Source organism: Humulus lupulus, chromosome 5 (assembly GCF_963169125.1).
Source record: "Humulus lupulus chromosome 5, drHumLupu1.1, whole genome shotgun sequence".
Lineage (NCBI taxonomy): Eukaryota > Viridiplantae > Streptophyta > Magnoliopsida > Rosales > Cannabaceae > Humulus > Humulus lupulus.
The window spans coordinates 245,153,630-245,225,718 of NC_084797.1; positions in this window are offsets into that span (position 1 = coordinate 245,153,630).

Consider the following 72,089-nt stretch of genomic DNA (forward strand, 5'->3'; position numbering starts at 1 on the left):
AGTATTCACTATCAAAACATTGCACGATTCCATAATAGAGAAATTGAAGATTTCTGAAAGGGGTACCCCTTTGGTGAATTGGAGATTTCACTAATTTCTCCGAAATGTATTACCCTCGTGTTCAACTCATTCGATATTTTTCCCCAAGAGATCTCATGGGTAAATTAATATATTGGAGTCGAAACGGAGCCTTAAGTCAACACTTCAAAAAAATATCCCTTTTTTGATGGCTATTTTCGCAAGTTTTTTCTTTATATTCTTACATCTCTGAGTATTTTGACTATATCACCTCTACACACCTCGGATTTGCACGAAATTTTATACATAAAACCCTAAGATATAGGGCTACAACTTTTGTGCCCAACACTCTCGCATATTCTTTAGGATTCACTATCAAAACATTGCTCGATTCCATAATAGAGAAATCGAAGATTTCTGAAAGGGGTACCCCTTTGGTGAATTGGAGATTTCACTAATTTCTCCGAAATGTATTACCCTCGTGTTCAACTCGTTCGATATTTTTCCCCAAGAGATCTCATGGGTAAATGAATATATTGGAGTCGAAACGGAGCCTTAAGTCAACACTTCAAAAAAATATCCCCTTTTTGATGGCTATTTTCGCAAGTTTTTTCCTTATATTCGTACATCTCTGAGTATTTTGACTGTATCACCTCTACACACCTCGGATTTGCACGAAATTTTATACATAAAACCCTAAGACATAGGGCTACAAATTTTGTGCCCAACACCCTCGCATATTCTTTAGTATTCACTATCAAAACATTGCTCGATTCCATAATAGAGAAATCGAAGATTTCTGAAAGGGGTACCCCTTTGGTGAATTGGAGATTTCACTAATTTCTCCGAAATGTATTACCCTCGTGTTCAACTCATTCGATATTTTTCCCCAAGAGATCTCATGGGTAAATTAATATATTGGAGTCGAAACGGAGCCTTAAGTCAACACTTCAAAAAAATATCCCCTTTTTGATGGCTATTTTCGCAAGTTTTTTCCTTATATTCGTACATCTCTGAGTATTTTGACTGTATCACCTCTACACACCTCGGATTTGCACGAAATTTTATACATAAAACCCTAAGACATAGGGCTACAAATTTTGTGCCCAACACCCTCGCATATTCTTTAGTATTCACTATCAAAACATTGCTCGATTCCATAATAGAGAAATCGAAGATTTCTGAAAGGGGTACCCCTTTGGTGAATTGGAGATTTCACTAATTTCTCCGAAATGTATTACCCTCGTGTTCATCTCATTCGATATTTTTCCCCAAGAGATCTCATGGGTAAATTAATATATTGGAGTCGAAACGGAGCCTTAAGTCAACACTTCAAAAAAATATCCCTTTTTTGATGGCTATTTTCGCAAGTTTTTTCCTTATATTCTTACATCTCTGAGTATTTTGACTGTATCACCTCTACACACCTCGGATTTGCACGAAATTTTATACATAAAACCCTAAGATATAGGGCTACAAATTTTGTGCCCAAAACCCTCGCATATTCTTTAGTATTCACTATCAAAACATTGCTCGATTCCATAATAGAGAAATCGAAGATTTCTGAAAGGGGTACCCCTTTGGTGAATTGGAGATTTCACTAATTTCTCCGAAATGTATTACCCTCGTGTTCAACTCATTCGATATTTTTCCCCAAGAGATCTCATGGGTAAAGTAATATATTGGAGTCGAAACGGAGCCTTAAGTCAACACTTCAAAAAAATATCCCCTTTTTGATGGCTATTTTCGCAAGTTTTTTCCTTATATTCGTACATCTCTGAGTATTTTGACTGTATCACCTCTACACACCTCGGATTTGCACGAAATTTTATACATAAAACCCTAAGACATAGGGCTACAACTTTTGTGCCCAACACCCTCGCATATTCTTTAGGATTCACTATCAAAACATTGCTCGATTCCATAATAGAGAAATCGAAGATTTCTGAAAGGGGTACCCCTTTGGTGAATTGGAGATTTCACTAATTTCTCCGAAATGTATTACCCTCGTGTTCAACTCGTTCGATATTTTTCCCCAAGAGATCTCATGGGTAAATGAATATATTGGAGTCGAAACGGAGCCTTAAGTCAACACTTCAAAAATATATCCCCTTTTTTATGGCTGTTTTCGCAAGTTTTTTCCGTATATTCTTACATCTCTGAGTATTTTGACTGTATCAGCTCTACACACCTCAGATTTGCACGAAATTTTATACATAAAACCCTAAGACATAGGGCTACAAATTTTGTGCCCAACACCCTCGCATATTCTTTAGTATTCACTATCAAAACATTGCTCGATTCCATAATAGAGAAATCGAAGATTTCTGAAAGGGGTACCCCTTTGGTGAATTGGAGATTTCACTAATTTCTCCGAAATGTATTACCCTCGTGTTCAACTCATTCGATATTTTTCCCCAAGAGATCTCATGGGTAAAGGAATATATTGGAGTCGAAACAGAGCCTTAAGTCAACATTTCAAAAAAATATCCCTTTTTTTATGGCAATTTTCGCAAGGTTTTTCCTTATCTTCGTACGTCTCTCAGTATTTTCACTATATCACCCTCTACACACCTCAGATTTGCTAGAAATATTATACATAGAACCCTAAGACATAGGGCAACAACTTTTGTGCCCAAGACGCTCGCATATTATTTTGTATTCACTATCAAAACATTGCTCGATTCCATATTAGAGAAATCGAAGATTTCTGAAAGGGGTACCCCTTTGGTGAATTAGAGATTTCACTAATTTCTTCGAAATGTATTACCCTCGTGTTCAACTCATTCGATATTTTTCCCCAAGAGATCTCATGGGTAAATGAATATATTGGAGTCGAAACGGAGCCTTAAGTCAACACTTCAAAAAAATATCCCCTTTTTGATGGCTATTTTCGCAAGTTTTTTCCTTATATTCGTACATCTCTGAGTATTTTGACTGTATCACCTCTACACACCTCGGATTTGCACGAAATTTTATACATAAAACCCTAAGACATAGGGCTACAACTTTTGTGCCCAACACCCTCGCATATTCTTTAGGATTCACTATCAAAACATTGCTCGATTCCATAATAGAGAAATCGAAGATTTCTGAAAGGGGTACCCCTTTGGTGAATTGGAGATTTCACTAATTTCTCCGAAATGTATTACCCTCGTGTTCAACTCGTTCGATATTTTTCCCCAAGAGATCTCATGGGTAAATGAATATATTGGAGTCGAAACGGAGCCTTAAGTCAACACTTCAAAAATATATCCCCTTTTTTATGGCTGTTTTCGCAAGTTTTTTCCGTATATTCTTACATCTCTGAGTATTTTGACTGTATCAGCTCTACACACCTCAGATTTGCACGAAATTTTATACATAAAACCCTAAGACATAGGGCTACAAATTTTGTGCCCAACACCCTCGCATATTCTTTAGTATTCACTATCAAAACATTGCTCGATTCCATAATAGAGAAATCGAAGATTTCTGAAAGGGGTACCCCTTTGGTGAATTGGAGATTTCACTAATTTCTCCGAAATGTATTACCCTCGTGTTCAACTCATTCGATATTTTTCCCCAAGAGATCTCATGGGTAAAGGAATATATTGGAGTCGAAACAGAGCCTTAAGTCAACATTTCAAAAAAATATCCCTTTTTTTATGGCAATTTTCGCAAGGTTTTTCCTTATCTTCGTACGTCTCTCAGTATTTTCACTATATCACCCTCTACACACCTCAGATTTGCTAGAAATATTATACATAGAACCCTAAGACATAGGGCAACAACTTTTGTGCCCAAGACGCTCGCATATTATTTTGTATTCACTATCAAAACATTGCTCGATTCCATATTAGAGAAATCGAAGATTTCTGAAAGGGGTACCCCTTTGGTGAATTAGAGATTTCACTAATTTCTTCGAAATGTATTACCCTCGTGTTCAACTCATTCGATATTTTTCCCCAAGAGATCTCATGGGTAAATGAATATATTGGAGTCGAAACGGAGCCTTAAGTCAACACTTCAAAAAAATATCCCCTTTTTGATGGCTATTTTCGCAAGTTTTTTCCTTATATTCGTACATCTCTGAGTATTTTGACTGTATCACCTCTACACACCTCGGATTTGCACGAAATTTTATACATAAAACCCTAAGACATAGGGCTACAAATTTTGTGCCCAACACCCTCGCATATTCTTTAGTATTCACTATCAAAACATTGCTCGATTCCATAATAGAGAAATCGAAGATTTCTGAAAGGGGTACCCCTTTGGTGAATTGGAGATTTCACTAATTTCTCCGAAATGTATTACCCTCGTGTTCAACTCATTCGATATTTTTCCCCAAGAGATCTCATGGGTAAATTAATATATTGGAGTCGAAACGGAGCCTTAAGTCAACACTTCAAAAAAATATCCCTTTTTTGATGGCTATTTTCGCAAGTTTTTTCCTTATATTCTTACATCTCTGAGTATTTTGACTGTATCACCTCTACACACCTCGGATTTGCACGAAATTTTATACATAAAACCCTAAGACATAGGGCTACAAATTTTGTGCCCAAAACCCTCGCATATTCTTTAGTATTCACTATCAAAACATTGCTCGATTCCATAATAGAGAAATCGAAGATTTCTGAAAGGGGTACCCCTTTGGTGAATTGGAGATTTCACTAATTTCTCTGAAATGTATTACCCTCGTGTTCAACTCATTCGATATTTTTCCCCAAGAGATCTCATGGGTAAAGTAATATATTGGAGTCGAAACGGAGCCTTAAGTCAACACTTCAAAAAAATATCCCCTTTTTGATGGCTATTTTCGCAAGTTTTTTCCTTATATTCGTACATCTCTGAGTATTTTGACTGTATCACCTCTACACACCTCGGATTTGCACGAAATTTTATACATAAAACCCTAAGACATAGGGCTACAACTTTTGTGCCCAACACTCTCACATATTCTTTAGTATTCACTATCAAAACATTGCTCGATTCCATAATAGAGAAATCGAAGATTTCTGAAAGGGGTACCCCTTTGGTGAATTGGAGATTTCACTAATTTCTCCGAAATGTATTACCCTCGTGTTCAACTCGTTCGATATTTTTCCCCAAGAGATCTCATGGGTAAATGAATATATTGGAGTCGAAACGGAGCCTTAAGTCAACACTTCAAAAATATATCCCCTTTTTTATGGCTGTTTTCGCAAGTTTTTTCCGTATATTCTTACATCTCTGAGTATTTTGACTGTATCAGCTCTACCCACCTCAGATTTGCACGAAATTTTATACATAAAACCCTAAGACATAGGGCTACAAATTTTGTGCCCAACACCCTCGCATATTCTTTAGTATTCACTATCAAAACATTGCTCGATTCCATAATAGAGAAATCGAAGATTTCTGAAAGGGGTACCCCTTTGGTGAATTGGAGATTTCACTAATTTCTCCGAAATGTATTACCCTCGTGTTCAACTCATTCGATATTTTTCCCCAAGAGATCTCATGGGTAAAGGAATATATTGGAGTCGAAACAGAGCCTTAAGTCAACATTTCAAAAAAATATCCCTTTTTTTATGGCAATTTTCGCAAGGTTTTTCCTTATCTTCGTACGTCTCTCAGTATTTTCACTATATCACCCTCTACACACCTCAGATTTGCTAGAAACTTTATACATAGAACCCTAAGACATAGGGCAACAACTTTTGTGCCCAAGACGCTCGCATATTATTTTGTATTCACTATCAAAACATTGCTCGATTCCATAATAGAGAAATCGAAGATTTCTGAAAGGGGTACCCCTTTGGTGAATTGGAGATTTCACTAATTTCTCCGAAATGTATTACCCTCGTGTTCAACTCGTTCGATATTTTTCCCCAAGAGATCTCATGGGTAAATGAATATATTGGAGTCGAAACGGAGCCTTAAGTCAACACTTCAAAAATATATCCCCTTTTTTATGGCTGTTTTCGCAAGTTTTTTCCGTATATTCTTACATCTCTGAGTATTTTGACTGTATCAGCTCTACCCACCTCAGATTTGCACGAAATTTTATACATAAAACCCTAAGACATAGGGCTACAAATTTTGTGCCCAACACCCTCGCATATTCTTTAGTATTCACTATCAAAACATTGCTCGATTCCATAATAGAGAAATCGAAGATTTCTGAAAGGGGTACCCCTTTGGTGAATTGGAGATTTCACTAATTTCTCCGAAATGTATTACCCTCGTGTTCAACTCGTTCGATATTTTTCCCCAAGAGATCTCATGGGTAAAGGAATATATTGGAGTCGAAACAGAGCCTTAAGTCAACATTTCAAAAAAATATCCCTTTTTTTATGGCAATTTTCGCAAGGTTTTTCCTTATCTTCGTACGTCTCTCAGTATTTTCACTATATCACCCTCTACACACCTCAGATTTGCTAGAAACTTTATACATAGAACCCTAAGACATAGGGCAACAACTTTTGTGCCCAAGACGCTCGCATATTATTTTGTATTCACTATCAAAACATTGCTCGATTCCATAATAGAGAAATCGAAGATTTCTGAAAGGGGTACCCCTTTGGTGAATTGGAGATTTCACTAATTTCTCCGAAATGTATTACCCTCGTGTTCAACTCGTTCGATATTTTTCCCCAAGAGATCTCATGGGTAAATGAATATATTGGAGTCGAAACGGAGCCTTAAGTCAACACTTCAAAATAATATCCCCTTTTTGATGGCTATTTTCGCAAGTTTTTTCCGTATATTCTTACATCTCTGAGTATTTTGACTGTATCAACTCTACACACCTCGGATTTGCACGAAATTTTATACATAAAACCCTAAGACATAGGGCTACAAATTTTGTGCCCAACACCCTCGCATATTCTTTAGTATTCACTATCAAAACATTGCTCGATTCCATAATAGAGAAATCGAAGATTTCTGAAAGGGGTACCCCTTTGGTGAATTGGAGATTTCACTAATTTCTCCGAAATGTATTACCCTCGTGTTCAACTCATTCGATATTTTTCCCCAAGAGATCTCATGGGTAAATTAATAAATTGGAGTCGAAACGGAGCCTTAAGTCAACACTTCAAAAAAATATCCCCTTTTTGATGGCTATTTTCGCAAGTTTTTTCCTTATATTCGTACATCTCTGAGTATTTTGACTGTATCACCTCTACACACCTCGGATTTGCACGAAATTTTATACATAAAACCCTAAGACATAGGGCTACAACTTTTGTGCCCAACACTCTCGCATATTCTTTAGTATTCACTATCAAAACATTGCTCGATTCCATAATAGAGAAATCGAAGATTTCTGAAAGGGGTACCCCTTTGGTGAATTGGAGATTTCACTAATTTCTCCGAAATGTATTACCCTCGCGTTCAACTCGTTCGATATTTTTCCCCAAGAGATCTCATGGGTAAATGAATATATTGGAGTCGAAACGGAGCCTTAAGTCAACACTTCAAAAAAATATCCCCTTTTTGATGGCTATTTTCGCATGTTTTTTCCGTATATTCTTACATCTCTGAGTATTTTGACTGTATCAGCTCTACACACCTCGGATTTGCACGAAATTTTATACATAAAACCCTAAGACATAGGGCTACAAATTTTGTGCCCAACACCCTCGCATATTCTTTAGTATTCACTATCAAAACATTGCTCGATTCCATAATAGAGAAATCGAAGATTTCTGAAAGGGGAACCCCTTTGGTGAATTGGAGATTTCACTAATTTCTCCGAAATGTATTACCCTCGTGTTCAACTCGTTCGATATTTTTCCCCAAGAGATCTCATGGGTAAATGAATATATTGGAGTCGAAACGGAGCCTTAAGTCAACACTTCAAAAAAATATCCCCTTTTTGATGGCTATTTTCGCAAGTTTTTTCCGTATATTCTTACATCTCTGAGTATTTTGACTGTATCAACTCTACACACCTCGGATTTGCACGAAATTTTATACATAAAACCCTAAGACATAGGGCTACAAATTTTGTGCCCAACACCCTCGCATATTCTTTAGTATTCACTATCAAAACATTGCTCGATTCCATAATAGAGAAATCGAAGATTTCTGAAAGGGGTACCCCTTTGGTGAATTGGAGATTTCACTAATTTCTCCGAAATGTATTACCCTCGTGTTCAACTCATTCAATATTTTTCCCCAAGAGATCTCATGGGTAAATGAATATATTGGAGTCGAAACAGAGCCTTAAGTCAACATTTCAAAAAAATATCCCTTTTTTTATGGCAATTTTCGCAAGGTTTTTCCTTACTTCGTACGTCTCTCAGTATTTTCACTATATCACCCTCTACACACCTCAGATTTTCTAGAAATTTTATACATAGAACCCTAAGACATAGGGCAACAACTTTTGTGCCCAAGACGCTCGCATATTATTTTGTATTCACTATCAAAACATTGCTCGATTCCATATTAGAGAAATCGAAGATTTCTGAAAGGGGTACCCCTTTGGTGAATTAGAGATTTCACTAATTTCTTCGAAATGTATTACCCTCGTGTTCAACTCGTTCGATATTTTTCCCCATGAGATCTCATGGGTAAATGAATATATTGGAGTCGAAACGGAGCCTTAAGTCAACACTTCAAAAAAATATCCCCTTTTTGATGGCTATTTTCGCAAGTTTTTTCCTTATATTCGTACATCTCTGAGTATTTTGACTGTATCACCTCTACACACCTCGGATTTGCTCGAAATTTTATACATAAAACCCTAAGACATAGGGCTACAAATTTTGTGCCCAACACCCTCGCATATTCTTTAGTATTCACTATCAAAACATTGCTCGATTCCATAATAGAGAAATCGATGATTTCTGAAAGGGGTACCCCTTTGGTGAATTAGAGATTTCACTAATTTCTCCGAAATGTATTACCCTCGTGTTCAACTCATTCGATATTTTTCCCCAAGAGATCTCATGGGTAAAGGAATATATTGGAGTCGAAACAGAGCCTTAAGTCAACATTTCAAAAAAATATCCCTTTTTTTATGGCAATTTTCGCAAGGTTTTTCCTTATCTTCGTACGTCTCTCAGTATTTTCACTATATCACCCTCTACACACCTCAGATTTGCTAGAAACTTTATACATAGAACCCTAAGACATAGGGCAACAACTTTTGTGCCCAAGACGCTCGCATATTATTTTGTATTCACTATCAAAACATTGCTCGATTCCATAATAGAGAAATCGAAGATTTCTGAAAGGGGTACCCCTTTGGTGAATTGGAGATTTCACTAATTTCTCCGAAATGTATTACCCTCGTGTTCAACTCGTTCGATATTTTTCCCCAAGAGATCTCATGGGTAAATGAATATATTGGAGTCGAAACGGAGCCTTAAGTCAACACTTCAAAAATATATCCCCTTTTTTATGGCTGTTTTCGCAAGTTTTTTCCGTATATTCTTACATCTCTGAGTATTTTGACTGTATCAGCTCTACCCACCTCAGATTTGCACGAAATTTTATACATAAAACCCTAAGACATAGGGCTACAAATTTTGTGCCCAACACCCTCGCATATTCTTTAGTATTCACTATCAAAACATTGCTCGATTCCATAATAGAGAAATCGAAGATTTCTGAAAGGGGTACCCCTTTGGTGAATTGGAGATTTCACTAATTTCTCCGAAATGTATTACCCTCGTGTTCAACTCGTTCGATATTTTTCCCCAAGAGATCTCATGGGTAAAGGAATATATTGGAGTCGAAACAGAGCCTTAAGTCAACATTTCAAAAAAATATCCCTTTTTTTATGGCAATTTTCGCAAGGTTTTTCCTTATCTTCGTACGTCTCTCAGTATTTTCACTATATCACCCTCTACACACCTCAGATTTGCTAGAAACTTTATACATAGAACCCTAAGACATAGGGCAACAACTTTTGTGCCCAAGACGCTCGCATATTATTTTGTATTCACTATCAAAACATTGCTCGATTCCATAATAGAGAAATCGAAGATTTCTGAAAGGGGTACCCCTTTGGTGAATTGGAGATTTCACTAATTTCTCCGAAATGTATTACCCTCGTGTTCAACTCGTTCGATATTTTTCCCCAAGAGATCTCATGGGTAAATGAATATATTGGAGTCGAAACGGAGCCTTAAGTCAACACTTCAAAATAATATCCCCTTTTTGATGGCTATTTTCGCAAGTTTTTTCCGTATATTCTTACATCTCTGAGTATTTTGACTGTATCAACTCTACACACCTCGGATTTGCACGAAATTTTATACATAAAACCCTAAGACATAGGGCTACAAATTTTGTGCCCAACACCCTCGCATATTCTTTAGTATTCACTATCAAAACATTGCTCGATTCCATAATAGAGAAATCGAAGATTTCTGAAAGGGGTACCCCTTTGGTGAATTGGAGATTTCACTAATTTCTCCGAAATGTATTACCCTCGTGTTCAACTCATTCGATATTTTTCCCCAAGAGATCTCATGGGTAAATTAATAAATTGGAGTCGAAACGGAGCCTTAAGTCAACACTTCAAAAAAATATCCCCTTTTTGATGGCTATTTTCGCAAGTTTTTTCCTTATATTCGTACATCTCTGAGTATTTTGACTGTATCACCTCTACACACCTCGGATTTGCACGAAATTTTATACATAAAACCCTAAGACATAGGGCTACAACTTTTGTGCCCAACACTCTCGCATATTCTTTAGTATTCACTATCAAAACATTGCTCGATTCCATAATAGAGAAATCGAAGATTTCTGAAAGGGGTACCCCTTTGGTGAATTGGAGATTTCACTAATTTCTCCGAAATGTATTACCCTCGCGTTCAACTCGTTCGATATTTTTCCCCAAGAGATCTCATGGGTAAATGAATATATTGGAGTCGAAACGGAGCCTTAAGTCAACACTTCAAAAAAATATCCCCTTTTTGATGGCTATTTTCGCATGTTTTTTCCGTATATTCTTACATCTCTGAGTATTTTGACTGTATCAGCTCTACACACCTCGGATTTGCACGAAATTTTATACATAAAACCCTAAGACATAGGGCTACAAATTTTGTGCCCAACACCCTCGCATATTCTTTAGTATTCACTATCAAAACATTGCTCGATTCCATAATAGAGAAATCGAAGATTTCTGAAAGGGGAACCCCTTTGGTGAATTGGAGATTTCACTAATTTCTCCGAAATGTATTACCCTCGTGTTCAACTCGTTCGATATTTTTCCCCAAGAGATCTCATGGGTAAATGAATATATTGGAGTCGAAACGGAGCCTTAAGTCAACACTTCAAAAAAATATCCCCTTTTTGATGGCTATTTTCGCAAGTTTTTTCCGTATATTCTTACATCTCTGAGTATTTTGACTGTATCAACTCTACACACCTCGGATTTGCACGAAATTTTATACATAAAACCCTAAGACATAGGGCTACAAATTTTGTGCCCAACACCCTCGCATATTCTTTAGTATTCACTATCAAAACATTGCTCGATTCCATAATAGAGAAATCGAAGATTTCTGAAAGGGGTACCCCTTTGGTGAATTGGAGATTTCACTAATTTCTCCGAAATGTATTACCCTCGTGTTCAACTCATTCAATATTTTTCCCCAAGAGATCTCATGGGTAAATGAATATATTGGAGTCGAAACAGAGCCTTAAGTCAACATTTCAAAAAAATATCCCTTTTTTTATGGCAATTTTCGCAAGGTTTTTCCTTACTTCGTACGTCTCTCAGTATTTTCACTATATCACCCTCTACACACCTCAGATTTTCTAGAAATTTTATACATAGAACCCTAAGACATAGGGCAACAACTTTTGTGCCCAAGACGCTCGCATATTATTTTGTATTCACTATCAAAACATTGCTCGATTCCATATTAGAGAAATCGAAGATTTCTGAAAGGGGTACCCCTTTGGTGAATTAGAGATTTCACTAATTTCTTCGAAATGTATTACCCTCGTGTTCAACTCGTTCGATATTTTTCCCCATGAGATCTCATGGGTAAATGAATATATTGGAGTCGAAACGGAGCCTTAAGTCAACACTTCAAAAAAATATCCCCTTTTTGATGGCTATTTTCGCAAGTTTTTTCCTTATATTCGTACATCTCTGAGTATTTTGACTGTATCACCTCTACACACCTCGGATTTGCACGAAATTTTATACATAATACCCTAAGACATAGGGCTACAAATTTTGTGCCCAACACCCACGCATATTCTTTAGTATTCACTATCAAAACATTGCTCGATTCCATAATAGAGAAATCGATGATTTCTGAAAGGGGTACCCCTTTGGTGAATTGGAGATTTCAGTAATTTCTCCGAATGTATTACCCTCGTGTTCAACTCATTCGATATTTTTCCCCAAGAGATCTCATGGGTAAATGAATATATTGGAGTCGAAACAGGGCCTTAAGTCAACATTTCAAAAAAATATCCCTTTTTTTATGGCAATTTTCGCAAGGTTTTTCCTTATCTTCGTACGTCTCTCAGTATTTTCACTATATCACCCTCTACACACCTCAGATTTGCTCGAAATTTTATACATAGAACCCTAAGACATAGGGCAACAACTTTTGTACCCAAGACGCTCGCATATTATTTTGTATTCACTATCAAAACATTGCTCGATTCCATATTAGAGAAATCGAAGATTTCTGAAAGGGGTACCCCTTTGGTGAATTGGAGATTTCACTAATTTCTCCGAAATGTATTACCCTCGTGTTCAACTCGTTCGATATTTTTCCCCAAGAGATCTCATGGGTAAATGAATATATTGGAGTCGAAACGGAGCCTTAAGTCAACACTTCAAAAAAATATCCCCTTTTTGATGGCTATTTTCGCAAGTTTTTTCCTTATATTCGTACATCTCTGAGTATTTTGACTGTATCACCTCTACACACCTCGGATTTGCACGAAATTTTATACATAAAACCCTAAGACATAGGGCTACAACTTTTGTGCCCAACACCCTCGCATATTCTTTAGTATTCACTATCAAAACATTGCTCGATTACATAATAGAGAAATCGAAGATTTCTGAAAGGGGTACCACTTTGGTGAATTGGAGATTTCACTAATTTCTCCGGAATGTATTACCCTCGTGTTCAACTCGTTCGATATTTTTCCCCAATAGATCTCATGGGTAAATGAATATATTGGAGTCGAAACGGAGCCTTAAGTCAACACTTCAAAAAAATATCCCCTTTTTGATGGCTATTTTCGCAAGTTTTTTCCTTATATTCGTACATCTCTGAGTATTTTGACTGTATCAGCTCTACACACCTCGGATTTGCACGAAATTTTGTACATAAAACCCTAAGACATAGGGCTACAAATTTTGTGCCCAACACCCTCGCATATTCTTTAGTATTCACTATCAAAACATTGCTCGATTCCATAATTGAGAAATCGAAGATTTCTGAAAGGGGAACCCCTTTGGTGAATTGGAGATTTCACTAATTTCTCCGAAATGTATTACCCTCGTGTTCAACTCGTTCGATATTTTTCCCCAAGAGATCTCATGGGTAAAGGAATATATTGGAGTCGAAACAGAGCCTTAAGTCAACATTTCAAAAAAATATCCCTTTTTTTATGGCAATTTTCGCAAGGTATTCCTTATCTTCGTACGTCTCTCAGTATTTTCACTATATCACCCTCTACACACCTCAGATTTGCTAGAAATTTTATACATAGAACCCTAAGACATAGGGCAACAACTTTTGTGCCCAAGACGCTCGCATATTATTTTGTATTCACTATCAAAACATTGCTCGATTCCATATTAGAGAAATCGAAGATTTCTGAAAGGGGTACCCCTTTGGTGAATTAGAGATTTCACTAATTTCTTCGAAATGTATTACCCTCGTGTTCAACTCGTTCGATATTTTTCCCCAAGAGATCTCATGGGTAAATGAATATATTGGAGTTGAAACGGAGCCTTAAGTCAACACTTCAAAAAAATATCCCCTTTTTGATAGCTATTTTCGCAAGTTTTTTCCTTATATTCGTACATCTCTGAGTATTTTGACTGTATCACCTCTACACACCTCGGATTTGCACGAAATTTTATACATAAAACCCTAAGACATAGGGCTACAAATTTTGTGCCCAACACCCTCGCATATTCTTTAGTATTCACTATCAAAACATTTCTCGATTCCATAATAGAGAAATCGAAGATTTCTGAAAGGGGTACCCCTTTGGTGAATTGGAGATTTCACTAATTTCTCCGAAATGTATTACCCTCGTGTTCAACTCATTCGATATTTTTCCCCAAGAGATCTCATGGGTAAATTAATATATTGGAGTCGAAACGGAGCCTTAAGTCAACACTTCAAAAAAATATCCCCTTTTTGATGGCTATTTTCGCAAGTTTTTTCCTTATATTCGTACATCTCTGAGTATTTTGACTGTATCACCTCTACACACCTCGGATTTGCACGAAATTTTATACATAAAACCCTAAGACATAGGGCTACAACTTTTGTGCCCAACACTCTCGCATATTCTTTAGTATTCACTATCAAAACATTGCTCGATTCCATAATAGAGAAATCGAAGATTTCTGAAAGGGGTACCCCTTTGGTGAATTGGAGATTTCACTAATTTCTCCGAAATGTATTACCCTCGCGTTCAACTCGTTCGATATTTTTCCCCAAGAGATCTCATGGGTAAATGAATATATTGGAGTCGAAACGGAGCCTTAAGTCAACACTTCAAAAAAATATCCCCTTTTTGATGGCTATTTTCGCATGTTTTTTCCGTATATTCTTACATCTCTGAGTATTTTGACTGTATCAGCTCTACACACCTCGGATTTGCACGAAATTTTATACATAAAACCCTAAGACATAGGGCTACAAATTTTGTGCCCAACACCCTCGCATATTCTTTAGTATTCACTATCAAAACATTGCTCGATTCCATAATAGAGAAATCGAAGATTTCTGAAAGGGGAACCCCTTTGGTGAATTGGAGATTTCACTAATTTCTCCGAAATGTATTACCCTCGTGTTCAACTCGTTCGATATTTTTCCCCAAGAGATCTCATGGGTAAATGAATATATTGGAGTCGAAACGGAGCCTTAAGTCAACACTTCAAAAAAATATCCCCTTTTTGATGGCTATTTTCGCAAGTTTTTTCCGTATATTCTTACATCTCTGAGTATTTTGACTGTATCAACTCTACACACCTCGGATTTGCACGAAATTTTATACATAAAACCCTAAGACATAGGGCTACAAATTTTGTGCCCAACACCCTCGCATATTCTTTAGTATTCACTATCAAAACATTGCTCGATTCCATAATAGAGAAATCGAAGATTTCTGAAAGGGGTACCCCTTTGGTGAATTGGAGATTTCACTAATTTCTCCGAAATGTATTACCCTCGTGTTCAACTCATTCAATATTTTTCCCCAAGAGATCTCATGGGTAAATGAATATATTGGAGTCGAAACAGAGCCTTAAGTCAACATTTCAAAAAAATATCCCTTTTTTTATGGCAATTTTCGCAAGGTTTTTCCTTACTTCGTACGTCTCTCAGTATTTTCACTATATCACCCTCTACACACCTCAGATTTTCTAGAAATTTTATACATAGAACCCTAAGACATAGGGCAACAACTTTTGTGCCCAAGACGCTCGCATATTATTTTGTATTCACTATCAAAACATTGCTCGATTCCATATTAGAGAAATCGAAGATTTCTGAAAGGGGTACCCCTTTGGTGAATTAGAGATTTCACTAATTTCTTCGAAATGTATTACCCTCGTGTTCAACTCGTTCGATATTTTTCCCCATGAGATCTCATGGGTAAATGAATATATTGGAGTCGAAACGGAGCCTTAAGTCAACACTTCAAAAAAATATCCCCTTTTTGATGGCTATTTTCGCAAGTTTTTTCCTTATATTCGTACATCTCTGAGTATTTTGACTGTATCACCTCTACACACCTCGGATTTGCACGAAATTTTATACATAATACCCTAAGACATAGGGCTACAAATTTTGTGCCCAACACCCACGCATATTCTTTAGTATTCACTATCAAAACATTGCTCGATTCCATATTAGAGAAATCGAAGATTTCTGAAAGGGGTACCCCTTTGGTGAATTAGAGATTTCACTAATTTCTTCGAAATGTATTACCCTCGTGTTCAACTCGTTCGATATTTTTCCCCAAGAGATCTCATGGGTAAATGAATATATTGGAGTTGAAACGGAGCCTTAAGTCAACACTTCAAAAAAATATCCCCTTTTTGATAGCTATTTTCGCAAGTTTTTTCCTTATATTCGTACATCTCTGAGTATTTTGACTGTATCACCTCTACACACCTCGGATTTGCACGAAATTTTATACATAAAACCCTAAGACATAGGGCTACAAATTTTGTGCCCAACACCCTCGCATATTCTTTAGTATTCACTATCAAAACATTTCTCGATTCCATAATAGAGAAATCGAAGATTTCTGAAAGGGGTACCCCTTTGGTGAATTGGAGATTTCACTAATTTCTCCGAAATGTATTACCCTCGTGTTCAACTCATTCGATATTTTTCCCCAAGAGATCTCATGGGTAAATTAATATATTGGAGTCGAAACGGAGCCTTAAGTCAACACTTCAAAAAAATATCCCCTTTTTGATGGCTATTTTCGCAAGTTTTTTCCTTATATTCGTACATCTCTGAGTATTTTGACTGTATCACCTCTACACACCTCGGATTTGCACGAAATTTTATACATAAAACCCTAAGACATAGGGCTACAACTTTTGTGCCCAACACTCTCGCATATTCTTTAGTATTCACTATCAAAACATTGCTCGATTCCATAATAGAGAAATCGAAGATTTCTGAAAGGGGTACCCCTTTGGTGAATTGGAGATTTCACTAATTTCTCCGAAATGTATTACCCTCGCGTTCAACTCGTTCGATATTTTTCCCCAAGAGATCTCATGGGTAAATGAATATATTGGAGTCGAAACGGAGCCTTAAGTCAACACTTCAAAAAAATATCCCCTTTTTGATGGCTATTTTCGCATGTTTTTTCCGTATATTCTTACATCTCTGAGTATTTTGACTGTATCAGCTCTACACACCTCGGATTTGCACGAAATTTTATACATAAAACCCTAAGACATAGGGCTACAAATTTTGTGCCCAACACCCTCGCATATTCTTTAGTATTCACTATCAAAACATTGCTCGATTCCATAATAGAGAAATCGAAGATTTCTGAAAGGGGAACCCCTTTGGTGAATTGGAGATTTCACTAATTTCTCCGAAATGTATTACCCTCGTGTTCAACTCGTTCGATATTTTTCCCCAAGAGATCTCATGGGTAAATGAATATATTGGAGTCGAAACGGAGCCTTAAGTCAACACTTCAAAAAAATATCCCCTTTTTGATGGCTATTTTCGCAAGTTTTTTCCGTATATTCTTACATCTCTGAGTATTTTGACTGTATCAACTCTACACACCTCGGATTTGCACGAAATTTTATACATAAAACCCTAAGACATAGGGCTACAAATTTTGTGCCCAACACCCTCGCATATTCTTTAGTATTCACTATCAAAACATTGCTCGATTCCATAATAGAGAAATCGATGATTTCTGAAAGGGGTACCCCTTTGGTGAATTGGAGATTTCAGTAATTTCTCCGAATGTATTACCCTCGTGTTCAACTCATTCGATATTTTTCCCCAAGAGATCTCATGGGTAAATGAATATATTGGAGTCGAAACAGGGCCTTAAGTCAACATTTCAAAAAAATATCCCTTTTTTTATGGCAATTTTCGCAAGGTTTTTCCTTATCTTCGTACGTCTCTCAGTATTTTCACTATATCACCCTCTACACACCTCAGATTTGCTCGAAATTTTATACATAGAACCCTAAGACATAGGGCAACAACTTTTGTACCCAAGACGCTCGCATATTATTTTGTATTCACTATCAAAACATTGCTCGATTCCATATTAGAGAAATCGAAGATTTCTGAAAGGGGTACCCCTTTGGTGAATTGGAGATTTCACTAATTTCTCCGAAATGTATTACCCTCGTGTTCAACTCGTTCGATATTTTTCCCCAAGAGATCTCATGGGTAAATGAATATATTGGAGTCGAAACGGAGCCTTAAGTCAACACTTCAAAAAAATATCCCCTTTTTGATGGCTATTTTCGCAAGTTTTTTCCTTATATTCGTACATCTCTGAGTATTTTGACTGTATCACCTCTACACACCTCGGATTTGCACGAAATTTTATACATAAAACCCTAAGACATAGGGCTACAACTTTTGTGCCCAACACCCTCGCATATTCTTTAGTATTCACTATCAAAACATTGCTCGATTACATAATAGAGAAATCGAAGATTTCTGAAAGGGGTACCACTTTGGTGAATTGGAGATTTCACTAATTTCTCCGGAATGTATTACCCTCGTGTTCAACTCGTTCGATATTTTTCCCCAATAGATCTCATGGGTAAATGAATATATTGGAGTCGAAACGGAGCCTTAAGTCAACACTTCAAAAAAATATCCCCTTTTTGATGGCTATTTTCGCAAGTTTTTTCCTTATATTCGTACATCTCTGAGTATTTTGACTGTATCAGCTCTACACACCTCGGATTTGCACGAAATTTTGTACATAAAACCCTAAGACATAGGGCTACAAATTTTGTGCCCAACACCCTCGCATATTCTTTAGTATTCACTATCAAAACATTGCTCGATTCCATAATTGAGAAATCGAAGATTTCTGAAAGGGGAACCCCTTTGGTGAATTGGAGATTTCACTAATTTCTCCGAAATGTATTACCCTCGTGTTCAACTCGTTCGATATTTTTCCCCAAGAGATCTCATGGGTAAAGGAATATATTGGAGTCGAAACAGAGCCTTAAGTCAACATTTCAAAAAAATATCCCTTTTTTTATGGCAATTTTCGCAAGGTATTCCTTATCTTCGTACGTCTCTCAGTATTTTCACTATATCACCCTCTACACACCTCAGATTTGCTAGAAATTTTATACATAGAACCCTAAGACATAGGGAAACAACTTTTGTGCCCAAGACGCTCGCATATTATTTTGTATTCACTATCAAAACATTGCTCGATTCCATATTAGAGAAATCGAAGATTTCTGAAAGGGGTACCCCTTTGGTGAATTAGAGATTTCACTAATTTCTTCGAAATGTATTACCCTCGTGTTCAACTCGTTCGATATTTTTCCCCATGAGATCTCATGGGTAAATGAATATATTGGAGTCGAAACGGAGCCTTAAGTCAACACTTCAAAAAAATATCCCCTTTTTGATGGCTATTTTCGCAAGTTTTTTCCTTATATTCGTACATCTCTGAGTATTTTGACTGTATCACCTCTACACACCTCGGATTTGCACGAAATTTTATACATAAAACCCTAAGACATAGGGCTACAAATTTTGTGCCCAACACCCTCGCATATTCTTTAGTATTCACTATCAAAACATTGCTCGATTCCATAATAGAGAAATCGATGATTTCTGAAAGGGGTACCCCTTTGGTGAATTGGAGATTTCAGTAATTTCTCCGAATGTATTACCCTCGTGTTCAACTCATTCGATATTTTTCCCCAAGAGATCTCATGGGTAAATGAATATATTGGAGTCGAAACAGGGCCTTAAGTCAACATTTCAAAAAAATATCCCTTTTTTTATGGCAATTTTCGCAAGGTTTTTCCTTATCTTCGTACGTCTCTCAGTATTTTCACTATATCACCCTCTACACACCTCAGATTTGTTCGAAATTTTATACATAGAACCCTAAGACATAGGGCAACAACTTTTGTACCCAAGACGCTCGCATATTATTTTGTATTCACTATCAAAACATTGCTCGATTCCATATTAGAGAAATCGAAGATTTCTGAAAGGGGTACCCCTTTGGTGAATTGGAGATTTCACTAATTTCTCCGAAATGTATTACCCTCGTGTTCAACTCGTTCGATATTTTTCCCCAAGAGATCTCATGGGTAAAGGAATATATTGGAGTCGAAACAGAGCCTTAAGTCAACATTTCAAAAAAATATCCCTTTTTTTATGGCAATTTTCGCAAGGTTTTTCCTTATCTTCGTACGTCTCTCAGTATTTTCACTATATCACCCTCTACACACCTCAGATTTGCTAGAAATTTTATACATAGAACCCTAAGACATAGGGCAACAACTTTTGTGCCCAAGACGCTCGCATATTATTTTGTATTCACTATCAAAACATTGCTCGATTCCATATTAGAGAAATCGAAGATTTCTGAAAGGGGTACCCCTTTGGTGAATTAGAGATTTCACTAATTTCTTCGAAATGTATTACCCTCGTGTTCAACTCGTTCGATATTTTTCCCCAAGAGATCTCATGGGTAAATGAATATATTGGAGTCGAAACGGAGCCTTAAGTCAACACTTCAAAAAAATATCCCCTTTTTGATGGCAATTTTCGCAAGTTTTTTCCTTATATTCGTACATCTCTGAGTATTTTGACTGTATCACCTCTACACACCTCGGATTTGCACGAAATTTTATACATAAAACCCTAAGACATAGGGCTACAAATTTTGTGCCCAACACCCTCGCATATTCTTTAGTATTCACTATCAAAACATTGCTCGATTCCATAATAGAGAAATCGAAGATTTCTGAAAGGGGTACCCCTTTGGTGAATTGGAGATTTCACTAATTTCTCCGAAATGTATTACCCTCGTGTTCAACTCATTCGATATTTTTCCCCAAGAGATCTCATGGGTAAAGTAATATATTGGAGTCGAAACGGAGCCTTAAGTCAACACTTCAAAAAAATATCCCCTTTTTGATGGCAATTTTCGCAAGTTTTTTCCGTATATTCTTACATCTCTGAGTATTTTGACTGTATCAGCTCTACACACCTCGGATTTGCACGAAATTTTATACATAAATCCCTAAGACATAGGGCTACAAATTTTGTGCCCAACACCCTTGCATATTCTTTAGTATTCACTATCAAAACATTGCTCGATTCCATAATAGAGAAATCGAAGATTTCTGAAAGGGGTACCCCTTTGGTGAATTGGAGATTTCACTAATTTCTCCGAAATGTATTACCCTCGTGTTCAACTCATTCAATATTTTTCCCCAAGAGATCTCATGGGTAAATGAATATATTGGAGTCGAAACAGAGCCTTAAGTCAACATTTCAAAAAAATATCCCTTTTTTTATGGCAATTTTCGCAAGGTTTTTCCTTACTTCGTACGTCTCTCAGTATTTTCACTATATCACCCTCTACACACCTCAGATTTGCTAGAAATTTTATACATAGAACCCTAAGACATAGGGCAACAACTTTTGTGCCCAAGACGCACGCATATTATTTTGTATTCACTATCAAAACATTGCTCGATTCCATATTAGAGAAATCGAAGATTTCTGAAAGGGGTACCCCTTTGGTGAATTAGAGATTTCACTAATTTCTTCGAAATGTATTACCCTCGTGTTCAACTCGTTCGATATTTTTCCCCATGAGATCTCATGGGTAAATGAATATATTGGAGTCGAAACGGAGCCTTAAGTCAACACTTCAAAAAAATATCCCCTTTTTGATGGCTATTTTCGCAAGTTTTTTCCTTATATTCGTACATCTCTGAGTATTTTGACTGTATCACCTCTACACACCTCGGATTTGCTCGAAATTTTATACATAAAACCCTAAGACATAGGGCTACAAATTTTGTGCCCAACACCCTCGCATATTCTTTAGTATTCACTATCAAAACATTGCTCGATTCCATAATAGAGAAATCGATGATTTCTAAAAGGGGTACCCCTTTGGTGAATTGGAGATTTCAGTAATTTCTCCGAATGTATTACCCTCGTGTTCAACTCATTCGATATTTTTCCCCAAGAGATCTCATGGGTAAATGAATATATTGGAGTCGAAACAGGGCCTTAAGTCAACATTTCAAAAAAATATCCCTTTTTTTATGGCAATTTTCGCAAGGTTTTTCCTTATCTTCGTACGTCTCTCAGTATTTTCACTATATCACCCTCTACACACCTCAGATTTGCTCGAAATTTTATACATAGAACCCTAAGACATAGGGCAACAACTTTTGTACCCAAGACACTCGCATATTATTTTGTATTCACTATCAAAACATTGCTCGATTCCATATTAGAGAAATCGAAGATTTCTGAAAGGGGTACCCCTTTGGTGAATTGGAGATTTCACTAATTTCTCCGAAATGTATTACCCTCGTGTTCAACTCGTTCGATATTTTTCCCCAAGAGATCTCATGGGTAAAGGAATATATTGGAGTCGAAACAGAGCCTTAAGTCAACATTTCAAAAAAATATCCCTTTTTTTATGGCAATTTTCGCAAGGTTTTTCCTTATCTTCGTACGTCTCTCAGTATTTTCACTATATCACCCTCTACACACCTCAGATTTGCTAGAAATTTTATACATAGAACCCTAAGACATAGGGCAACAACTTTTGTGCCCAAGACGCTCGCATATTATTTTGTATTCACTATCAAAACATTGCTCGATTCCATATTAGAGAAATCGAAGATTTCTGAAAGGGGTACCCCTTTGGTGAATTAGAGATTTCACTAATTTCTTCGAAATGTATTACCCTCGTGTTCAACTCGTTCGATATTTTTCCCCAAGAGATCTCATGGGTAAATGAATATATTGGAGTCGAAACGGAGCCTTAAGTCAACACTTCAAAAAAATATCCCCTTTTTGATGGCTATTTTCGCAAGTTTTTTCCTTATATTCGTACATCTCTGAGTATTTTGACTGTATCACCTCTACACACCTCGGATTTGCACGAAATTTTATACATAAAACCCTAAGACATAGGGCTACAAATTTTGTGCCCAACACCCTCGCATATTCTTTAGTATTCACTATCAAAACATTGCTCGATTCCATAATAGAGAAATCAAAGATTTCTGAAAGGGGTACCACTTTGGTGAATTGGAGATTTCACTAATTTCTCCGGAATGTATTACCCTCGTGTTCAACTCGTTCGATATTTTTCCCCAAGAGATCTCATGGGTAAATGAATATATTGGAGTCGAAACGGAGCCTTAAGTCAACACTTCAAAAAAATATCCCCTTTTTGATGGCTATTTTCGCAAGTTTTTTCCTTATATTCGTACATCTCTGAGTATTTTGACTGTATCAGCTCTACACACCTCGGATTTGCACGAAATTTTTGTACATAAAACCCTAAGACATAGGGCTACAAATTTTGTGCCCAAAACCCTCGCATATTCTTTAGTATTCACTATCAAAACATTGCTCGATTCCATAATAGAGAAATCGAAGATTTCTGAAAGGGGTACCCCTTTGGTGAATTGGAGATTTCACTAATTTCTCCGAAATGTATTACCCTCGTGTTCAACTCATTCGATATTTTTCCCCAAGAGATCTCATGGGTAAAGTAATATATTGGAGTCGAAACGGAGCCTTAAGTCAACACTTCAAAAAAATATCCCCTTTTTGATGGCTATTTTCGCAAGTTTTTTCCTTATATTCGTACATCTCTGAGTATTTTGACTGTATCACCTCTACACACCTCGGATTTGCACGAAATTTTATACATAAAACCCTAAGACATAGGGCTACAACTTTTGTGCCCAACACTCTCGCATATTCTTTAGGATTCACTATCAAAACATTGCTCGATTCCATAATAGAGAAATCGAAGATTTCTGAAAGGGGTACCCCTTTGGTGAATTGGAGATTTCACTAATTTCTCCGAAATGTATTACCCTCGTGTTCAACTCGTTCGATATTTTTCCCCAAGAGATCTCATGGGTAAATGAATATATTGGAGTCGAAACGGAGCCTTAAGTCAACACTTCAAAAAAATATCCCCTTTTTGATGGCTATTTTCGCAAGTTTTTTCCGTATATTCTTACATCTCTGAGTATTTTGACTGTATCAGCTCTACACACCTCGGATTTGCACGAAATTTTATACATAAAACCCTAAGACATAGGGCTACAAATTTTGTGCCCAACACCCTCGCATATTCTTTAGTATTCACTATCAAAACATTGCTCGATTCCATAATAGAGAAATCGAAGATTTCTGAAAGGGGTACCCCTTTGGTGAATTGGAGATTTCACTAATTTCTCCGAAATGTATTACCCTCGTGTTCAACTCGTTCGATATTTTTCCCCAAGAGATCTCATGGGTAAATGAATATATTGGAGTCGAAACGGAGCCTTAAGTCAACACTTCAAAAAAATATCCCCTTTTTGAATGCTATTTTCGCAAGTTTTTTCCGTATATTCTTACATCTCTGAGTATTTTGACTGTATCAGCTCTACACACCTCGGATTTGCACGAAATTTTATACATAAAACCCTAAGACATAGGGCTACAAATTTTGTGCCCAACACCCTCGCATATTCTTTAGTATTCACTATCAAAACATTGCTCGATTCCATAATAGAGAAATCGATGATTTCTGAAAGGGGTACCCCTTTGGTGAATTGGAGATTTCAGTAATTTCTCCGAATGTATTACCCTCGTGTTCAACTCATTCGATATTTTTCCCCAAGAGATCTCATGGGTAAATGAATATATTGGAGTCGAAACAGGGCCTTAAGTCAACATTTCAAAAAAATATCCCTTTTTTTATGGCAATTTTCGCAAGGTTTTTCCTTATCTTCGTACGTCTCTCAGTATTTTCACTATATCACCCTCTACACACCTCAGATTTGCTCGAAATTTTATACATAGAACCCTAAGACATAGGGCAACAACTTTTGTACCCAAGACGCTCGCATATTATTTTGTATTCACTATCAAAACATTGCTCGATTCCATATTAGAGAAATCGAAGATTTCTGAAAGGGGTACCCCTTTGGTGAATTAGAGATTTCACTAATTTCTCCGAAATGTATTACCCTCGTGTTCAACTCATTCGATATTTTTCCCCAAGAGATCTCATGGGTAAATGAATATATTGGAGTCGAAACAGAGCCTTAAGTCAACACTTCAAAAAAATATCCCCTTTATGAAGGCTATTTTCGCAAGTTTTTTCCTTATATTCGTACATCTCTGAGTATTTTGACTGTATCACCTCTACACACCTCGGATTTGCACGAAATTTTATACATAAAACCCTAAGACATAGGGCTACAACTTTTGTGCCCAACACCCTCGCATATTCTTTAGTATTCACTATCAAAACATTGCTCGATTACATAATAGAGAAATCGAAGATTTCTAAAAGGGGTACCACTTTGGTGAATTGGAGATTTCACTAATTTCTCCGGAATGTATTACCCTCGTGTTCAACTCGTTCGATATTTTTCCCCAAGAGATCTCATGGGTAAATGAATATATTGGAGTCGAAACGGAGCCTTAAGTCAACACTTCAAAAAAATATCCCCTTTTTGATGGCTATTTTCGCAAGTTTTTTCCTTATATTCGTACATCTCTGAGTATTTTGACTGTATCAGCTCTACACACCTCGGATTTGCACGAAATTTTGTACATAAAACCCTAAGACATAGGGCTACAAATTTTGTGCCCAACACCCTCGCATATTCTTTAGTATTCACTATCAAAACATTGCTCGATTCCATAATTGAGAAATCGAAGATTTCTGAAAGGGGTACCCCTTTGGTGAATTGGAGATTTCACTAATTTCTCCGAAATGTATTACCCTCGTGTTCAACTCGTTCGATATTTTTCCCCAAGAGATCTCATGGGTAAAGGAATATATTGGAGTCGAAACAGAGCCTTAAGTCAACATTTCAAAAAAATATCCCTTTTTTTATGGCAATTTTCGCAAGGTTTTTCCTTATCTTCGTACGTCTCTCAGTATTTTCACTATATCACCCTCTACACACCTCAGATTTGCTAGAAATTTTATACATAGAACCCTAAGACATAGGGCAACAACTTTTGTGCGCAAGACGCTCGCATATTATTTTTTATTCACTATCAAAACATTGCTCGATTCCATAATAGAGAAATCGAAGATTTCTGAAAGGGGTACCCCTTTGGTGAATTAGAGATTTCACTAATTTCTTCGAAATGTATTACCCTCGTGTTCAACTCGTTCGATATTTTTCCCCAAGAGATCTCATGGGTAAATGAATATATTGGAGTCGAAACGGAGCCTTAAGCCAACACTTCAAAAAAATATCCCCTTTTTGATGGCTATTTTCGCAAGTTTTTTCCTTATATTCGTACATCTCTGAGTATTTTGACTGTATCAGCTCTACACACCTCGGATTTGCACGAAATATTGTACATAAAACCCTAAGACATAGGGCTACAAATTTTGTGCCCAAAACCCTCGCATATTCTTTAGTATTCACTATCAAAACATTGCTCGATTCCATAATAGAGAAATCGAAGATTTCTGAAAGGGGTACCCCTTTGGTGAATTGGAGATTTCACTAATTTCTCCGAAATGTATTACCCTCGTGTTCAACTCATTCGATATTTTTCCCCAAGAGATTTCATGGGTAAAGTAATATATTGGAGTCGAAACGGAGCCTTAAGTCAACACTTCAAAAAAATATCCCCTTTTTGATGGCTATTTTCGCAAGTTTTTTCCTTATATTCGTACATCTCTGAGTATTTTGACTGTATCAGCTCTACACACCTCGGATTTGCACGAAATTTTGTACATAAAACCCTAAGACATAGGGCTACAAATTTTGTGCCCAACACCCTCGCATATTCTTTAGTATTCACTATCAAAACATTGCTCGATTCCATAATTGAGAAATCGAAGATTTCTGAAAGGGGTACCCCTTTGGTGAATTGGAGATTTCACTAATTTCTCCGAAATGTATTACCCTCGTGTTCAACTCGTTCGATATTTTTCCCCAAGAGATCTCATGGGTAAAGGAATATATTGGAGTCGAAACAGAGCCTTAAGTCAACATTTCAAAAAAATATCCCTTTTTTTATGGCAATTTTCGCAAGGTTTTTCCTTATCTTCGTACGTCTCTCAGTATTTTCACTATATCACCCTCTACACACCTCAGATTTGCTAGAAATTTTATACATAGAACCCTAAGACATAGGGCAACAACTTTTGTGCGCAAGACGCTCGCATATTATTTTTTATTCACTATCAAAACATTGCTCGATTCCATAATAGAGAAATCGAAGATTTCTGAAAGGGGTACCCCTTTGGTGAATTAGAGATTTCACTAATTTCTTCGAAATGTATTACCCTCGTGTTCAACTCGTTCGATATTTTTCCCCAAGAGATCTCATGGGTAAATGAATATATTGGAGTCGAAACGGAGCCTTAAGCCAAGACTTCAAAAAAATATCCCCTTTTTGATGGCTATTTTCGCAAGTTTTTTCCTTATATTCGTACATCTCTGAGTATTTTGACTGTATCAGCTCTACACACCTCGGATTTGCACGAAATATTGTACATAAAACCCTAAGACATAGGGCTACAAATTTTGTGCCCAAAACCCTCGCATATTCTTTAGTATTCACTATCAAAACATTGCTCGATTCCATAATAGAGAAATCGAAGATTTCTGAAAGGGGTACCCCTTTGGTGAATTGGAGATTTCACTAATTTCTCCGAAATGTATTACCCTCGTGTTCAACTCATTCGATATTTTTCCCCAAGAGATTTCATGGGTAAAGTAATATATTGGAGTCGAAACGGAGCCTTAAGTCAACACTTCAAAAAAATATCCCCTTTTTGATGGCTATTTTCGCAAGTTTTTTCCTTATATTCGTACATCTCTGAGTATTTTGACTGTATCACCTCTACACACCTCGGATTTGCACGAAATTTTATACATAAAACCCTAAGACATAGGGCTACAACTTTTGTGCCCAACACTCTCGCATATTCTTTAGGATTCACTATCAAAACATTGCTCGATTCCATAATAGAGAAATCGAAGATTTCTGAAAGGGGTACCCCTTTGGTGAATTGGAGATTTCACTAATTTCTCCGAAATGTATTACCCTCGTGTTCAACTCGTTCGATATTTTTCCCCAAGAGATCTGATGGGTAAATGAATATATTGGAGTCGAAACGGAGCCTTAAGTCAACACTTCAAAAAAATATCCCTTTTTTTATGGCAATTTTCGCAAGGTTTTTCCTTATCTTCGTACGTCTCTCAGTATTATCACTATATCACCCTCTACACACCTCAGATTTGCTCGAAATTTTATACATAGAACCCTAAGACATAGGGCAACAACTTTAGTACCCAAGACACTCGCATATTATTTTGTATTCACTATCAAAACATTGCTCGATTCCATATTAGAGAAATCGAAGATTTCTGAAAGGGGTACCCCTTTGGTGAATTAGAGATTTCACTAATTTCTTCGAAATGTATTACCCTCGTGTTCAACTCGTTCGATATTTTTCCCCAAGAGATCTCATGGGTAAATGAATATATTGGAGTCGAAACGGAGCCTTAAGTCAACACTTCAAAAAAATATCCCCTTTTTGATGGCTATTTTCGCAAGTTTTTTCCTTATATTCGTACATCTCTGAGTATTTTGACTGTATCAGCTCTACACACCTCGGATTTGCACGAAATTTTGTACATAAAACCCTAAGACATAGGGCTACAAATTTTGTGCCCAAAACCCTCGCATATTCTTTAGTATTCACTATCAAAACATTGCTCGATTCCATAATAGAGAAATCGAAGATTTCTGAAAGGGGTACCCCTTTGGTGAATTGGAGATTTCACTAATTTCTCCGAAATGTATTACCCTCGTGTTCAACTCATTCGATATTTTTCCCCAAGAGATCTCATGGGTAAAGTAATATATTGGAGTCGAAACGGAGCCTTAAGTCAACACTTCAAAAAAATATCCCCTTTTTGATGGCTATTTTCGCAAGTTTTTTCCTTATATTCGTACATCTCTGAGTATTTTGACTGTATCACCTCTACACACCTCGGATTTGCACGAAATTTTATACATAAAACCCTAAGACATAGGGCTACAACTTTTGTGCCCAACACTCTCGCATATTCTTTAGGATTCACTATCAAAACATTGCTCGATTCCATAATAGAGAAATCGAAGATTTCTGAAAGGGGTACCCCTTTGGTGAATTGGAGATTTCACTAATTTCGCCGAAATGTATTACCCTCGTGTTCAACTCGTTCGATATTTTTCCCCAAGAGATCTCATGGGTAAATGAATATATTGGAGTCGAAACGGAGCCTTAAGTCAACACTTCAAAAAAATATCCCCTTTTTGATGGCTATTTTCGCAAGTTTTTTCCGTATATTCTTACATCTCTGAGTATTTTGACTGTATCAGCTCTACACACCTCGGATTTGCACGAAATTTTATACATAAAACCCTAAGACATAGGGCTACAAATTTTGTGCCCAACACCCTCGCATATTCTTTAGTATTCACTATCAAAACATTGCTCGATTCCATAATAGAGAAATCGAAGATTTCTGAAAGGGGTACCCCTTTGGTGAATTGGAGATTTCACTAATTTCTCCGAAATGTATTACCCTCGTGTTCAACTCATTCAATATTTTTCCCCAAGAGATCTCATGGGTAAATGAATATATTGGAGTCGAAACAGAGCCTTAAGTCAACATTTCAAAAAAATATCCCTTTTTTTATGGCAATTTTCGCAAGGTTTTTCCTTACTTCGTACGTCTCTCAGTATTTTCACTATATCACCCTCTACACACCTCATATTTGCTAGAAATTTTATACATAGAACCCTAAGACATAGGGCAACAACTTTTGTGCCCAAGACGCTCGCATATTATTTTGTATTCACTATCAAAACATTGCTCGATTCCATATTAGAGAAATCGAAGATTTCTGAAAGGGGTACCCCTTTGGTGAATTAGAGATTTCACTAATTTCTTCGAAATGTATTACCCTCGTGTTCAACTCGTTCGATATTTTTCCCCATGAGATCTCATGGGTAAATGAATATATTGGAGTCGAAACGGAGCCTTAAGTCAACACTTCAAAAAAATATCCCCTTTTTGATGGCTATTTTCGCAAGTTTTTTCCTTATATTCGTACATCTCTGAGTATTTTGACTGTATCACCTCTACACACCTCGGATTTGCTCGAAATTTTATACATAAAACCCTAAGACATAGGGCTACAAATTTTGTGCCCAACACCCTCGCATATTCTTTAGTATTCACTATCAAAACATTGCTCGATTCCATAATAGAGAAATCGATGATTTCTGAAAGGGGTACCCCTTTGGTGAATTAGAGATTTCACTAATTTCTCCGAAATGTATTACCCTCGTGTTCAACTCATTCGATATTTTTCCCCAAGAGATTTCATGGGTAAAGTAATATATTGGAGTCGAAACGGAGCCTTAAGTCAACACTTCAAAAAAATATCCCCTTTTTGATGGCTATTTTCGCAAGTTTTTTCCTTATATTCGTACATCTCTGAGTATTTTGACTGTATCACTTCTACACACCTCGGATTTACACGAAATTTTATACATAAAACCCTAAGACATAGGGCTACAAGTTTTGTGCCCAACACCCTCGCATATTCTTTAGTATTCACTATCAAAACATTGCTCGATTCCATAATTGAGAAATCGAAGATTTCTGAAAGGGGTACCCCTTTGGTGAATTAGAGATTTCACTAATTTCACCGAAATGTATTACCCTCGTGTTCAACTCATTCGATATTTTTCCCCAAGAGATCTCATGGGTAAAGTAATATATTGGAGTCGAAACGGAGCCTTAAGTCAACACTTCAAAAAAATATCCCCTTTTTGATGGCTATTTTCGCAAGTTTTTTCCTTATATTCGTACATCTCTGAGTATTTTGACTGTATCACCTCTACACACCTCGGATTTGCACGAAATTTTATACATAAAACCCTAAGACATAGGGCTACAACTTTTGTGCCCAACACTCTCGCATATTCTTTAGGATTCACTATCAAAACATTGCTCGATTCCATAATAGAGAAATCGAAGATTTCTGAAAGGGGTACCCCTTTGGTGAATTGGAGATTTCACTAATTTCGCCGAAATGTATTACCCTCGTGTTCAACTCGTTCGATATTTTTCCCCAAGAGATCTCATGGGTAAATGAATATATTGGAGTCGAAACGGAGCCTTAAGTCAACACTTCAAAAAAATATCCCCTTTTTGATGGCTATTTTCGCAAGTTTTTTCCGTATATTCTTACATCTCTGAGTATTTTGACTGTATCAGCTCTACACACCTCGGATTTGCACGAAATTTTATACATAAAACCCTAAGACATAGGGCTACAAGTTTTGTGCCCAACACCCTCGCATATTCTTTAGTATTCACTATCAAAACATTGCTCGATTCCATAATTGAGAAATCGAAGATTTCTGAAAGGGGTACCCCTTTGGTGAATTAGAGATTTCACTAATTTCACCGAAATGTATTACCCTCGTGTTCAACTCATTCGATATTTTTCCCCAAGAGATCTCATGGGTAAAGTAATATATTGGAGTCGAAACGGAGCCTTAAGTCAACACTTCAAAAAAATATCCCCTTTTTGATGGCTATTTTCGCAAGTTTTTTCCTTATATTCGTACATCTCTGAGTATTTTGACTGTATCACCTCTACACACCTCGGATTTGCACGAAATTTTATACATAAAACCCTAAGACATAGGGCTACAACTTTTGTGCCCAACACTCTCGCATATTCTTTAGGATTCACTATCAAAACATTGCTCGATTCCATAATAGAGAAATCGAAGATTTCTGAAAGGGGTACCCCTTTGGTGAATTGGAGATTTCACTAATTTCGCCGAAATGTATTACCCTCGTGTTCAACTCGTTCGATATTTTTCCCCAAGAGATCTCATGGGTAAATGAATATATTGGAGTCGAAACGGAGCCTTAAGTCAACACTTCAAAAAAATATCCCCTTTTTGATGGCTATTTTCGCAAGTTTTTTCCGTATATTCTTACATCTCTGAGTATTTTGACTGTATCAGCTCTACACACCTCGGATTTGCACGAAATTTTATACATAAAACCCTAAGACATAGGGCTACAAATTTTGTGCCCAACACCCTCGCATATTCTTTAGTATTCACTATCAAAACATTGCTCGATTCCATAATAGAGAAATCGAAGATTTCTGAAAGGGGTACCCCTTTGGTGAATTGGAGATTTCACTAATTTCTCTGAAATGTATTACCCTCGTGTTCAACTCATTCAATATTTTTCCCCAAGAGATCTCATGGGTAAATGAATATATTGGAGTCGAAACAGAGCCTTAAGTCAACATTTCAAAAAAATATCCCTTTTTTTATGGCAATTTTCGCAAGGTTTTTCCTTACTTCGTACGTCTCTCAGTATTTTCACTATATCACCCTCTACACACCTCATATTTGCTAGAAATTTTATACATAGAACCCTAAGACATAGGGCAACAACTTTTGTGCCCAAGACGCTCGCATATTATTTTGTATTCACTATCAAAACATTGCTCGATTCCATATTAGAGAAATCGAAGATTTCTGAAAGGGGTACCCCTTTGGTGAATTAGAGATTTCACTAATTTCTTCGAAATGTATTACCCTCGTGTTCAACTCGTTCGATATTTTTCCCCATGAGATCTCATGGGTAAATGAATATATTGGAGTCGAAACGGAGCCTTAAGTCAACACTTCAAAAAAATATCCCCTTTTTGATGGCTATTTTCGCAAGTTTTTTCCTTATATTCGTACATCTCTGAGTATTTTGACTGTATCACCTCTACACACCTCGGATTTGCTCGAAATTTTATACATAAAACCCTAAGACATAGGGCTACAAATTTTGTGCCCAACACCCTCGCATATTCTTTAGTATTCACTATCAAAACATTGCTCGATTCCATAATAGAGAAATCGATGATTTCTGAAAGGGGTACCCCTTTGGTGAATTAGAGATTTCACTAATTTCTCCGAAATGTATTACCCTCGTGTTCAACTCATTCGATATTTTTCCCCAAGAGATTTCATGGGTAAAGTAATATATTGGAGTCGAAACGGAGCCTTAAGTCAACACTTCAAAAAAATATCCCCTTTTTGATGGCTATTTTCGCAAGTTTTTTCCTTATATTCGTACATCTCTGAGTATTTTGACTGTATCACTTCTACACACCTCGGATTTACACGAAATTTTATACATAAAACCCTAAGACATAGGGCTACAAGTTTTGTGCCCAACACCCTCGCATATTCTTTAGTATTCACTATCAAAACATTGCTCGATTCCATAATTGAGAAATCGAAGATTTCTGAAAGGGGTACCCCTTTGGTGAATTAGAGATTTCACTAATTTCACCGAAATGTATTACCCTCGTGTTCAACTCATTCGATATTTTTCCCCAAGAGATCTCATGGGTAAAGTAATATATTGGAGTCGAAACGGAGCCTTAAGTCAACACTTCAAAAAAATATCCCCTTTTTGATGGCTATTTTCGCAAGTTTTTTCCTTATATTCGTACATCTCTGAGTATTTTGACTGTATCACCTCTACACACCTCGGATTTGCACGAAATTTTATACATAAAACCCTAAGACATAGGGCTACAACTTTTGTGCCCAACACTCTCGCATATTCTTTAGGATTCACTATCAAAACATTGCTCGATTCCATAATAGAGAAATCGAAGATTTCTGAAAGGGGTACCCCTTTGGTGAATTGGAGATTTCACTAATTTCGCCGAAATGTATTACCCTCGTGTTCAACTCGTTCGATATTTTTCCCCAAGAGATCTCATGGGTAAATGAATATATTGGAGTCGAAACGGAGCCTTAAGTCAACACTTCAAAAAAATATCCCCTTTTTGATGGCTATTTTCGCAAGTTTTTTCCGTATATTCTTACATCTCTGAGTATTTTGACTGTATCAGCTCTACACACCTCGGATTTGCACGAAATTTTATACATAAAACCCTAAGACATAGGGCTACAAATTTTGTGCCCAACACCCTCGCATATTCTTTAGTATTCACTATCAAAACATTGCTCGATTCCATAATAGAGAAATCGAAGATTTCTGAAAGGGGTACCCCTTTGGTGAATTGGAGATTTCACTAATTTCTCCGAAATGTATTACCCTCGTGTTCAACTCATTCAATATTTTTCCCCAAGAGATCTCATGGGTAAATGAATATATTGGAGTCGAAACAGAGCCTTAAGTCAACATTTCAAAAAAATATCCCTTTTTTTATGGCAATTTTCGCAAGGTTTTTCCTTACTTCGTACGTCTCTCAGTATTTTCACTATATCACCCTCTACACACCTCATATTTGCTAGAAATTTTATACATAGAACCCTAAGACATAGGGCAACAACTTTTGTGCCCAAGACGCTCGCATATTATTTTGTATTCACTATCAAAACATTGCTCGATTCCATATTAGAGAAATCGAAGATTTCTGAAAGGGGTACCCCTTTGGTGAATTAGAGATTTCACTAATTTCTTCGAAATGTATTACCCTCGTGTTCAACTCGTTCGATATTTTTCCCCATGAGATCTCATGGGTAAATGAATATATTGGAGTCGAAACGGAGCCTTAAGTCAACACTTCAAAAAAATATCCCCTTTTTGATGGCTATTTTCGCAAGTTTTTTCCTTATATTCGTACATCTCTGAGTATTTTGACTGTATCACCTCTACACACCTCGGATTTGCTCGAAATTTTATACATAAAACCCTAAGACATAGGGCTACAAATTTTGTGCCCAACACCCTCGCATATTCTTTAGTATTCACTATCAAAACATTGCTCGATTCCATAATAGAGAAATCGATGATTTCTGAAAGGGGTACCCCTTTGGTGAATTAGAGATTTCACTAATTTCTCCGAAATGTATTACCCTCGTGTTCAACTCATTCGATATTTTTCCCCAAGAGATTTCATGGGTAAAGTAATATATTGGAGTCGAAACGGAGCCTTAAGTCAACACTTCAAAAAAATATCCCCTTTTTGATGGCTATTTTCGCAAGTTTTTTCCTTATATTCGTACATCTCTGAGTATTTTGACTGTATCACTTCTACACACCTCGGATTAACACGAAATTTTATACATAAAACCCTAAGACATAGGGCTACAAGTTTTGTGCCCAACACCCTCGCATATTCTTTAGTATTCACTATCAAAACATTGCTCGATTCCATAATTGAGAAATCGAAGATTTCTGAAAGGGGTACCCCTTTGGTGAATTAGAGATTTCACTAATTTCACCGAAATGTATTACCCTCGTGTTCAACTCATTCGATAATTTTCCCCAAGAGATCTCATGGGTAAATGAATATATTGGAGTCGAAACGGAGCCTTAAGTCAACATTTCAAAAAAATATCCCTTTTTTATGGCTATTTTCGCAAGTTTTTTCCAAATCTTCGTACGTCTCTGAGTATTTTGACTGTATCTTCACTACACACCTCGGATTTGCTCGAAATTTTATACATAGAACCCTAAGACATAGGGCAACAACTTTTGTGCCCAAGACACTCGCATATTATTTTGTATTCACTATCAAAACATTGCTCGATTCCATATTAGAGAAATCGAAGATTTCTGAAAGGGGTACCCCTTTGGTGAATTAGAGATTTCACTAATTTCTTCGAAATGTATTACCCTCGTGTTCAACTCGTTCGATATTTTTCCCCAAGAGATCTCATGGGTAAATGAATATATTGGAGTCGAAACGGAGCCTTAAGTCAACACTTCAAAAAAATATCCCCTTTTTGATGGCTATTTTCGCAAGTTTTTTCCTTATATTCGTACATCTCTGAGTATTTTTAATGTATCACCTCTACACACCTCGGATTTGCACGAAATTTTATACATAAAACCCTAAGACATAGGGCTACAAATATTGTGCCCAACACCCTCGCATATTCTTTAGTATTCACTATCAAAACATTGCTCGATTCCATAATAGAGAAATCGAAGATTTCTGAAAGGGGTACCCCTTTGGTGAATTGGAGATTTCACTAATTTCTCCGAAATGTATTACCCTCGTGTTCAACTCATTCGATATTTTTCCCCAAGAGATCTCATGGGTAAATGAATATATTGGAGTCGAAACAGAGCCTTAAGTCAACATTTCAAAAAAATATCCCTTTTTTTATGGCAATTTTCGCAAGGTTTTTCCTTATCTTCGTACGTCTCTCAGTTTTTTCACTATATCACCCTCTACACACCTCAGATTTGCTCGAAATTTTATACATAGAACCCTAAGACATAGGGCAAGAACTTTTGTACCCAAGACGCTCGCATATTATTTTGTATTCACTATCAAAACATTGCTCGATTCCATATTAGAGAAATCGAAGATTTCTGAAAGGGGTACCCCTTTGGTGAATTGGAGATTTCACTAATTTCTCCGGAATGTATTACCCTCGTGTTCAACTCGTTCGATATTTTTCCCCAAGAGATCTCATGGGTAAATGAATATATTGGAGTCGAAACGGAGCCTTAAGTCAACACTTCAAAAAAATATCCCCTTTTTGATGGCTATTTTCGCAAGTTTTTTCCTTATATTCGTACATCTCTGAGTATTTTGACTGTATCAGCTCTACACACCTCGGATTTGCACGAAATTTTATACATAAAACCCTAAGACATAGGGCTACAAATTTTGTGCCCAACACCCTCGCATATTCTTTAGTATTCACTATCAAAACATTGCTCGATTCCATAATAGAGAAATCGAAGATTTCTGAAAGGGGTACCCCTTTGGTGAATTTGAGATTTCACTAATTTCTCCGAAATGTATTACCCTCGGGTTCAACTCATTCGATATTTTTCCCCAAGAGATCTCATGGGTAAATGAATATATTGGAGTCGAAACAGAGCCTTAAGTCAACATTTCAAAAAAATATCCCTTTTTTTATGGCAATTTTCGCAAGGTTTTTCAGAATCTTCGTACGTCTCTCAGTATTTTCACTATATCACCCTCTACACACCTCAGATTTGCTCGAAATTTTATACATAGAACCCTAAGACATAGGGCAACAACTTTTGTACCCAAGACGCTCGCATATTATTTTGTATTCACTATCAAAACATTGCTCGATTCCATATTAGAGAAATCGAAGATTTCTGAAAGGGGTACCCCTTTGGTGAATTGGAGATTTCACTAATTTCTCCGAAATGTATTACCCTCGTGTTCAACTCATTCGATATTTTTCCCCAAGAGATCTCATGGGTAAATGAATATATTGGAGTCGAAACAGAGCCTTAAGTCAACACTTCAAAAAAATATCCCCTTTTTGATGGCTATTTTCGCAAGTTTTTTCCTTAAATTCGTACATCTCTGAGTATTTTGACTGTATCACCTCTACACACCTCGGATTTACACGAAATTTTATACATAAAACCCTAAGACATAGGGCTACAAGTTTTGTGCCCAACACCCTCGCATATTCTTTAGTATTCACTATCAAAACATTGTTCGATTCCATAATTGAGAAATCGAAGATTTCTGAAAGGGGTACCCCTTTGGTGAATTAGAGATTTCACTAATTTCACCGAAATGTATTACCCTCGTGTTCAACTCATTCGATAATTTTCCCCAAGAGATCTCATGGGTAAATGAATATATTGGAGTCGAAACGGAGCCTTAAGTCAACATTTCAAAAAAATATCCCTTTTTTATGGCTATTTTCGCAAGTTTTTTCCAAATCTTCGTACGTCTCTGAGTATTTTGACTGTATCACCACTACACACCTCGGATTTGCTCGAAATTTTATACATAGAACCCTAAGACATAGGGCAACAACTTTTGTGCCCAAGACGCTCGCATATTATTTTGTATTCACTATCAAAACATTGCTCGATTCCATATTAGAGAAATCGAAGATTTCTGAAAGGGGTACCCCTTTGGTGAATTAGAGATTTCACTAATTTCTTCGAAATGTATTACCCTCGTGTTCAACTCGTTCGATATTTTTCCCCAAGAGATCTCATGGGTAAATGAATATATTGGAGTCGAAACGGAGCCTTAAGTCAACACTTCAAAAAAATATCCCCTTTTTGATGGCTATTTTCGCAAGTTTTTTCCTTATATTCGTACATCTCTGAGTATTTTGAATGTATCACCTCTACACACCTCGGATTTGCACGAAATTTTATACATAAAACCCTAAGACATAGGGCTACAAATATTGTGCCCAACACCCTCGCATATTCTTTAGTATTCACTATCAAAACATTGCTCGATTCCATAATAGAGAAATCGAAGATTTCTGAAAGGGGTACCCCTTTGGTGAATTGGAGATTTCACTAATTTCTCCGAAATGTATTACCCTCGTGTTCAACTCATTCGATATTTTTCCCCAAGAGATCTCATGGGTAAATGAATATATTGGAGTCGAAACAGAGCCTTAAGTCAACATTTCAAAAAAATATCCCTTTTTTTATGGCAATTTTCGCAAGGTTTTTCCTTATCTTCGTACGTCTCTCAGTTTTTTCACTATATCACCCTCTACACACCTCAGATTTGCTCGAAATTTTATACATAGAACCCTAAGACATAGGGCAAGAACTTTTGTACCCAAGACGCTCGCATATTATTTTGTATTCACTATCAAAACATTGCTCGATTCCATATTAGAGAAATCGAAGATTTCTGAAAGGGGTACCCCTTTGGTGAATTGGAGATTTCACTAATTTCTCCGGAATGTATTACCCTCATGTTCAACTCGTTCGATATTTTTCCCCAAGAGATCTCATGGGTAAATGAATATATTGGAGTCGAAACGGAGCCTTAAGTCAACACTTCAAAAAAATATCCCCTTTTTGATGGCTATTTTCGCAAGTTTTTTCCTTATATTCGTACATCTCTGAGTATTTTGACTGTATCAGCTCTACACACCTCGGATTTGCACGAAATATTATACATAAAACCCTAAGACATAGGGCTACAAATTTTGTGCCCAACACCCTCGCATATTCTTTAGTATTCACTATCAAAACATTGCTCGATTCCATAATAGAGAAATCGAAGATTTCTGAAAGGGGTACCCCTTTGGTGAATTGGAGATTTCACTAATTTCTCCGAAATGTATTACCCTCGGGTTCAACTCATTCGATATTTTTCCCCAAGAGATCTCATGGGTAAATGAATATATTGGAGTCGAAACAGAGCCTTAAGTCAACATTTCAAAAAAATATCCCTTTTTTTATGGCAATTTTCGCAAGGTTTTTCAGAATCTTCGTACGTCTCTCAGTATTTTCACTATATCACCCTCTACACACCTCAGATTTGCTCGAAATTTTATACATAGAACCCTAAGACATAGGGCAACAACTTTTGTACCCAAGACGCTCGCATATTATTTTGTATTCACTATCAAAACATTGCTCGATTCCATATTAGAGAAATCGAAGATTTCTGAAAGGGGTACCCCTTTGGTGAATTGGAGATTTCACTAATTTCTCCGAAATGTATTACCCTCGTGTTCAACTCATTCGATATTTTTCCCCAAGAGATCTCATGGGTAAATGAATATATTGGAGTCGAAACAGAGCCTTAAGTCAACACTTCAAAAAAATATCCCCTTTTTGATGGCTATTTTCGCAAGTTTTTTCCTTAAATTCGTACATCTCTGAGTATTTTGACTGTATCACCTCTACACACCTCGGATTTACACGAAATTTTATACATAAAACCCTAAGACATAGGGCTACAAGTTTTGTGCCCAACACCCTCGCATATTCTTTAGTATTCACTATCAAAACATTGTTCGATTCCATAATTGAGAAATCGAAGATTTCTGAAAGGGGTACCCCTTTGGTGAATTAGAGATTTCACTAATTTCACCGAAATGTATTACCCTCGTGTTCAACTCATTCGATAATTTTCCCCAAGAGATCTCATGGGTAAATGAATATATTGGAGTCGAAACGGAGCCTTAAGTCAACATTTCAAAAAAATATCCCTTTTTTATGGCTATTTTCGCAAGTTTTTTCCAAATCTTCGTACGTCTCTGAGTATTTTGACTGTATCACCACTACACACCTCGGATTTGCTCGAAATTTTATACATAGAACCCTAAGACATAGGGCAACAACTTTTGTGCCCAAGACGCTCGCATATTATTTTGTATTCACTATCAAAACATTGCTCGATTCCATATTAGAGAAATCGAAGATTTCTGAAAGGGGTACCCCTTTGGTGAATTAGAGATTTCACTAATTTCTTCGAAATGTATTACCCTCGTGTTCAACTCGTTCGATATTTTTCCCCAAGAGATCTCATGGGTAAATGAATATATTGGAGTCGAAACGGAGCCTTAAGTCAACACTTCAAAAAAATATCCCCTTTTTGATGGCTATTTTCGCAAGTTTTTTCCTTATATTCGTACATCTCTGAGTATTTTGAATGTATCACCTCTACACACCTCGGATTTGCACGAAATTTTATACATAAAACCCTAAGACATAGGGCTACAAATATTGTGCCCAACACCCTCGCATATTCTTTAGTATTCACTATCAAAACATTGCTCGATTCCATAATAGAGAAATCGAAGATTTCTGAAAGGGGTACCCCTTTGGTGAATTGGAGATTTCACTAATTTCTCCGAAATGTATTACCCTCGTGTTCAACTCATTCGATATTTTTCCCCAAGAGATCTCATGGGTAAATGAATATATTGGAGTCGAAACAGAGCCTTAAGTCAACATTTCAAAAAAATATCCCTTTTTTTATGGCAATTTTCGCAAGGTTTTTCCTTATCTTCGTACGTCTCTCAGTTTTTTCACTATATCACCCTCTACACACCTCAGATTTGCTCGAAATTTTATACATAGAACCCTAAGACATAGGGCAAGAACTTTTGTACCCAAGACGCTCGCATATTATTTTGTATTCACTATCAAAACATTGCTCGATTCCATATTAGAGAAATCGAAGATTTCTGAAAGGGGTACCCCTTTGGTGAATTGGAGATTTCACTAATTTCTCCGGAATGTATTACCCTCATGTTCAACTCGTTCGATATTTTTCCCCAAGAGATCTCATGGGTAAATGAATATATTGGAGTCGAAACGGAGCCTTAAGTCAACACTTCAAAAAAATATCCCCTTTTTGATGGCTATTTTCGCAAGTTTTTTCCTTATATTCGTACATCTCTGAGTATTTTGACTGTATCAGCTCTACACACCTCGGATTTGCACGAAATATTATACATAAAACCCTAAGACATAGGGCTACAAATTTTGTGCCCAACACCCTCGCATATTCTTTAGTATTCACTATCAAAACATTGCTCGATTCCATAATAGAGAAATCGAAGATTTCTGAAAGGGGTACCCCTTTGGTGAATTGGAGATTTCACTAATTTCTCCGAAATGTATTACCCTCGGGTTCAACTCATTCGATATTTTTCCCCAAGAGATCTCATGGGTAAATGAATATATTGGAGTCGAAACAGAGCCTTAAGTCAACATTTCAAAAAAATATCCCTTTTTTTATGGCAATTTTCGCAAGGTTTTTCAGAATCTTCGTACGTCTCTCAGTATTTTCACTATATCACCCTCTACACACCTCAGATTTGCTCGAAATTTTATACATAGAACCCTAAGACATAGGGCAACAACTTTTGTACCCAAGACGCTCGCATATTATTTTGTATTCACTATCAAAACATTGCTCGATTCCATATTAGAGAAATCGAAGATTTCTGAAAGGGGTACCCCTTTGGTGAATTGGAGATTTCACTAATTTCTCCGAAATGTATTACCCTCGTGTTCAACTCATTCGATATTTTTCCCCAAGAGATCTCATGGGTAAATGAATATATTGGAGTCGAAACAGAGCCTTAAGTCAACACTTCAAAAAAATATCCCCTTTTTGATGGCTATTTTCGCATGTTTTTTCCTTATATTCGTACATCTCTGAGTATTTTGACTGTATCAGCTCTACACACCTCGGATTTGCACGAAATTTTGTACATAAAACCCTAAGACATAGGGCTACAAATTTTGTGCCCAACACCCTCGCATATTCTTTAGTATTCACTATCAAAACATTGCTCGATTCCATAATTGAGAAATCGAAGATTTCTGAAAGGGGTACCCCTTTGGTGAATTAGAGATTTCACTAATTTCACCGAAATGTATTACCCTCGTGTTCAACTCATTCGATATTTTTCCCCAAGAGATCTCATGGGTAAATGAATATATTGGAGTCAAAACGGAGCCTTAAGTCAACATTTCAAAAAAATATCCCTTTTTTATGGCTATTTTCGCAAGTTTTTTCCAAATCTTCGTACGTCTCTGAGTATTTTGACTGTATCACCACTACACACCTCGGATTTGCTCAAAATTTTATACATAGAACCCTAAGACATAGGGCAACAACTTTTGTGCCCAAGACGCTCGCATATTATTTTGTATTCACTATCAAAACATTGCTCGATTCCATATTAGAGAAATCGAAGATTTCTGAAAGGGGTACCCCTTTGGTGAATTGGAGATTTCACTAATTTCTCCGGAATGTATTACCCTCGTGTTCAACTCGTTCGATATTTTTCCCCAAGAGATCTCATGGGTAAATGAATATATTGGAGTCGAAACGGAGCCTTAAGTCAACACTTCAAAAAAATATCCCCTTTTTGATGGCTATTTTCGCAAGTTTTTTCCTTATATTCGTACATCTCTGAGTATTTTGACTGTATCAGATCTACACACCTCGGATTTGCACGAAATTTTATACATAAAACCCTAAGACATAGGGCTACAAATTTTGTGCCCAACACCCTCGCATATTCTTTAGTATTCACTATCAAAACATTGCTCGATTCCATAATAGAGAAATCGAAGATTTCTGAAAGGGGTACCCCTTTGGTGAATTGGAGATTTCACTAATTTCTCCGAAATGTATTACCCTCGGGTTCAACTCATTCGATATTTTTCCCCAAGAGATCTCATGGGTAAATGAATATATTGGAGTCGAAACAGAGCCTTAAGTCAACATTTCAAAAAAATATCCCTTTTTTTATGGCAATTTTCGCAAGGTTTTTCAGAATCTTCGTACGTCTCTCAGTATTTTCACTATATCACCCTCTACACACCTCAGATTTGCTCGAAATTTTATACATAGAACCCTAAGACATAGGGCAACAACTTTTGTACCCAAGACGCTCGTATATTATTTTGTATTCACTATCAAAACATTGCTCGATTCCATATTAGAGAAATCGAAGATTTCTGAAAGGGGTACCCCTTTGGTGAATTGGAGATTTCACTAATTTCTCCGGAATGTATTACCCTCGTGTTCAACTCATTCGATATTTTTCCCCAAGAGATCTCATGGGTAAATGAATATATTGGAGTCGAAACGGAGCCTTAAGTCAACACTTCAAAAAAATATCCCCTTTTTGATGGCTATTTTCGCAAGTTTTTTCCTTATATTCGTACATCTCTGAGTATTTTGACTGTATCAGCTCTACACACCTCGGATTTGCACGAAATTTTATACATAAAACCCTAAGACATAGGGCTACAAATTTTGTGCCCAAAACCCTCGCATATTCTTTAGTATTCACTATCAAAACATTGCTCGATTCCATAATAGAGAAATCGAAGATTTCTGAAAGGGGTACCCCTTTGGTGAATTGGAGATTTCACTAATTTCTCCGAAATGTATTACCCTCGGGTTCAACTCGTTCGATATTTTCCCCCAAGAGATCTCATGGGTAAATGAATATATTGGAGTCGAAACAGAGCCTTAAGTCAACATTTCAAAAAAATATCCCTTTTTTTATGGCAATTTTCGAAAGGTTTTTCCTTACTTCGTACGTCTCTCAGTATTTTCAGTATATCACCCTCTACACACCTCAGATTTGCTAGAAATTTTATACATAGAACCCTAAGACATAGGGCAACAACTTTTGTGCCCAAGACGCTCGCATATTATTTTGTATTCACTATCAAAACATTGCTCGATTCCATATTAGAGAAATCGAAGATTTCTGAAAGGGGTACCCCTTTGGTGAATTAGAGATTTCACTAATTTCTTCGAAATGTATTACCCTCGTGTTCAACTCGTTCGATATTTTTCCCCATGAGATCTCATGGGTAAATGAATATATTGGAGTCGAAACGGAGCCTTAAGTCAACACTTCAAAAAAATATCCCCTTTTTGATGGCTATTTTCGCAAGTTTTTTCCTTATATTCGTACATCTCTGAGTATTTTGACTGTATCACCTCTACACACCTCGGATTTGCACGAAATTTTATACATAAAACCCTAAGACATAGGGCTACAACTTTTGTTCCCAACACCCTCGCATATTCTTTAGTATTCACTATCAAAACATTGCTCGATTACATAATAGAGAAATCGAAGATTTCTGAAAGGGGTACCACTTTGGTGAATTGGAGATTTCACTAATTTCTCCGGAATGTATTACCCTCGTGTTCAACTCGTTCGATATTTTTCCCCAAGAGATCTCATGGGTTAATGAATATATTGGAGTCGAAACGGAGCCTTAAGTCAACACTTCAAAAAAATATCCCCTTTTTGATGGCTATTTTCGCATGTTTTTTCCTTATATTCGTACATCTCTGAGTATTTTGACTGTATCAGCTCTACACACCTCGGATTTGCACGAAATTTTGTACATAAAACCCTAAGACATAGGGCTACAAATTTTGTGCCCAACACCCTCGCATATTCTTTAGTATTCACTATCAAAACATTGCTCGATTCCATAATTGAGAAATCGAAGATTTCTGAAAGGGGTACCCCTTTGGTGAATTAGAGATTTCACTAATTTCACCGAAATGTATTACCCTCGTGTTCAACTCATTCGATATTTTTCCCCAAGAGATCTCATGGGTAAATGAATATATTGGAGTCGAAACGGAGCCTTAAGTCAACATTTCAAAAAAATATCCCTTTTTTATGGCTATTTTCGCAAGTTTTTTCCAAATCTTCGTACGTCTCTGAGTATTTTGACTGTATCACCACTACACACCTCGGATTTGCTCAAAATTTTATACATAGAACCCTAAGACATAGGGCAACAACTTTTGTGCCCAAGACGCTCGCATATTATTTTGTATTCACTATCAAAACATTGCTCGATTCCATATTAGAGAAATCGAAGATTTCTGAAAGGGGTACCACTTTGGTGAATTGGAGATTTCACTAATTTCTACGGAATGTATTACCCTCGTGTTCAACTCGTTCGATATTTTTCCCCAAGAGATCTCATGGGTAAATGAATATATTGGAGTCGAAACGGAGCCTTAAGTCAACACTTCAAAAAAATATCCCCTTTTTGATGGCTATTTTCGCAAGTTTTTTCCTTATATTCGTACATCTCTGAGTATTTTGACTGTATCAGATCTACACACCTCGGATTTGCACGAAATTTTATACATAAAACCCTAAGACATAGGGCTACAAATTTTGTGCCCAACACCCTCGCATATTCTTTAGTATTCACTATCAAAACATTGCTCGATTCCATAATAGAGAAATCGAAGATTTCTGAAAGGGGTACCCCTTTGGTGAATTGGAGATTTCACTAATTTCTCCGAAATGTATTACCCTCGGGTTCAACTCATTCGATATTTTTCCCCAAGAGATCTCATGGGTAAATGAATATATTGGAGTCGAAACAGAGCCTTAAGTCAACATTTCAAAAAAATATCCCTTTTTTTATGGCAATTTTCGCAAGGTTTTTCAGAATCTTCGTACGTCTCTCAGTATTTTCACTATATCACCCTCTACACACCTCAGATTTGCTCGAAATTTTATACATAGAACCCTAAGACATAGGGCAACAACTTTTGTACCCAAGACGCTCGCATATTATTTTGTATTCACTATCAAAACATTGCTCGATTCCATATTAGAGAAATCGAAGATTTCTGAAAGGGGTACCCCTTTGGTGAATTGGAGATTTCACTAATTTCTCCGGAATGTATTACCCTCGTGTTCAACTCATTCGATATTTTTCCCCAAGAGATCTCATGGGTAAATGAATATATTGGAGTCGAAACGGAGCCTTAAGTCAACACTTCAAAAAAATATCCCCTTTTTGATGGCTATTTTCGCAAGTTTTTTCCTTATATTCGTACATCTCTGAGTATTTTGACTGTATCAGCTCTACACACCTCGGATTTGCACGAAATTTTATACATAAAACCCTAAGACATAGGGCTACAAATTTTGTGCCCAAAACCCTCGCATATTCTTTAGTATTCACTATCAAAACATTGCTCGATTCCATAATAGAGAAATCGAAGATTTCTGAAAGGGGTACCCCTTTGGTGAATTGGAGATTTCACTAATTTCTCCGAAATGTATTACCCTCGGGTTCAACTCGTTCGATATTTTTCCCCAAGAGATCTCATGGGTAAATGAATATATTGGAGTCGAAACAGAGCCTTAAGTCAACATTTCAAAAAAATATCCCTTTTTTTATGGCAATTTTCGAAAGGTTTTTCCTTACTTCGTACGTCTCTCAGTATTTTCAGTATATCACCCTCTACACACCTCAGATTTGCTAGAAATTTTATACATAGAACCCTAAGACATAGGGCAACAACTTTTGTGCCCAAGACGCTCGCATATTATTTTGTATTCACTATCAAAACATTGCTCGATTCCATATTAGAGAAATCGAAGATTTCTGAAAGGGGTACCCCTTTGGTGAATTAGAGATTTCACTAATTTCTTCGAAATGTATTACCCTCGTGTTCAACTCGTTCGATATTTTTCCCCATGAGATCTCATGGGTAAATGAATATATTGGAGTCGAAACGGAGCCTTAAGTCAACACTTCAAAAAAATATCCCCTTTTTGATGGCTATTTTCGCAAGTTTTTTCCTTATATTCGTACATCTCTGAGTATTTTGACTGTATCACCTCTACACACCTCGGATTTGCACGAAATTTTATACATAAAACCCTAAGACATAGGGCTACAACTTTTGTTCCCAACACCCTCGCATATTCTTTAGTATTCACTATCAAAACATTGCTCGATTACATAATAGAGAAATCGAAGATTTCTGAAAGGGGTACCACTTTGGTGAATTGGAGATTTCACTAATTTCTCCGGAATGTATTACCCTCGTGTTCAACTCGTTCGATATTTTTCCCCAAGAGATCTCATGGGTTAATGTATATATTGGAGTCGAAATGGAGCCTTAAGTCAACACTTCAAAAAAATATCCCCTTTTTGATGGCTATTTTCGCATGTTTTTTCCTTATATTCGTACATCTCTGAGTATTTTGACTGTATCAGCTCTACACACCTCGGATTTGCACGAAATTTTGTACATAAAACCCTAAGACATAGGGCTACAAATTTTGTGCCCAACACCCTCGCATATTCTTTAGTATTCACTATCAAAACATTGCTCGATTCCATAATTGAGAAATCGAAGATTTCTGAAAGGGGTACCCCTTTGGTGAATTAGAGATTTCACTAATTTCACCGAAATGTATTACCCTCGTGTTCAACTCATTCGATATTTTTCCCCAAGAGATCTCATGGGTAAATGAATATATTGGAGTCGAAACGGAGCCTTAAGTCAACATTTCAAAAAAATATCCCTTTTTTATGGCTATTTTCGCAAGTTTTTTCCAAATCTTCGTACGTCTCTGAGTATTTTGACTGTATCACCACTACACACCTCGGATTTGCTCAAAATTTTATACATAGAACCCTAAGACATAGGGCAACAACTTTTGTGCCCAAGACGCTCGCATATTATTTTGTATTCACTATCAAAACATTGCTCGATTCCATATTAGAGAAATCGAAGATTTCTGAAAGGGGTACCACTTTGGTGAATTGGAGATTTCACTAATTTCTACGGAATGTATTACCCTCGTGTTCAACTCGTTCGATATTTTTCCCCAAGAGATCTCATGGGTAAATGAATATATTGGAGTCGAAACGGAGCCTTAAGTCAACACTTCAAAAAAATATCCCCTTTTTGATGGCTATTTTCGCAAGTTTTTTCCTTATATTCGTACATCTCTGAGTATTTTGACTGTATCAGCTCTACACACCTCGGATTTGCACGAAATTTTATACATAAAACCCTAAGACATAGGGCTACAAATTTTGTGCCCAACACCCTCGCATATTCTTTAGTATTCACTATCAAAACATTGCTCGATTCCATAATAGAGAAATCGAAGATTTCTGAAAGGGGTACCCCTTTGGTGAATTGGAGATTTCACTAATTTCTCCGAAATGTATTACCCTCGGGTTCAACTCATTCGATATTTTTCCCCAAGAGATCTCATGGGTAAATGAATATATTGGAGTCGAAACAGAGCCTTAAGTCAACATTTCAAAAAAATATCCCTTTTTTTATGGCAATTTTCGCAAGGTTTTTCCAAATCTTCATACGTCTCTCAGTATTTTCACTATATCACCCTCTACACACCTCAGATTTGCTCGAAATTTTATACATAGAACCCTAAGACATAGGGCAACAACTTTTTTACCCAAGACGCTCGCATATTATTTTGTATTCACTATCAAAACATTGCTCGATTCCATATTAGAGAAATCGAAGATTTCTGAAAGGGGTACCCCTTTGGTGAATTAGAGATTTCACTAATTTCTTCGAAATGTATTACCCTCGTGTTCAACTCGTTCGATATTTTTCCCACTGAGATCTCATGGGTAAATGAATATATTGCAGTCGAAACGGAGCCTTAAGTCAACACTTCAAAAAAATATCCCCTTTTTGATGGCAATTTTCGCAAGTTTTTTCCTTATATTCATACATCTCTGAGTATTTTGACTGTATCACCGCTACACACCTCGGATTTGCACGAAATTTTATACATAAAACCCTAAGACACAGGGCTACAAATTTTGTGCCCAACACCCTCGCATATTCTTTAGTATTCACTATCAAAACATTGCTCGATTCCATAATAGAGAAATCGAAGATTTCTGAAATGGGTACCCCTTTGGTGAATTGGAGATTTCACTAATTTCTCCGGAATGTATTACCCTCGTGTTCAACTCGTTCGATATTTTTCCCCAAGAGATCTCATGGGTAAATGAATATATTGGAGTCGAAACGGAGCGTTAAGTCAACACTTCAAAAAAATATCCCCTTTTTGATGGCTATTTTCGCAAGTTTTTTCCTTATATTCGTACATCTCTGAGTATTTTGACTGTATCACCTCTACACACCTCGGATTTGCACGAAATTTTATACATAAAACTCTAAGACATAGGGCTACAAATTTTGTGCCCAACACCCTCGCATATTCTTTAGTATTCACTATCAAAACATTGCTCGATTCCATAATAGAGAAATCGAAGATTTCTGAAAGGGGTACCCCTTTGGTGAATTGGAGATTTCACTAATTTCTCCGAAATGTATTACCCTCGGGTTCAACTCGTTCGATATTTTTCCCCAAGAGATCTCATGGGTAAATGAATATATTGGAGTCGAAACAGAGCCTTAAGTCAACATTTCAAAAAAATATCCCTTTTTTTATGGCAATTTTCGCAAGGTTTTTCCTTATCTTCGTACGTCTCTCAGTATTATCACTATATCACCCTCTACACACCTCAGATTTGCTCGAAATTTTATACATAGAACCCTAAGACATAGGGCAACAACTTTTGTACCCAAGACGCTCGCATATTATTTTGTATTCACTATTAAAACATTGCTCGATTCCATATTAGAGAAATCGAAGATTTCTGAAAGGGGTACCCCTTTGGTGAATTAGAGATTTCACTAATTTCACCGAAATGTATTACCCTCGTGTTCAACTCATTCGATATTTTTCCCCAAGAGATCTCATGGGTAAATGAATATATTGGAGTCGAAACAGAGCCTTAAGTCACCATTTCAAAAAAATATCCCTTTTTTTAAGGCAATTTTCACAAGGTTTTTCCAAATCTTCGTACGTCTCTCAGTATTTTCACTATATCACCCTCTACACACCTCAGATTTGCTCGATATTTTATACATAGAACCCTAAGACATAGGGCAACAACTTTTTTACCCAAGACGCTCGCATATTATTTTGTATTCACTATCAAAACATTGCTCGATTCCATATTAGAGAAATCGAAGATTTCTGAAAGGGGTACCCCTTTGGTGAATTAGAGATTTCACTAATTTCTTCGAAATGTATTACCCTCGTGTTCAACTCGTTCGATATTTTTCCCACTGAGATCTCATGGGTAAATGAATATATTGCAGTCGAAACGGAGCCTTAAGTCAACACTTCAAAAAAATATCCCCTTTTTGATGGCAATTTTCGCAAGTTTTTTCCTTATATTCATACATCTCTGAGTATTTTGACTGTATCACCGCTACACACCTCGGATTTGCACGAAATTTTATACATAAAACCCTAAGACACAGGGCTACAAATTTTGTGCCCAACACCCTCGCATATTCTTTAGTATTCACTATCAAAACATTGCTCGATTCCATAATAGAGAAATCGAAGATTTCTGAAATGGGTACCCCTTTGGTGAATTGGAGATTTCACTAATTTCTCCGGAATGTATTACCCTCGTGTTCAACTCGTTCGATATTTTTCCCCAAGAGATCTCATGGGTAAATGAATATATTGGAGTCGAAACGGAGCGTTAAGTCAACACTTCAAAAAAATATCCCCTTTTTGATGGCTATTTTCGCAAGTTTTTTCCTTATATTCGTACATCTCTGAGTATTTTGACTGTATCACCTCTACACACCTCGGATTTGCACGAAATTTTATACATAAAACTCTAAGACATAGGGCTACAAATTTTGTGCCCAACACCCTCGCATATTCTTTAGTATTCACTATCAAAACATTGCTCGATTCCATAATAGAGAAATCGAAGATTTCTGAAAGGGGTACCCCTTTGGTGAATTGGAGATTTCACTAATTTCTCCGAAATGTATTACCCTCGGGTTCAACTCGTTCGATATTTTTCCCCAAGAGATCTCATGGGTAAATGAATATATTGGAGTCGAAACAGAGCCTTAAGTCAACATTTCAAAAAAATATCCCTTTTTTTATGGCAATTTTCGCAAGGTTTTTCCTTATCTTCGTACGTCTCTCAGTATTATCACTATATCACCCTCTACACACCTCAGATTTGCTCGAAATTTTATACATAGAACCCTAAGACATAGGGCAACAACTTTTGTACCCAAGACGCTCGCATATTATTTTGTATTCACTATCAAAACATTGCTCGATTCCATATTAGAGAAATCGAAGATTTCTGAAAGGGGTACCCCTTTGGTGAATTAGAGATTTCACTAATTTCACCGAAATGTATTACCCTCGTGTTCAACTCATTCGATATTTTTCCCCAAGAGATCTCATGGGTAAATGAATATATTGGAGTCGAAACAGGGCCTTAAGTCACCATTTCAAAAAAATATCCCTTTTTTTAAGGCAATTTTCACAAGGTTTTTCCAAATCTTCGTACGTCTCTCAGTATTTTCACTATATCACCCTCTACACACCTCAGATTTGCTCGATATTTTATACATAGAACCCTAAGACATAGGGCAACAACTTTTTTACCCAAGACGCTCGCATATTATTTTGTATTCACTATCAAAACATTGCTCGATTCCATATTAGAGAAATCGAAGATTTCTGAAAGGGGTACCCCTTTGGTGAATTAGAGATTTCACTAATTTCTTCGAAATGTATTACCCTCGTGTTCAACTCGTTCGATATTTTTCCCACTGAGATCTCATGGGTAAATGAATATATTGCAGTCGAAACGGAGCCTTAAGTCAACACTTCAAAAAAATATCCCCTTTTTGATGGCAATTTTCGCAAGTTTTTTCCTTATATTCATACATCTCTGAGTATTTTGACTGTATCACCGCTACACACCTCGGATTTGCACGAAATTTTATACATAAAACCCTAAGACACAGGGCTACAAATTTTGTGCCCAACACCCTCGCATATTCTTTAGTATTCACTATCAAAACATTGCTCGATTCCATAATAGAGAAATCGAAGATTTCTGAAATGGGTACCCCTTTGGTGAATTGGAGATTTCACTAATTTCTCCGGAATGTATTACCCTCGTGTTCAACTCGTTCGATATTTTTCCCCAAGAGATCTCATGGGTAAATGAATATATTGGAGTCGAAACGGAGCGTTAAGTCAACACTTCAAAAAAATATCCCCTTTTTGATGGCTATTTTCGCAAGTTTTTTCCTTATATTCGTACATCTCTGAGTATTTTGACTGTATCACCTCTACACACCTCGGATTTGCACGAAATTTTATACATAAAACTCTAAGACATAGGGCTACAAATTTTGTGACCAACACCCTCGCATATTCTTTAGTATTCACTATCAAAACATTGCTCGATTCCATAATAGAGAAATCGAAGATTTCTGAAAGGGGTACCCCTTTGGTGAATTGGAGATTTCACTAATTTCTCCGAAATGTATTACCCTCGGGTTCAACTCGTTCGATATTTTTCCCCAAGAGATCTCATGGGTAAATGAATATATTGGAGTCGAAACAGAGCCTTAAGTAAACATTTCAAAAAAATATCCCTTTTTTTATGGCAATTTTCGCAAGGTTTTTCCTTATCTTCGTACGTCTCTCAGTATTATCACTATATCACCCTCTACACACCTCAGATTTGCTCGAAATTTTATACATAGAACCCTAAGACATAGGGCAACAACTTTTGTACCCAAGACGCTCGCATATTATTTTGTATTCACTATCAAAACATTGCTCGATTCCATATTAGAGAAATCGAAGATTTCTGAAAGGGGTACCCCTTTGGTGAATTAGAGATTTCACTAATTTCACCGAAATGTATTACCCTCGTGTTCAACTCATTCGATATTTTTCCCCAAGAGATCTCATGGGTAAATGAATATATTGGAGTCGAAACAGAGCCTTAAGTCAACATTTCAAAAAAATATCCCTTTTTTTATGGCAATTTTCGCAAGGTTTTTCCAAATCTTCGTACGTCTCTCAGTATTTTCACTATATCACCCTCTACACACCTCAGATTTGCTCGAAATTTTATACATAGAACCCTAAGACATAGGGCAACAACTTTTGTACCCAAGACGCTCGCATATTATTTTCTATTCACTATCAAAACATTGCTCGATTCCATATTAGAGGAATCGAAGATTTCTGAAAGGGGTACCCCTATGGTGAATTAGAGATTTCACTAATTTCTTCGAAATGTATTACCCTCGTGTTCAACTCGTTCGATATTTTTCCCACTGAGATCTCATGGGTAAATGAATATATTGGAGTCGAAACGGAGCCTTAAGTCAACACTTCAAAAAAATATCCCCTTTTTGATGGCTATTTTCGCAAGTTTTTTCCTTATATTCGTACATCTCTGAGTATTTTGAATGTATCACCGCTACACACCTCGGATTTGCACGAAATTTTATACATAAAACCCTAAGACACAGGGCTACAAATTTTGTGCCCAACACCCTCGCATATTCTTTAGTATTCACTATCAAAACATTGCTCGATTCCATAATAGAGAAATCGAAGATTTCTGAAATGGGTACCCCTTTGGTGAATTGGAGATTTCACTAATTTCTCCGGAATGTATTACCCTCGTGTTCAACTCGTTCGATATTTTTCCCCAAGAGATCTCATTCGTAAATGAATATATTGGAGTCGAAACGGAGCCTTAAGTCAACACTTCAAAAAAATATCCCCTTTTTGATGGCTATTTTCGCAAGTTTTTTCCTTATATTCGTACATCTCTGAGTATTTTGACTGTATCACCTCTACACACCTCGGATTTGCACGACATTTTATACATAAAACCCTAAGACATAGGGCTACAAATTTTGTGCCCAACACCCTCGCATATTCTTTAGTATTCACTATCAAAACATTGCTCGATTCCATAATAGAGAAATCGAAGATTTCTGAAAGGGGTACCCCTTTGGTGAATTGGAGATTTCACTAATTTCTCCGAAATGTATTACCCTCGTGTTCAACTCATTCGATATTTTTCCCCAAGAGATCTCATGGGTAAATGAATATATTGGAGTCGAAACAGAGCCTTAAGTCAACATTTCAAAAAAATATCCCTTTTTTTATGGCAATTTTCGCAAGGTTTTTCCTTATCTTCGTACGTCTCTCAGTTTTTTCACTATATCACCCTCTACACACCTCAGATTTGCTCGAAATTTTATACATAGAACCCTAAGACATAGGGCAACAACTTTTGTACCCAAGACGCTCGCATATTATTTTGTATTCACTATCAAAACATTGCTCGATTCCATATTAGAGAAATCGAAGATTTCTGAAAGGGGTACCCCTTTGGTGAATTAGAGATTTCACTAATTTCTTCGAAATGTATTACCCTCGTGTTCAACTCGTTCGATATTTTTCCCCAAGAGATCTCATGGGTAAATGAATTTATTGGAGTCGAAACGGAGCCTTAAGTCAACACTTCAAAAAAATATCCCCTTTTTGATGGCTATTTTCGCAAGTTTTTTCCTTATATTCGTACATCTCTGAGTATTTTGACTGTATCACCGCTACACACCTCGGATTTGCACGAAATTTTATACATAAAACCCTAAGACACAGGGCTACAAATTTTGTGCCCAACACCCTCGCATATTCTTTAGTATTCACTATCAAAACATTGCTCGATTCCATAATAGAGAAATCGAAGATTTCTGAAAGGGGTACCCCTTTGGTGAATTGGAGATTTCACTAATTTCTCCGGAATGTATTACCCTCGTGTTCAACTCGTTCGATATTTTTCCCCAAGAGATCTCATGGGTAAATGAATATATTGGAGTCGAAACGGAGCCTTAAGTCAACACTTCAAAAAAATATCCCCTTTTTGATGGCTATTTTCGCAAGTTTTTTCCTTATATTCGTACATCTCTGAGTATTTTGACTGTATCACCTCTACACACCTCGGATTTGCACGAAATTTTATACATAAAACCCTAAGACATAGGGCTACAAATTTTGTGCCCAACACCCTCGCATATTCTTTAGTATTCACTATCAAAACATTGCTCGATTCCATATTAGAGAAATCGAAGATTTCTGAAAGGGGTACCCCTTTGGTGAATTAGAGATTTCACTAATTTCTTCGAAATGTATTACCCTCGTGTTCAACTCGTTCGATATTTTTCCCCAAGAGATCTCATGGGTAAATGAATATATTGGAGTCGAAACAGAGCCTTAAGTCAACATTTCAAAAAAATATCCCTTTTTTTATGGCAATTTTCGCAAGGTTTTTCCTTATCTTCGTACGTCTCTCAGTATTTTCACTATATCACCCTCTACACACCTCAGATTTGCTCGAAATTTTATACATAGAACCCTAAGACATAGGGCAACAACTTTTGTACCCAAGACGCTCGCATATTATTTTGTATTCACTATCAAAACATTGCTCGATTCCATATTAGAGAAATCGAAGATTTCTGAAAGGGGTACCCCTTTGGTGAATTAGAGATTTCACTAATTTCTTCGAAATGTATTACCCTCGTGTTCAACTCGTTCGATATTTTTCCCCAAGAGATCTCATGGGTAAATGAATATATTGGAGTCGAAACAGAGCCTTAAGTCAACATTTCAAAAAAATATCCCTTTTTTTATGGCAATTTTCGCAAGGTTTTTCCTTATCTTCGTACGTCTCTCAGTATTTTCACTATATCACCCTCTACACACCTCAGATTTGCTCGAAATTTTATACATAGAACCCTAAGACATAGGGCAACAACTTTTGTACCCAAGACGCTCGCATATTATTTTGTATTCACTATCAAAACATTGCTCGATTCCATATTAGAGGAATCGAAGATTTCTGAAAGGGGTACCCCTATGGTGAATTAGAGATTTCACTAATTTCTTCGAAATGTATTACCCTCGTGTTCAACTCGTTCGATATTTTTCCCACTGAGATCTCATGGGTAAATGAATATATTGGAGTCGAAACGGAGCCTTAAGTCAACACTTCAAAAAAATATCCCCTTTTTGATGGCAATTTTCGCAAGTTTTTTCCTTATATTCATACATCTCTGAGTATTTTGACTGTATCACCGCTACACACCTCGGATTTGCACGAAATTTTATACATAAAACCCTAAGACACAGGGCTACAAATTTTGTGCCCAACACCCTCGCATATTCTTTAGTATTCACTATCAAAACATTGCTCGATTCCATAATAGAGAAATCGAAGATTTCTGAAATGGGTACCCCTTTGGTGAATTGGAGATTTCACTAATTTCTCCGGAATGTATTACCCTCGTGTTCAACTCGTTCGATATTTTTCCCCAAGAGATCTCATTCGTAAATGAATATATTGGAGTCGAAACGGAGCCTTAAGTCAACACTTCAAAAAAATATCCCCTTTTTGATGGCTATTTTCGCAAGTTTTTTCCTTATATTCGTACATCTCTGAGTATTTTGACTGTATCACCTCTACACACCTCGGATTTGCACGACATTTTATACATAAAACCCTAAGACATAGGGCTACAAATTTTGTGCCCAACACCCTCGCATATTCTTTAGTATTCACTATCAAAACATTGCTCGATTCCATAATAGAGAAATCGAAGATTTCTGAAAGGGGTACCCCTTTGGTGAATTGGAGATTTCACTAATTTCTCCGAAATGTATTACCCTCGTGTTCAACTCATTCGATATTTTTCCCCAAGAGATCTCATGGGTAAATGAATATATTGGAGTCGAAACAGAGCCTTAAGTCAACATTTCAAAAAAATATCCCTTTTTTTATGGCAATTTTCGCAAGGTTTTTCCTTATCTTCGTACGTCTCTCAGTATTTTCACTATATCACCCTCTACACACCTCAGATTTGCTCGAAATTTTATACATAGAACCCTAAGACATAGGGCAACAACTTTTGTACCCAAGACGCTCGCATATTATTTTGTATTCACTATCAAAACATTGCTCGATTCCATATTAGAGAAATCGAAGATTTCTGAAAGGGGTACCCCTTTGGTGAATTAGAGATTTCACTAATTTCTTCGAAATGTATTACCCTCGTGTTCAACTCGTTCGATATTTTTCCCCAAGAGATCTCATGGGTAAATGAATATATTGGAGTCGAAACGGAGCCTTAAGTCAACACTTCAAAAAAATATCCCCTTTTTGATGGCTATTTTCGCAAGTTTTTTCCTTATATTCGTACATCTCTGAGTATTTTGACTGTATCACCGCTACACACCTCGGATTTGCACGAAATTTTATACATAAAACCCTAAGACACAGGGCTACAAATTTTGTGCCCAACACCCTCGCATATTCTTTAGTATTCACTATCAAAACATTGCTCGATTCCATAATAGAGAAATCGAAGATTTCTGAAAGGGGTACCCCTTTGGTGAATTGGAGATTTCACTAATTTCTCCGGAATGTATTACCCTCGTGTTCAACTCGTTCGATATTTTTACCCAAGAGATCTCATGGGTAAATGAATATATTGGAGTCGAAACGGAGCCTTAAGTCAACACTTCAAAAAAATATCCCCTTTTTGATGGCTATTTTCGCAAGTTTTTTCCTTATATTCGTACATCTCTGAGTATTTTGACTGTATCACCTCTACACACCTCGGATTTGCACGAAATTTTATACATAAAACCCTAAGACATAGGGCTACAAATTTTGTGCCCAACACCCTCGCATATTCTTTAGTATTCACTATCAAAACATTGCTCGATTCCATATTAGAGAAATCGAAGATTTCTGAAAGGGGTACCCCTTTGGTGAATTAGAGATTTCACTAATTTCTTCGAAATGTATTACCCTCGTGTTCAACTCGTTCGATATTTTTCCCCAAGAGATCTCATGGGTAAATGAATATATTGGAGTCGAAACAGAGCCTTAAGTCAACATTTCAAAAAAATATCCCTTTTTTTATGGCAATTTTCGCAAGGTTTTTCCTTATCTTCGTACGTCTCTCAGTATTTTCACTATATCACCCTCTACACACCTCAGATTTGCTCGAAATTTTATACATAGAACCCTAAGACATAGGGCAACAACTTTTGTACCCAAGACGCTCGCATATTATTTTGTATTCACTATCAAAACATTGCTCGATTCCATATTAGAGAAATCGAAGATTTCTGAAAGGGGTACCCCTTTGGTGAATTAGAGATTTCACTAATTTCTTCGAAATGTATTACCCTCGTGTTCAACTCGTTCGATATTTTTCCCCAAGAGATCTCATGGGTAAATGAATATATTGGAGTCGAAACAGAGCCTTAAGTCAACATTTCAAAAAAATATCCCTTTTTTTATGGCAATTTTCGCAAGGTTTTTCCTTATCTTCGTACGTCTCTCAGTATTTTCACTATATCACCCTCTACACACCTCAGATTTGCTCGAAATTTTATACATAGAACCCTAAGACATAGGGCAACAACTTTTGTACCCAAGACGCTCGCATATTATTTTGTATTCACTATCAAAACATTGCTCGATTCCATATTAGAGGAATCGAAGATTTCTGAAAGGGGTACCCCTATGGTGAATTAGAGATTTCACTAATTTCTTCGAAATGTATTACCCTCGTGTTCAACTCGTTCGATATTTTTCCCACTGAGATCTCATGGGTAAATGAATATATTGGAGTCGAAACGGAGCCTTAAGTCAACACTTCAAAAAAATATCCCCTTTTTGATGGCAATTTTCGCAAGTTTTTTCCTTATATTCATACATCTCTGAGTATTTTGACTGTATCACCGCTACACACCTCGGATTTGCACGAAATTTTATACATAAAACCCTAAGACACAGGGCTACAAATTTTGTGCCCAACACCCTCGCATATTCTTTAGTATTCACTATCAAAACATTGCTCGATTCCATAATAGAGAAATCGAAGATTTCTGAAAGGGGTACCCCTTTGGTGAATTGGAGATTTCACTAATTTCTCCGAAATGTATTACCCTCGTGTTCAACTCATTCGATATTTTTCCCCAAGAGATCTCATGGGTAAATGAATATATTGGAGTCGAAACAGAGCCTTAAGTCAACATTTCAAAAAAATATCCCTTTTTTTATGGCAATTTTCGCAAGGTTTTTCCTTATCTTCGTACGTCTCTCAGTTTTTTCACTATATCACCCTCTACACACCTCAGATTTGCTCGAAATTTTATACATAGAACCCTAAGACATAGGGCAACAACTTTTGTACCCAAGACGCTCGCATATTATTTTGTATTCACTATCAAAACATTGCTCGATTCCATATTAGAGAAATCGAAGATTTCTGAAAGGGGTACCCCTTTGGTGAATTAGAGATTTCACTAATTTCTTCGAAATGTATTACCCTCGTGTTCAACTCGTTCGATATTTTTCCCCAAGAGATCTCATGGGTAAATGAATTTATTGGAGTCGAAACGGAGCCTTAAGTCAACACTTCAAAAAAATATCCCCTTTTTGATGGCTATTTTCGCAAGTTTTTTCCTTATATTCGTACATCTCTGAGTATTTTGACTGTATCACCGCTACACACCTCGGATTTGCACGAAATTTTATACATAAAACCCTAAGACACAGGGCTACAAATTTTGTGCCCAACACCCTCGCATATTCTTTAGTATTCACTATCAAAACATTGCTCGATTCCATAATAGAGAAATCGAAGATTTCTGAAAGGGGTACCCCTTTGGTGAATTGGAGATTTCACTAATTTCTCCGGAATGTATTACCCTCGTGTTCAACTCGTTCGATATTTTTCCCCAAGAGATCTCATGGGTAAATGAATATATTGGAGTCGAAACGGAGCCTTAAGTCAACACTTCAAAAAAATATCCCCTTTTTGATGGCTATTTTCGCAAGTTTTTTCCTTATATTCGTACATCTCTGAGTATTTTGACTGTATCACCTCTACACACCTCGGATTTGCACGAAATTTTATACATAAAACCCTAAGACATAGGGCTACAAATTTTGTGCCCAACACCCTCGCATATTCTTTAGTATTCACTATCAAAACATTGCTCGATTCCATATTAGAGAAATCGAAGATTTCTGAAAGGGGTACCCCTTTGGTGAATTAGAGATTTCACTAATTTCTTCGAAATGTATTACCCTCGTGTTCAACTCGTTCGATATTTTTCCCCAAGAGATCTCATGGGTAAATGAATATATTGGAGTCGAAACAGAGCCTTAAGTCAACATTTCAAAAAAATATCCCTTTTTTTATGGCAATTTTCGCAAGGTTTTTCCTTATCTTCGTACGTCTCTCAGTATTTTCACTATATCACCCTCTACACACCTCATATTTGCTCGAAATTTTATACATAGAACCCTAAGACATAGGGCAACAACTTTTGTACCCAAGACGCTCGCATATTATTTTGTATTCACTATCAAAACATTGCTCGATTCCATATTAGAGAAATCGAAGATTTCTGAAAGGGGTACCCCTTTGGTGAATTAGAGATTTCACTAATTTCTTCGAAATGTATTACCCTCGTGTTCAACTCGTTCGATATTTTTCCCCAAGAGATCTCATGGGTAAATGAATATATTGGAGTCGAAACAGAGCCTTAAGTCAACATTTCAAAAAAATATCCCTTTTTTTATGGCAATTTTCGCAAGGTTTTTCCTTATCTTCGTACGTCTCTCAGTATTTTCACTATATCACCCTCTACACACCTCAGATTTGCTCGAAATTTTATACATAGAACCCTAAGACATAGGGCAACAACTTTTGTACCCAAGACGCTCGCATATTATTTTGTATTCACTATCAAAACATTGCTCGATTCCATATTAGAGGAATCGAAGATTTCTGAAAGGGGTACCCCTATGGTGAATTAGAGATTTCACTAATTTCTTCGAAATGTATTACCCTCGTGTTCAACTCGTTCGATATTTTTCCCACTGAGATCTCATGGGTAAATGAATATATTGGAGTCGAAACGGAGCCTTAAGTCAACACTTCAAAAAAATATCCCCTTTTTGATGGCAATTTTCGCAAGTTTTTTCCTTATATTCATACATCTCTGAGTATTTTGACTGTATCACCGCTACACACCTCGGATTTGCACGAAATTTTATACATAAAACCCTAAGACACAGGGCTACAAATTTTGTGCCCAACACCCTCGCATATTCTTTAGTATTCACTATCAAAACATTGCTCGATTCCATAATAGAGAAATCGAAGATTTCTGAAATGGGTACCCCTTTGGTGAATTGGAGATTTCACTAATTTCTCCGGAATGTATTACCCTCGTGTTCAACTCGTTCGATATTTTTCCCCAAGAGATCTCATTCGTAAATGAATATATTGGAGTCGAAACGGAGCCTTAAGTCAACACTTCAAAAAAATATCCCCTTTTTGATGGCTATTTTCGCAAGTTTTTTCCTTATATTCGTACATCTCTGAGTATTTTGACTGTATCACCTCTACACACCTCGGATTTGCACGACATTTTATACATAAAACCCTAAGACATAGGGCTACAAATTTTGTGCCCAACACCCTCGCATATTCTTTAGTATTCACTATCAAAACATTGCTCGATTCCATAATAGAGAAATCGAAGATTTCTGAAAGGGGTACCCCTTTGGTGAATTGGAGATTTCACTAATTTCTCCGAAATGTATTACCCTCGTGTTCAACTCATTCGATATTTTTCCCCAAGAGATCTCATGGGTAAATGAATATATTGGAGTCGAAACAGAGCCTTAAGTCAACATTTCAAAAAAATATCCCTTTTTTTATGGCAATTTTCGCAAGGTTTTTCCTTATCTTCGTACGTCTCTCAGTATTTTCACTATATCACCCTCTACACACCTCAGATTTGCTCGAAATTTTATACATAGAACCCTAAGACATAGGGCAACAACTTTTGTACCCAAGACGCTCGCATATTATTTTGTATTCACTATCAAAACATTGCTCGATTCCATATTAGAGAAATCGAAGATTTCTGAAAGGGGTACCCCTTTGGTGAATTAGAGATTTCACTAATTTCTTCGAAATGTATTACCCTCGTGTTCAACTCGTTCGATATTTTTCCCCAAGAGATCTCATGGGTAAATGAATATATTGGAGTCGAAACGGAGCCTTAAGTCAACACTTCAAAAAAATATCCCCTTTTTGATGGCTATTTTCGCAAGTTTTTTCCTTATATTCGTACATCTCTGAGTATTTTGACTGTATCACCGCTACACACCTCGGATTTGCACGAAATTTTATACATAAAACCCTAAGACACAGGGCTACAAATTTTGTGCCCAACACCCTCGCATATTCTTTAGTATTCACTATCAAAACATTGCTCGATTCCATAATAGAGAAATCGAAGATTTCTGAAAGGGGTACCCCTTTGGTGAATTGGAGATTTCACTAATTTCTCCGGAATGTATTACCCTCGTGTTCAACTCGTTCGATATTTTTACCCAAGAGATCTCATGGGTAAATGAATATATTGGAGTCGAAACGGAGCCTTAAGTCAACACTTCAAAAAAATATCCCCTTTTTGATGGCTATTTTCGCAAGTTTTTTCCTTATATTCGTACATCTCTGAGTATTTTGACTGTATCACCTCTACACACCTCGGATTTGCACGAAATTTTATACATAAAACCCTAAGACATAGGGCTACAAATTTTGTGCCCAACACCCTCGCATATTCTTTAGTATTCACTATCAAAACATTGCTCGATTCCATATTAGAGAAATCGAAGATTTCTGAAAGGGGTACCCCTTTGGTGAATTAGAGATTTCACTAATTTCTTCGAAATGTATTACCCTCGTGTTCAACTCGTTCGATATTTTTCCCCAAGAGATCTCATGGGTAAATGAATATATTGGAGTCGAAACAGAGCCTTAAGTCAACATTTCAAAAAAATATCCCTTTTTTTATGGCAATTTTCGCAAGGTTTTTCCTTATCTTCGTACGTCTCTCAGTATTTTCACTATATCACCCTCTACACACCTCAGATTTGCTCGAAATTTTATACATAGAACCCTAAGACATAGGGCAACAACTTTTGTACCCAAGACGCTCGCATATTATTTTGTATTCACTATCAAAACATTGCTCGATTCCATATTAGAGAAATCGAAGATTTCTGAAAGGGGTACCCCTTTGGTGAATTAGAGATTTCACTAATTTCTTCGAAATGTATTACCCTCGTGTTCAACTCGTTCGATATTTTTCCCCAAGAGATCTCATGGGTAAATGAATATATTGGAGTCGAAACGGAGCCTTAAGTCAACATTTCAAAAAAATATCCCCTTTTTGATGGCTATTTTCGCAAGTTTTTTCCTTATATTCGTACATCTCTCAGTATTGTCACTATATCACCCTCTACACACCTCAGATTTGCTCGAAATTTTATACATAGAACCCTAAGACATAGGGCAACAACTTTTGTACCCAAGACGCTCGCATATTATTTTTTATTCACTATCAAAACATTGCTCGATTCCATATTAGAGAAATCGAAGATTTCTGAAAGGGGTACCCCTTTGGTGAATTAGAGATTTCACTAATTTCACCGAAATGTATTACCCTCGTGTTCAACTCATTCGATATTTTTCCCCAAGAGATCTCATGGGTAAATGAATATATTGGAGTCGAAACGGAGCCTTAAGTCAACATTTCAAAAAAATATCCCTTTTTTTATGGCAATTTTCGCAAGGTTTTTCCTTATCTTCGTACGTCTCTCAGTTTTTTCACTATATCACCCTCTACACACCTCAGATTTGCTCGAAATTTTATACATAGAACCCTAAGACATAGGGCAACAACTTTTGTACCCAAGACGCTCGCATATTATTTTGCATTCACTATCAAAACATTGCTCGATTCCATATTAGAGAAATCGAAGATTTCTGAAAGGGGTACCCCTTTGGTGAATTAGAGATTTCACTAATTTCTTCGAAATGTATTACCCTCGTGTTCAACTCATTCGATATTTTTCCCCAAGAGATCTCATGGGTAAATGAATATATTGGAGTCGAAACGGAGCCTTAAGTCAACACTTCAAAAAAATATCCCCTATTTGATGGCTATTTTCGCAAGTTTTTTCCTTATATTCGTACATCTCTGAGTATTTTGACTGTATCACCTCTACACACCTCAGATTTGCACGAAATTTTATACATAAAACCCTAAGACATAGGGCTAAAAATTTTGTGCCCAACACCCTCGCATATTCTTTAGTATTCACTATCAAAACATTGCTCGATTCCATAATAGAGAAATCGAAGATTTCTGAAAGGGGTACCCCTTTGGTGAATTGGAGATTTCACTAATTTCTCCGAAATGTATTACCCTCGTGTTCAACTCGTTCGATATTTTTCCCCAAGAGATCTCATGGGTAAATGAATATATTGGAGTCGAAACGGAGCCTTAAGTCAACACTTCAAAAAAATATCCCCTTTTTGATGGCTATTTTCGCAAGTTTTTTCCTTATATTCTTACATCTCTGAGTATTTTGACTGTATCAGCTCTACACACCTCGGATTTGCACGAAATTTTATACATAAAACCCTAAGACATAGGGCTACAACTTTTGTGCCCAACACCCTCGCATATTCTTTAGTATTCACTATCAAAACATTGCTCGATTCCATAATAGAGAAATCGAAGATTTCTGAAAGGGGTACCCCTTTGGTGAATTGGAGATTTCACTAATTTCTCCGAAATGTATTACCCTCGTGTTCAACTCATTCGATATTTTTCCCCAAGAGATCTCATGGGTAAATGAATATATTGGAGTCGAAACAGAGCCTTAAGTCAACATTTCAAAAAAATATCCCTTCTTTTATGGCAATTTTCGCAAGGTTTTTCCTTATCTTCGTACGTCTCTCAGTATTTTCACTATATCACCCTCTACACACCTCAGATTTGCTCGAAATTTTATACATAGAACCCTAAGACATAGGGCAACAACTTTTGTACCCAAGACGCTCACATATTATTTTGTATTCACTATCAAAACATTGCTCGATTCCATATTAGAGAAATCGAAGATTTCTGAAAGGGGTACCCCTTTGGTGAATTAGAGATTTCACTAATTTCTTCGAAATGTATTGCCCTCGTGTTCAACTCGTTCGATATTTTTCCCCAAGAGATCTCATGGGTAAATGAATATATTGGAGTCGAAACGGAGCCTTAAGTCAACACTTCAAAAAAATATCCCCTTTTTGATGGCTATTTTCGCAAGTTTTTTCCTTATATTCGTACATCTCTGAGTATTTTGAATGTATCACCTCTACACACCTCGGATTTGCACGAAATTTTATACATAAAACCCTAAGACATAGGGCTACAATCTTTGTGCCCAACACCCTCGCATATTCTTTAGTATTCACTATCAAAACATTGCTCGATTCCATAATAGAGAAATCGAAGATTTCTGAAAGGGGTACCCCTTTGGTGAATTGGAGATTTCACTAATTTCTCCGGAATGTATTACCCTCGTGTTCAACTCGTTCGATATTTTTCCCCAAGAGATCTCATGGGTAAATGAATATATTGGAGTCGAAACGGAGCCTTAAGTCAACACTTCAAAAAAATATCCCCTTTTTGATGGCTATTTTCGCAAGTTTTTTCCTTATATTCGTACATCTCTGAGTATTTTGACTGTATCACCTCTACACACCTCGGATTTGCACGAAATTTTATACATAAAACCCTAAGACATAGGGCTACAAATTTTGTGCCCAACACCCTCGCATATTCTTTAGTATTCACTATCAAAACATTGCTCGATTCCATAATAGAGAAATCGAAGATTTCTGAAAGGGGTACCCCTTTGGTGAAATGGAGATTTCACTAATTTCTCCGAAATGTATTACCCTCGTGTTCAACTCATTCGATACTTTTCCCCAAGAGATCTCATGGGTAAATGAATATATTGGAGTCGAAACAGAGCCTTAAGTCAACATTTCAAAAAAATATCCCTTCTTTTATGGCAATTTTCGCAAGGTTTTTCCTTATCTTCGTACGTCTCTCAGTATTTTCACTATATCACCCTCTACACACCTCAGATTTGCTCGAAATTTTATACATAGAACCCTAAGACATAGGGCAACAACTTTTGTACCCAAGACGCTCACATATTATTTTGTATTCACTATCAAAACATTGCTCGATTCCATATTAGAGAAATCGAAGATTTCTGAAAGGGGTACCCCTTTTGTGAATTAGAGATTTCACTAATTTCTTCGAAATGTATTGCCCTCGTGTTCAACTCGTTCGATATTTTTCCCCAAGAGATCTCATGGGTAAATGAATATATTGGAGTCGAAACGGAGCCTTAAGTCAACACTTCAAAAAAATATCCCCTTTTTGATGGCTATTTTCGCAAGTTTTTTCCTTATATTCGTACATCTCTCAGTATTATCACTATATCACCCTCTACACACCTCAGATTTGCTCGAAATTTTATACATAGAACCCTAAGACATAGGGCAACAACTTTTGTACCCAAGACGCTCGCATATTATTTTTTATTCACTATCAAAACATTGCTCGATTCCATATTAGAGAAATCGAAGATTTCTGAAAGGGGTACCCCGTTGGTGAATTAGAGATTTCACTAATTTCACCGAAATGTATTACCCTCGTGTTCAACTCATTCGATATTTTTCCCCAAGAGATCTCATGGGTAAATGAATATATTGGAGTCGAAACGGAGCCTTAAGTCAACATTTCAAAAAAATATCCCTTTTTTATGGCAATTTTCGCAAGGTTTTTCCTTATCTTCGTACGTCTCTCAGTTTTTTCACTATATCACCCTCTACACACCTCAGATTTGCTCGAAATTTTATACATAGAACCCTAAGACATAGGGCAACAACTTTTGTACCCAAGACGCTCGCATATTATTTTGTATTCACTATCAAAACATTGCTCGATTCCATATTAGAGAAATCGAAGATTTCTGAAAGGGGTACCCCTTTGGTGAATTAGAGATTTCACTAATTTCTTCGAAATGTATTACCCTCGTGTTCAACTCATTCGATATTTTTCCCCAAGAGATCTCATGGGTAAATGAATATATTGGAGTCGAAACGGAGCCTTAAGTCAACACTTCAAAAAAATATCCCCTATTTGATGGCTATTTTCGCAAGTTTTTTCCTTATATTCGTACATCTCTGAGTATTTTGACTGTATCACCTCTACACACCTCAGATTTGCACGAAATTTTATACATAAAACCCTAAGACATAGGGCTACAAATTTTGTGCCCAACACCCTCGCATATTCTTTAGTATTCACTATCAAAACATTGCTCGATTCCATAATAGAGAAATCGAAGATTTCTGAAAGGGGTACCCCTTTGGTGAATTGGAGATTTCACTAATTTCTCCGAAATGTATTACCCTCGTGTTCAACTCGTTCGATATTTTTCCCCAAGAGATCTCATGGGTAAATGAATATATTGGAGTCGAAACGGAGCCTTAAGTCAACACTTCAAAAAAATATCCCCTTTTTGATGGCTATTTTCGCAAGTTTTTTCCTTATATTCTTACATCTCTGAGTATTTTGACTGTATCAGCTCTACACACCTCGGATTTGCACGAAATTTTATACATAAAACCCTAAGACATAGGGCTACAACTTTTGTGCCCAACACCCTCGCATATTCTTTAGTATTCACTATCAAAACATTGCTCGATTCCATAATAGAGAAATCGAAGATTTCTGAAAGGGGTACCCCTTTGGTGAATTGGAGATTTCACTAATTTCTCCGAAATGTATTACCCTCGTGTTCAACTCATTCGATATTTTTCCCCAAGAGATCTCAAGGGTAAATGAATATATTGGAGTCGAAACAGAGCCTTAAGTCAACATTTCAAAAAAATATCCCTTTTTTTATGGCAATTTTCGCAAGGTTTTTCCTTATCTTCGTACGTCTCTCAGTATTTTCACTATATCACCCTCTACACACCTCAGATTTGCTCGAAATTTTATACATAGAACCCTAAGACATAGGGCAACAACTTTTGTACCCAAGACACTCGCATATTATTTTGTATTCACTATCAAAACATTGCTCGATTCCATATTAGAGAAATCGAAGATTTCTGAAAGGGGTACCCCTTTGGTGAATTAGAGATTTCACTAATTTCTTCGAAATGTATTACCCTCGTGTTCAACTCGTTCGATATTTTTCCCCAAGAGATCTCATGGGTAAATGAATATATTGGAGTCGAAACGGAGCCTTAAGTCAACACTTCAAAAAAATATCCCCTTTTTGATGGCTATTTTCGCAAGTTTTTTCCTTATATTCGTACATCTCTGAGTATTTTGAATGTATCACCTCTACACACCTCTGATTTGCACGAAATTTTATACATAAAACCCTAAGACATAGGGCTACAAATATTGTGCCCAACACCCTCGCATATTCTTTAGTATTCACTAACAAAACATTGCTCGATTCCATAATAGAGAAATCGAAGATTTCTGAAAGGGGTACCCCTTTGGTGAATTGGAGATTTCACTAATTTCTCCGGAATGTATTACCCTCGTGTTCAACTCGTTCGATATTTTTCCCTAAGAGATCTCATGGGTAAATGAATATATTGGAGTTGAAACGGAGCCTTAAGTCAACATTTCAAAAAAATATCCCTTTTTTATGGCAATTTTCGCAAGGTTTTTCCTTATCTTCGTACGTCTCTCAGTTTTTTCACTATATCACCCTCTACACACCTCAGATTTGCTCGAAATTTTATACATAGAACCCTAAGACATAGGGCAACAACTTTTGTACCCAAGACGCTCGCATATTATTTTGTATTCACTATCAAAACATTGCTCGATTCCATATTAGAGAAATCGAAGATTTCTGAAAGGGGTACCCCTTTGGTGAATTAGAGATTTCACTAATTTCTTCGAAATGTATTACCCTCGTGTTCAACTCATTCGATATTTTTCCCCAAGAGATCTCATGGGTTAATGAATATATTGGAGTCGAAACGGAGCCTTAAGTCAACACTTCAAAAAAATATCCCCTATTTGATGGCTATTTTCGCAAGTTTTTTCCTTATATTCGTACATCTCTGAGTATTTTGACTGTATCACCTCTACACACCTCGGATTTGCACGAAATTTTATACATAAAACCCTAAGACATAGGGCTACAAATTTTGTGCCCAACACCCTCGCATATTCTTTAGTATTAACTATCAAAACATTGCTCGATTCCATAATAGAGAAATCGAAGATTTCTGAAAGGGGTACCCCTTTGGTGAATTGGAGATTTCACTAATTTCTCTGAAATGTATTACCCTCGTGTTCAACTCATTCGATATTTTTCCCCAAGAGATCTCATGGGTAAATGAATATATTGGAGTCGAAATAGAGCCTTAAGTCAACATTTCAAAAAAATATCCCTTTTTTTATGGCAATTTTCGCAAGGTTTTTCCTTATCTTCGTACGTCTCTCAGTATTTTGACTATATCACCTTCTACACACCTCAGATTTGCTCGAAATTTTATACATAGAACCCTAAGACATAGGGCAACAACTTTTGTACCCAAGACGCTCGCATATTATTTTGTATTCACTATCAAAACATTGCTCGATTCCATATTAGAGAAATCGAAGATTTCTGAAAGGGGTACCCCTTTGGTGAATTAGAGATTTCACTAATTTCTTCGAAATGTATTACCCTCGTGTTCAACTCGTTCGATATTTTTCCCCAAGAGATCTCATGGGTAAATGAATATATTGGAGTCGAAACGGAGCCTTAAGTCAACACTTCAAAAAAATATCCCCTTTTTGATGGCTATTTTCGCAAGTTTTTTCCTTATATTCGTACATCTCTGAGTATTTTGACTGTATCACCTCTACACACCTTGGATTTGCACGAAATTTTATACATAAAACCCTAAGACATAGGGCTACAAATTTTGTGCCCAACACCCTCGCATATTCTTTAGTATTCACTATCAAAACATTGCTCGATTCCATAATAGAGAAATCGAAGATTTCTGAAAGGGGTACCCCTTTGGTGAATTGGAGATTTCACTAATTTCTCCGAAATGTATTACCCTCGTGTTCAACTCGTTCGATATTTTTCCCCAAGAGATCTCATGGGTAAATGAATATATTGGAGTCGAAACGGAGCCTTAAGTCAACACTTCAAAAAAATATCCCCTATTTGATGGCTATTTTCGCATGTTTTTTCCTTATATTCGTACATCTCTGAGTAATTTGACTGTATCACCTGTACACACCTCGGATTTGTACGAAATTTTATACATAAAACCCTAAGACATAGGGCTACAAATTTTGTGCCCAACACCCTCGCATATTCTTTAGTATTCACTATGAAAACATTGCTCGATTCCATAATAGAGAAATCGAAGATTTCTGAAAGGGGTACCCCTTTGGTGAAATGGAGATTTCACTAATTTCTCCGAAATGTATTACCCTCGTGTTCAACTCATTCGATACTTTTCCCCAAGAGATCTCATGGGTAAATGAATATATTGGAGTCGAAACAGAGCCTTAAGTCAACATTTCAAAAAAATATCCCTTCTTTTATGGCAATTTTCGCAAGGTTTTTCCTTATCTTCGTACGTCTCTCAGTATTTTCACTATATCACCCTCTACACACCTCAGATTTGCTCGAAATTTTATACATAGAACCCTAAGACATAGGGCAACAACTTTTGTACCCAAGACGCTCACATATTATTTTGTATTCACTATCAAAACATTGCTCGATTCCATATTAGAGAAATCGAAGATTTCTGAAAGGGGTACCCCTTTTGTGAATTAGAGATTTCACTAATTTCTTCGAAATGTATTGCCCTCGTGTTCAACTCGTTCGATATTTTTCCCCAAGAGATCTCATGGGTAAATGAATATATTGGAGTCGAAACGGAGCCTTAAGTCAACACTTCAAAAAAATATCCCCTTTTTGATGGCTATTTTCGCAAGTTTTTTCCTTATATTCGTACATCTCTCAGTATTATCACTATATCACCCTCTACACACCTCAGATTTGCTCGAAATTTTATACATAGAACCCTAAGACATAGGGCAACAACTTTTGTACCCAAGACGCTCGCATATTATTTTTTATTCACTATCAAAACATTGCTCGATTCCATATTAGAGAAATCGAAGATTTCTGAAAGGGGTACCCCGTTGGTGAATTAGAGATTTCACTAATTTCACCGAAATGTATTACCCTCGTGTTCAACTCATTCGATATTTTTCCCCAAGAGATCTCATGGGTAAATGAATATATTGGAGTCGAAACGGAGCCTTAAGTCAACATTTCAAAAAAATATCCCTTTTTTATGGCAATTTTCGCAAGGTTTTTCCTTATCTTCGTACGTCTCTCAGTTTTTTCACTATATCACCCTCTACACACCTCAGATTTGCTCGAAATTTTATACATAGAACCCTAAGACATAGGGCAACAACTTTTGTACCCAAGACGCTCGCATATTATTTTGTATTCACTATCAAAACATTGCTCGATTCCATATTAGAGAAATCGAAGATTTCTGAAAGGGGTACCCCTTTGGTGAATTAGAGATTTCACTAATTTCTTCGAAATGTATTACCCTCGTGTTCAACTCGTTCGATATTTTTCCCCAAGAGATCTCATGGGTAAATGAATATATTGGAGTCGAAACGGAGCCTTAAGTCAACATTTCAAAAAAATATCCCCTTTTTGATGGCTATTTTCGCAAGTTTTTTCCTTATATTCGTACATCTCTCAGTATTATCACTATATCACCCTCTACACACCTCAGATTTGCTCGAAATTTTATACATAGAACCCTAAGACATAGGGCAACAACTTTTGTACCCAAGACGCTCGCATATTATTTTTTATTCACTATCAAAACATTGCTCGATTCCATATTAGAGAAATCGAAGATTTCTGAAAGGGGTACCCCGTTGGTGAATTAGAGATTTCACTAATTTCACCGAAATGTATTACCCTCGTGTTCAACTCATTCGATATTTTTCCCCAAGAGATCTCATGGGTAAATGAATATATTGGAGTCGAAACGGAGCCTTAAGTCAACATTTCAAAAAAATATCCCTTTTTTATGGCA